The 72,089-nt window shown below is 40.7% G+C and overlaps 1 long non-coding RNA gene and 1 other non-coding gene across 2 annotated transcripts; one reads left to right on the top strand and one right to left on the bottom strand.

Annotated features, from left to right (window-relative positions):
• Positions 1–12,171: 12,171 nt before the first annotated feature.
• LOC137750675 (uncharacterized) lies at positions 12,172–49,488 on the bottom strand. The gene is made up of 3 exons (XR_011070526.1): positions 49,403–49,488; positions 12,707–12,823; positions 12,172–12,577 (listed from the first exon to the last, which is right to left on the bottom strand). It is a non-coding gene; the product is annotated as an uncharacterized lncRNA (long non-coding RNA).
• LOC137750804 (U5 spliceosomal RNA) lies at positions 21,490–21,605 on the top strand. Its single transcript, XR_011070587.1, has one exon. It is a non-coding gene; the product is annotated as a U5 spliceosomal RNA (small nuclear RNA).
• Positions 49,489–72,089: the final 22,601 nt, after the last annotated feature.

The raw sequence follows: 72,089 nt of genomic DNA, 5'->3' as shown, positions 1-72,089 counted from the left end.
GTTATACTTCTGTAGAATTATTTACATTTAAATATACAAGAAAAAAAAAAAAAAAAACACCTGAGGGAGAGTAGTGGCAAAACAAAATTAGACTGGAAGAAACAAAATGATCTAGAATTTGAAGATCCTAAGAAGTTTGGAGAGTTTTAATGAGTTTTTAAGATCTTTAAGTTAGGCTTTGGAAAGACAGACGTGCTGCGTAGAGGACCGAGATGAGTGTGGATGTGACGGGAGGCAAAGAGACCCATCTGGAAGCCCTATGACAGCCCAAGAGAGACATGAGGAATCCTGATGGGAAGAAAAGGCAGTGGCAATGGATAGAGATGACCTTGGATCTTCTCACCAAATGTTTCTTTAAAATCCATTCACCAGTGTCATAAGACCAGAAGCACCTGCCCAAAGTGTGGGGGGCAAAGCCCTACAAATCTTTGACAGATGTTGAGTTTTCAAACAGTGAGAGACCTTGATAAACAAACCTCTCTCCTGGATTTATTAAGTCCAAGCCTTTTTGTCTGGCTCTTGTCTTGGATTGTAAGACATGAGTGCTAATACAAATCCACATATGGATCAGTGGAAAGTTATAGAACTGACGCAATATTGTTTGACACATTTTTCCTTACCCCCACTCTCCCCTGCATACTCTTCAAGTCCTCTTGCTGGGTGGTTTCTCCTTGTCTCCTTAATTCCCTCCTCTGTCTGCATGCTCGTTAGGAGAAAGAGTGATTCCTTTTCTTGGAAATGAGGAGCTCTGGAAGGAGCAGCTGCACGGGAAACTCAGGTAGGGAGCATGGCTCAGACAGTGCCATGAAATCTTCCACAGGTGCTGGGGCAGGACCACATTGATGCCACATGCGGGCAACATGGCGGGGTGCACACACCTTGCTACCATTTGTGTCCCCTCCATTATGCTCACCAGCAAGTATTTATTGGGCCTCTCTGGCTGAGCCACACGTTCAATTGTATGCTTCATGGCAAAGAGCAAGAAGGAAGCATGAAATCTATCCCCACAGCTGCAAGTGAAATCAAAATCAAAAGACCTAGTGTGCACCCCACTCCATCCTGCCTCAGGCCCTGGAAGAGTAGACTCTGCCCACCAAGGATTCCCTGAAGAAAAAGAAAAACTTAAACACAGCCTCTCCAAGAGCAGAACCAAAAACTAAGCAGAGACAAAGATTTTCTGGTCAAACAATTGGCTTTGGTTTCCTAACCTTTCTTTTATGGTATGTTCTCTTCTCAAGGTCTCTCTTTGGAGCTGATATCCTCATACTCTTTTCTAGATTTTATATGAGAAGGTTTCTTTTTATATATTCCTTGAACTCTCTCTGTTTTGTGCTTGCCACCTTATGAAAAGGCAACTGACATGGTCCAAAACCAATTTCAAATTTCATGTCCCTGAGTTTGCTGTATGGCTCTTTCCTGAAAAGTCAAGATGTCAGAATCAACCCTACCCAGAAAAAAACCAGCGACCCTGGCCCAAAGTAAGTCTTCTCCACCTGTCTTTTCTGAAGGAGTACAATCCATGCAGAGCATTGCTCAGCCTCAAAGGCTGGACAAAAGCACCATCACTTTCTTACGTGAGAAAATATGGCCTTTCCCACTGACCTGGGAAAATTCCCGAGTCTAACTCAAGTCACGTGCTGACAGTTCCAGAGCAGTAGCAACATAATAGTGATTTAGAATCCATGAGAAGGAAGGCTTCTCTCAGGCCAGGTTAAGCCTTCAAAGTTCCCAGGACTTAACAGTTGCCAATTCACTCCTGAAATAACACACCTCTCTTTTTTTCTAGCCAAAGAGTCATAAGGACCGCTATTCATTTGCTGGGCATCCACTTAATTAATTGCTTCTGAGAAGTAAGCTTTGAGTGGCCATGTATCTCATCCACCACAGTGGTGTCAATGATTGTTCCCTCAAGAAATATACCTATGTCTCACTGAGGTAAACTCTTAATTTCCAGAGAATATAGAGAGTTGTATTTGCAAGCCAGGCCTTGAGCTAGTCATCTTAACTTGGAATATTATTGGCATTTCTGTCTTGAGATGAAAATGGTACTAGAAGTTTTCCCATCTTTTCCTCCTTCCTGTTGCACAGTTACATGAAGTCTTGCCTACATCATCTTTTGAACTGGCCGAAGTCATATGTAGAAGTGTTTCTTAGACACTTCCACCAAAGTTGTCCTTTTAGCATAAGAGAACATTGTACGCTGGGAAAACTGGACAGCTACATGTAAAAGAATGAAATTAGAACACTCCCTAACACCATAGACAAGAATAAACTCAAAATGGATTAAAGACCTAAATGTAAGGCCAGTTTGACACCATCAAACTCTTAGAGGAAAACATAGGCAGAACACTCTATGACATAAAATCATATCAAGATCCTTTTTGACCCACCTCCTAGAGAAATGGAAATAAAAACAAAAATAAACAAATGGGACCTAATGAAACTTAAAAGCTTTTGCACAGCAAAGGAAACCATAAACAAGACAAAAAGACAACCCTCAGAATGGGAGAAAATATTTGCAAATGAAGCAACTGACAAAGGATTAATCTCCAAAATTTACAAGTAGCTCATGCAGCTCAATATGAAAAAAAACAAACAACCCAGTCCAAAAATGGGCAGAAGACCTAAATAGACATTTCTCCAAAGAAGATATACAGATTGCCAACAAACACAGGAAAGAATGCTCAACATCATTAATCATTAGAGAAATGCAAATCAAAACTACAATGAGATATCATCTCACACCGGTCAGAATGGCCATCATCAAAAAATCTAGAAACAATAAATGCTGGAGAGGGTGTGGAGGAAAGGGAACACTCTTGCACTGTTGGTGGGAATGTAAATTGATACAGCCACTATGGAGAACAGTATGGAGGTTCCTTAAAAAACTAAAAATAGAACTACCATATGACCCAGCAATCCCACTACTGGGCATATACTCTGAGAAAACCATAATTCAAAAAGAGTCATGTACCAAAATGTTCATTGCAGCTCTATTTACAATAGCCAGGACATGGAAGCAACCTAACTGTCCATCAACAGATGAATGGATAAGGAAGATGTGGCACATATATACAATGGAATATTACTCAGCCATAAAAAGGAAAGAAACCGAATTATTTGTAGTGGGGTGGAGGGATCTAGAGACTGTCATTCAGAGTGAAGTAAGTCAGAAAGAGAAAAACAAATACTGTATGCTAACACATATATATGGAATCTAAAAAAAAAAAAAAATGGTCATGAAGAACCTAGGGGCAAGACGGGAATAAAGATGCAGACCTACTAGAGAATGGACTTGAGGATACAGAGAGGGGGAAGGGTAAGCTGGGACAAAGTGAGAGAGTGGCATGGACATATATACACTACCAAACGTAAAATAGATAGCTAGTGGGAAGCAGCCGCATAGCACAGGGAGATCAGCTCGGTGCTTTGTGACCACCTAGAGGGGTCAGATAGGGAGGGTGGGAGGGAGGGAGATGCAAGAGGGAAGAGATATGGGGACATATGTATATGTATAACTGATTCACTTTGTTATAAAGCAGAAACTAACACACCATTGTAAAGCAATCATACTCCAATAAAGATGTTAAAAAAAAAAAAAAAGAGAACATTGTACTACACCAGAGATCTGAAGGGTGAACTCATTATAGTCCACCACCATTGCAACTTTTTTCTTTGAAATCTCATATTTATCTTGAAAGTTCATGTAGTATTTATATACTGCTCTAAATTATCTGTGCCCTCTTTCAATATAAAACTAGTTACAAATTGTGTAACACCACCTTCAGGTGATGCTCTAGGAATCTGCATCAGGTTCTATTCTGTAGATAGTCTTCCATGGCTTTGAGAAGCAATGGACAAATTTTATAAGATCCTTTGAAAAAAGGACATAATAAAACATGTTAACCAATGTTAGTTTGTTGAATTGAGTTTACAGAGACATGCTTATAAGATGTCACATACAGATTGGAGTAAAAGAAAAGATACAGAGGGGCAGAGACCGAGAATAAATGAATGAATGAAAGGAAAATGAGAGATGATCCCTTGCCCCCTTCTTTGGGAGAAAAAAAAGAAGATTCTGTATTTCACTCCCCTGTTGAAACATCAGGATGGAATAGAACATTGAATTCAAGTAGGTGGCTGGTTCTTCAGTGTCTGTAAACCCAAGACTAAATCTGCAGGTCATTTTATCTCTTATCTCTTTCTGGGACAAACTACCATAATCTCATCAGGGAAAACCTGCAGCCAGGTTTTCCAGCACTTCAGCCAGCACTTCAGTAGTGGGCAACTTCATACTTACCATCCTAATTCATCCCCAAAGTCCTTTGGAAAATCTTGTCTGGTAAGTATGGAAGAAAGGCAACTGTCATAACACAAAAGTGGGTTTCCACATAGTCAAAAGAAGTCAGCATGGAATTTAGGATGGAGTTTATCTTGGGTCCTGGAAGACTCTACGTCTACTTGGTATTAATCATTGTAGTAGTAACATGGTCTAGCAAAATCTGTGTCTAGGTTCATATGGGTCATTCAAAGCTGTGCACAGACCTCAGTAGCACAGAGCCCGGTTCATATACCCATTACCTGAGGTCCTATTGTTTTCCCAACTTCTATTAAGTCCCTCCAGCCTCTTCTCCTAAACAAAGACTTGGAGAGAATCAAAACCACACCTACTTGAGGTGTTTGCCCTCCCAGAAAGTCCAACTGTAATGTCTCAAAATCTCTGCAAAGCTCATGCTGCACTTCTTTCTTTCTTCCTTCTTTCCAGGCCCAAGATGAAGATTCACATGGAAGTAATTTATTGAGGAAGAAAAACGAGAGTAAGGGAAGCCGGACAGGGAAAGGGAAGCAGAATTAGGGTGTGGCCTCAGCTGAAGTCTGGCCTCAGTCTTATCCCACTGGGAGCTCTGGAGCATGGATTGCTCCACAGAGTTGCCCCCTGCCCTTTTCGAGGCAAAAGGTCCTTTTGTGCCCCTGCGTCAGTCAAGCATTGGCTGTGGGCCACACCCAGGGGCAGAAGAGTTGCTTAACTTCCCAGGCAATTCTAGGCTAGGCAACTCCCATTTGGCCAATGGCAATTCTCCAGAGAAAGAGGCAGCTGTAAGCCATTAATAGCTAATGCTCATAGCACGTGGGATATGGGAACACCAGCCTGGCAAAGGAGAATTGGGTGGGTCAGCAATAGCATCCCTATACTTACCTATCCTGATTCATTTCAAAAGATATTCTTCTGGACAAAATTTGGACCCCTAATGCTTGCTTTAAAACAATTCAAATGGAGCAGAATATAATAATATACTAATCCACAGTATTTATTAAGAGCCTACTGAGTATCAGGTACTTTTCTAAATGTATCATGTTTACAATAAACCTAAGAGGCAGGCACTATTATTACTCACACCTTCCATACAAGAAAATGGAGGGACAGAGTAATTAAAGAACAAAGCAAGCTAGTAAGTGGCAGAGCCAGAATTAGCACCTTACCCTCTTAATTCTGCATTAAACTGCCCCTTGCTTGTTGCCACAGGGTAGCAGCAACAGAGAGAAAACAATAAGCTCAGAGCTAAAGCAGAAAATTTCACTTATATAAGATGCCACGCCCAACTAGGTGAGAGAAAAACCTTTTAAATGATGAATATAAAAGCTTAAGCACAGTTAAGACTCATTTGTGTGGGGGTGAATTTCAGAAACGTGTCAGTTTTATCTATTGGGTTGATGTTCGTTCGCCATTTGAACTTTCATCGTTTAAATCCCATGAAAGTGCAGTTGCATAAGACGTGACCCTATGCCAAATGAAATAATAACTTTTTTTTAACTTTTGTTAAGCACATTCTGTGTGCCAGGCACTGTTCTCAGCAGTTAACATGGGTTATATTATGTAATCCTCACAACCATGCCATGTGGCAGCCCCATTTTCAGATAAAGAAACTGAGGCACTAATATGTCCAAGGGCATATAACTAGAAAGCATCAGGGCCAGGTTTCAGAGTAAGTAATCTGGCTGCGGATCTTCTGTTCCTAACTTCACTCTGTTGCCGCCAGAGGAGTTGGGGAAGGTCAGAGCTAGAAGTCATGTTGGAAGGCCAACTTTCCCAATTTAGAGATGAGGAAACTGAGGCCCAGAAAAAGGTGGTGACTTGCACAAAGTCACATAGACCCAGGACTCTCAATTTTCCTAACAGTATTTTCCATATTTTGACAGTTTTGCTCCTCCAAATTACATAAACACAGAAATAGTATAATTTACTTGCCAGTAGTTCAGGGGTGTGTTTTTAAATGTTTGAAGTCTCTTTCTAAGGCAAGAAAGAAGTATTAGTCTGTCTAGCCTAGGAAAAAACTACTCCCTATCTCTAGTGACTGTTATGAGATATGGTAACTCATGTATACCTATGTGATGTGACTATCAAGTTGCCATTCTATCTTCTGGCTGAAACCTGCAAACTCCAGTCTGGGAGTACATCCCTTTAGGGAAGGAAAAGGAAAACAAGAATTGATATTTATTAAATATCTGCTAGATGCCAAAGCCAGTGGCTCTAGGCATGCTATGTAAATTATCCATTAAAACAATCTTTAGAATCAGAATATGTATCAGTTAGCACTTACTGCATAACTCACCTAAATTTTAGTGGCTTAAGATGCAACAATTTATTATTGCTGATGAGTAGCTGGGTGGCTCTGGGGATTCATGCCAGGCTGAACTGATTTCAGTTGAGTTCACCCATGTTCCTGGATTGGCTGGGGACTGGCTGGTAGAGGATGCCTTCAGCTGGGATGGCTCATCTCTGTTCCACGTCCTACTAAAGGATATTCCAGGCTTTTTCACATGGCAAGGGCAGAAGAGAGCAAGCAGAAGCATATGAGGCCTCCAAGGCCTAGGATCAGAATGGGCGCATCGTCCCTTGGATGCCATTCTATTGGCCAAAGCACAGTCGTGAGGCTGGCCCAGGTTCAAGGGGGCATGGGAAAGACTCCACCTATTGATGAAGTGAGCTGCAAGATCACATTGTCAACGGTATGGATATAGAAAGTGATAGAAAATTGGAGACATCTTTGCAATCAATCTACCACAAATATTCTGGAATATTCCAGATCATTTAAGTTGTGTATTTTCCCTCAAAAGTATATCTCTCTCATATGAAGACATTTGAGTTCCCTTTGTGTCACTTTCAGAAAAATTCAGGAAAGCTGCCACCGGGTTTTAAGATGGCATACAGAATTTTCAATTTACCTGTGACCATCTATTCCCAACAAAAGTCTTTGGGCTCTCATTCTAAATAACAGCAAGAGAGAGCTAAATCTATCTCCCCTCTCCCTACCCACTATATCACTTACTGGTTGAAAAAAAGAGGCAACTAGATAGGAAACATTCTATGCCTGAGTTTCCAGCTGGATATGGTAAGAAACCAGCCCAGCGACTAAGGATCCTCCCAAGGGAATACCCATGGCTTCAACCAAAATGAAGCACATCTTTTTCTGGTGTTTTGTTTTGCAACTAGAAAAGAAAGACACATTAGAAAGAAGAAAACAAAAACCTCTAAATCAGGGATCACAAATAGTTTTTATCACATATGCCAACCCAGTTGGTTAGTGGAAGTTGCCAGGAGTGCTATGTTGAAAAGGAATATTAGGCCTTGGGCAGTTCTAATAAAATTAGTAAACTACAAGAATTTTCCAGCTAATAGAGATAGATCTTGATGAAGTAGTGCCTTTATCCTAATTCACACTAAGATGAAACAAGAGTCGAGCAGTGACTGATTCCCACCATTAGCTTCAACAGGATAAGCTGACCCTCATCTCCTGGACCTCTCTCCCAATAATTCTTTCTCACAACTTCCAGCTGGACTATTTTTGAGAAAGGCAAATACAGCAGGGTTTCGATCAGCTCTTGGGTTTTATCCTGGTTAATCCAAAGATAAATACATGGGCTTATACCAAATCCAAAACCAGGAGAAATGATCAAAAATACAAAAATAATTCAAGAGCACCACTGCAGAATACACCCTCTCTTTGCTCACACCACGCTTCCACTTACATGTTTCTCAGTATAACATCATCCACCTACTGAGTCAAGAAGGATCTGAGGCCAGACCCTGATGGCCAGGGTCTGCTTGAAGAAGACACATCTCAGACCCAGAACAAGGCTTATCAACATGGTGCAATCTACATAACATGGCACAGTGAAAAGGTCCAAAACCACGAGGGTTCAAATTTTGCTTTTGGCCTTTGCCATTATGCAAGTATTAACATCCTTCCCATAGTCTCAAAAGAGATACAATATATCCATCTCAGGGATTGGGTGAGAATTAAATGAACTATTATGTAAAGCACCCAGATTAATAACTAGCACATAGTTGAGGCCCCTAAGTATAGCTATTATTAGCAATAGCAAGGATTTATTCAGTTTCTATCATACGCTAGGAACTATGTTCCATGCTGTGTGTAAGGAGAAAAGAAACAAAACATAAAGACCTGCTTTTTACCTTTGGGAAATACAGAGTCTATCTATCTGGGAGTCAAGGCGAATATGCATGAAATAAATGAGAACTGTGGAGAACAGTATATTAAATGCTCGAGAAAACCCTGAGAATCCTGGGAGTCTAGGATCATTGCTTCTATTTCTTGCCAGAAAAATAAATTAGTTTCTTAAATATGTTGACAGTTCCATTCTCTTAAGACCGTTATTGGAGGTGACAAGCATCCAAACTTGTTTCATCTGAGCCTTGAACATTTTTATTTGTACTTTGAGTGCCACCAAATCATTTTATATGACAAATATAAAGGATAGCCCAGTGTTAGCTAAAGAGAATGAGGCCACTACCTATCACCCTGGTGCCCCATCTTTTACTTTCCATATCATCAACCTCCCGTCATCTGGCAGACCATGGGTTCTCAATGAGGCAGAATAAAAGTGACAACAGGCCAAGACCTGACGCTTTCCAGATTTTTCCCTAGATGCCAATGCTTCTGAATAATCACCCTTTCTTTCCATTACTGAGATGCCATTGTGCAGGCAGAGCATGTTCTCAGTTGCCTACAGTAGGCTAGTGGCAGGGATATATCGTTCAAAGATAACTCATGTCTTATTAAATGTCAAAACTCAACTCACATGATTCAGCCACTGCCTCACCCAGTTGCAGGCTAGAAAATTCATCTGGGCTAACACCTCTATGAACATTGGGAGGGAAGGTGATCATCAAGCCCCACCAAAGAGCAGGAAACAATGACCAAACCGTGGAGATGAAGGCCTTTGTCAGGTCATAAAACAGCAGTGATTGCAATTAAATGTTGATAAAAAATGAAAAAGTCTCTTGTTGCTGGAGGTCAGGTGCTAGAACAAAGCACAACTCTTTCTGAGAAGCTTGGAAAAGATATGCCTCTGAACTGTGCTTGTGTGAAGATAGATTCATCCATCCTTGTTGTGGGCACCTTAGAGGAAGCAACAGTATAGAGCCATAGAGGACTGAGAGAACACACAAAACGTGAGCATTCCTTTTTGAGGTGCAACCTCCCAGGCTCACGTGGCTCCCCCAGCAGATGGCTGCTCTTGAATGATTTTCCCAACTAGATTGTGATGTGGATGTTGATGGTGAGAGAGCAAATCCCACTATTATTTGGTTGTCACAAGAGTCAAAATACAAGACAAAAAAGAGAAAAACTGCCCAAAGTTAACAGGAGTAAACATTCAGAAATCTTTGGAACATAGGTTTTTAGAATAAAGTCTAGGTGTTCTTTACTCTAAGATGATACTTAGGTTGTCTTAATCCAAACACACAAGGAGAATGGAGGTGGCAGTAAATGCGTTTCTAGAAAAGGTTTTCCAAGGGTCTTTGCAGTCTAAAATATATCTTCTCTAATGACTCGCCCCCAGACCCAGGATATGTATGAGTTGTGCATGGGTGGCTGTGTATATTTCTGTATTGACAGTCATAAATGCGTGTGATTTTTCTTTTTTTTTTTTTGATCAAAGGGAATTTTTTTTATTTTCTTTTTTATACAGTTAGTATTTCCTTTGTTATACAAACAGATCACTGAAGAAACTGGCTCGAGTTTATCTTCAAACCCAACAATCAGTCTCAGCATTATGAGCTGCTTATACTATGAGGGGTGCACGGGAAGTGGGTCTGACTGACTCAGCATCCCTTGCTCCTTTAAGGGAACACTGGACAAAACTGTCCACACTTTACAGTTCTTTTTCTCTAACCCTCTCCTTTCTATTAAGCCTGTAGAGGCAACTTTACATAAGGTAAATGTGAATATGATGTGTTCCACTGTATATAAGTTATTCACAGTCTTGCCATCTCTTTACCCATAGATGGTAAATTCTGAATTGTTTTTATTTGGCTGCACTTAACATTTGTGTGCATACTTAGCTTAGTATATTATTTTTCCATGATTTTTATAAGATCGAGTCTCTTATTTGACTTTTGTATTCTCCTCTATCATTTTCCTGTATTTTCGTTTTTATCCTTTTAGTTTCATGGGAGTTAATATACTCTATCCTTTCTTTTTTTCTTTTTTTTTTTGTGCATTGCTCTTCTCAGTGGTTAAGGAAGTGACAAGAAATATATAGGGACTCAATAAGCACTAACAAAATAAGTTAAAATAAAGTTGAAAACTCAGATCAGACCAGATATAATTCAATATTCCTAAATGACTTAGACAGTGGTTTCCAAAAGTTGGTCATGAGCTGAATAAATCAAAATAATCAGGGGGTCTTACAAAAATACTAAGTCCCAGATTTCAGCCTGTAGTAACCAAATGGAAACTCTGGGAGAGAGGCCCAGATGCCCCCAAATTTTAAAGTTCCCCCAAGTGATTCTGACACAAATTTCTCAGATAGATGATAGCTTTAGGTCTTACAACAAATTATGTCCCCTGTAGGAAACAGCACTAGACAGTGAGTGGGGGAATTTGGGCCAAGGTCATCCTCTGCCTCTGAGAAGCTCTGTATCCTGTACTCTTGGTTTCCCAAGTTCGGGCTGGGAAACAGCAGCATCAGTATCTCCTGGGAGCTTGTTTGAAATGCAGTATCTCAGGCCCACCCTTCACCTACTGCATCAGGATCTGTGTTTTAACAAGATCTCCAGGTGATTCCTGTGCAGCTTGAAGTTGGAGAATTGTCCAGACCAAGACATTCAGCTTTCCCTGGGTTTCATTTGGAAACAGATGGACTTGAGCCAGATGGTTTCTACGTCATCCTCCAGCCCTACCATTGCATGATGACCCTCAGAGTGAAGATGCAAAGGGGAAATATGATAGAAAGTTCTGGATAGGATGCCAGAAAAAAATTAAGATTAGATACACACATACACACACTTCTTTTTTTTTGAACTTTAGAATTTTATTCATTTTTTTATACAGCAGGTTCTTATTAGTTATCCATTTTATACATATTAGTGTATATGTCAATCCACACACACTTTTATAGCAAACATTTGTCTAAGAAAAATCCATATCCCATGATATACACACCATCATCTGAGACCATGAGGACATGGTCAGTCCCTTGCTGGGGATGGGAAACTGAGGAAATGAGGAAGATTGTGGACAACCCGAAGTCCCAGGGCAAGTCCAGGGGAGAGGAAGGACTGGAATCCAGGTGTCTCCACTCCCAGCCCTGGACCACCCTGTCTTGTTGTCTCAGCTGCATCAGGAAAAATTAAGAAAATAAGAGCAGGACATAATAACAAAGACAGCAGGTGTTTATAGGGGGTGGTATATGGACATGGCTCCTCAACTCCATCCTGGAGCCACTTTAGTCCTTGGATTATTATTTCAACATTAGGGCCCCTATATTCTGACAACCATCCTTCTTTCCCACATCTCCAGCCCTGTTCGATTTCTTTTTAGGGAACCAATGTCAAAAGAATATACTCTTCTAGTTCCCAAGAGTCATATTTCATGAATCCTGATGGGCACCCTTCCTTTCCAGATTCCAAACCTTAGTCTCCTGTCATTTATTCTTTGCTGGGCTCTCTAGATAAGTTATGTGTATTCCTTATTATAAGGTTCCCATGTCAGGAATTCAGACATTTATACACAGAGCTAAATACAAATATAGATTCATTTATTCTTTCTAATTCCACAAGAAATTTATAAACATTAATAACATTCAAACACTACATAAATATGCAACATAAAAAGTGAAATTTCCTCTTCTCACAGGCCTCCAGAAACAACCACTGCCAACAGAGTGGCCTTCTCCATTGTTTTTAATTTTTCTTATGCATAACATTTTAAAAAGCAGGGTCATATCACACAAACTATTTTATAACTTGCTTTCTTGACTTTACATCTCTTGGTCATCTTTCCAAGTCAATTTATAGTGGTCTTTCTTCTTCCTTCTAATATCTGCAAGGCACTCCAGCATTTTCCCAACCATGGATCTGTCAGTGGACACTCGGATTATTTCTAATTTTCCTCTGTTCCAAACTACACTGCACATTAGAATATCTAACACCAGGAGCTACACGTGAAACAGCAAGGTCTTCCGTTTATTTCACTTGCTGACTGTTGGTTTTTCTCTCACTGCATCTTTGGTCTCCAGTTGTGATAATGGTGGTAGCAGAAGACTGGATTTACTGGAGGGTTCAAAGATTATAGAATTATGACTCCCACTGTCAGAATCCTGCATGGACTCTCACTGGGGTCCCTCTTTCCTAAGGGAGCCCCTTGCCCATATATATGCCATCCACCCCCCACATCCTTGCCTCTTAAGCGATGGGGAGCTGGTGCTTCATTCCATAGGGCTCAGGTGCTGTCACTGGGACAGTCAGCAATACAGACAAAGTCACCAATCTTGAAGAGTCTTTAGTCTAGGAAGGATACTAGAGAAGTAAACAGAGGAACAAAAATTTCAGATGGAGATATGGTATGAAGAAAATACTACCAGGTATTGAGATAGAGAATAACTGAATGGGAGAAGGGAAGGGAATTTTTCAAAACCTTTTTTGAACAGGTAAGATAATCACATGGTTAAAAATTCTAATGTATTTTAGAGATTATTCCATTTTGGCATGTAGATTCTTTTTTATAACTGCATAGTATTTCACTATGTGGATGTACTATAATTACACAGCCAGTCCTTTACTGATAGACGTTTAGGTCATTTCCAATCTTTTACCAACCAATGTTGTAATGAAGTATCCTGGACATGTGTCATTTTACACATATGCAAGTGCGTCTACAGAATAAGTTCCTAGCTGTCAATTCACTGGGTCAAAGGGGACTTATAATTTTGATAGATATTGCCAAGTTGTAGGGCAGGGCTCAGCAAATTTTTTCTATAGAAAAAGTAAAAGTAAATATTTTCAGCTGTACAGTCCAGACAGTCTCCGTTGTTACTACTCAAGTCTGCCATTGGAGCACAAGAGCAACCATAGAGCAACCAAAGAAATCAGCATGACTTAGTTCCAATAACATTTTATTTAAGGACATGGAATTTGAATTCTATATAATTTTTACATGACACACAATGTTATTCTTTTGATTTTTTTTCAACTATTTAAAAATGTGAAAACTGTTTTTAGCTCATGGGCAGTACCAAAACAGGCATCAGGCTGGATTTCACTCACAGGCTGTGGTGTGCTGACCCCTGCCATTTACATTATGCGCCGCTACACTTGGAAGTCTGCATTCACCTACAGCACTGGCAACACCAGGCATTACCAACTTTCAAGTCTTGCCAATTTGACAGGTGAAATTGTACCTTAGTTTAGTTTAGCTTTACTTGCATTTCTCTTTTCATAAGCAAAGTAAATGATCTTTTCTTATCAATTTCCTTTTGTTTAAACCATTCTATGTTCATTATTTAGTTGATATTGTCATTTTCTTGTTGGTTTGTGTGCCTTCTTCATAGCATACAGAAACTAACACTTTGACAAAATTACAGTATTTTTCCCAGTTTGTCATTTCTCTTTAACTTTGATGTTGGTGATTTTTACTGGCTACAAACACTTTATTTTTAATCAATCTTTGATTTTATGTCTTACAGATTTTCTGTCATCATTAGAAAGACTTTCCCCCTTCTATAATTTTTGCATTTTCTTATATTTTTATGGTTTCTTTTTTAACATCTAACTATTTTATTCATTTGGAACTTATCATACTGTAAGGTGTGATGGGCTATTTAGTTGTCCTAACCTAATTCATTGAATAATCTTTCTTCACTGACTTTAGATGCAACCTTCATCTTATTTTAAATTCTTATGTGTATTAGGGTCTGTTTCTGGAGTTTCTATTCTGTTCCAATGATGTTTTCTTATTCATACGCATGTACCATACTGCCTTAATTAATAAGTTTTTATAAAATTTAATAGTCACCACTCATTATTTTTATTTTCCAGAATGTCATTATTAATTATTTACCTTTCTAAATAAATTTTAGAATCAGCTGCCTAGTTTTAATAAATAATCTTCTTGTTATTGGGATTACATAAAATTTATAAATTAAAGAACTGGCATCCTTATCTTATTTTCTTCTTATCTATGAGCATGACTTTCCATTTTTAAGTCACCTTTTACATCTTTCAGATCATTCATGTGCACTCCCAAAATTGTTCATTTATGTCAAAATATTTTAAAAAACAAACAAAAAAAAACCAAAAAAGAAAAAAACCTCTGACCTTACATGTAGTAAAAGTACCAGTTAGATTACAAAGGGGGAGTGAAAATTATCCAGGGGAAAAAAGCTAGCCTGAGATACCCAGACACGAACCCTTATCAGAGAGAGATGCTGTAATTAATTAGTCTAACTCACACTGATGCAGGTTTCGGCAGGAATCGATTTCGGCAGAAATCGTCTTCCTGCTCTAAAATCTGTTCTGTAATAAAGAGAGATTTTCTTCCTTTTCATGTACTGAAAAAGAGTTGGCATTGACAGCACTTGGAATAAAAGAATTTTCTAATGGTAAGAAGATTCATGCATGGATGGATGGATGGATGGATGGATGGATGGACAGACAAATACCAGTTTATTGAGGGAGCTTTAATCTCTCTGTAAGTCTTCTGTCTATCCCTCATATGAAATATAACTTTGGTTCAACTCAACAAATATTGACAGAAAGTTAAGACCATTAAAATGGACTTTCAAGATTTCTTTCAATTCCAGGATTCCACAAAGGCATATGGAAAAACAAAATGTTTTTTTGTTTTCCTTTCTTATTTGTTTTCTTCTCTTTATTAACTGAACACAACCCAAAGCAAATTTTAAAAATTAAAATTTAGTAAGCAAAAATGTTGTTCTTAAATGCTTTCTCTACTGTGGTTTCTCTTTAACTGATCTCTCTCCCACTGGATCATAACACGACTGGCATAAAGTGTTGCTGCAGATGGAGAGAAAATAAATTACTGAGCTAAATCCCTGAATGTATTTATATTTCCCAAGTAGCTTGTGGAAATGCTACGTGTCATGGAGGGCAGGGGAAGGGATGTGTGTTGGGGGAAGGGTGGATGGTGGGTGGGTATTTTGTTTTCTGATTTTTAATGATGCCATCTGAGTTTTCCCATGAAAACTAAAATATGGGTTCAGTTCACTGACACATATTCTCCACTAAAAACCCAGGGTCCAACCCAGAATCATTGTTCTGGATCCTTCAAATTTGAGCCATTATCATATTTATTAATCTTGCTCACATCTGTGTTGGAAATTCCTTGAACTAGAAGGAAACCAACCCAGGTAGAGTCGTATTATAACTAAAACTCTCCCTCATGCTTCTGCATCCCAAACTGTACAGCTGTCCTTCCAAAGTTTGCTCTGCATCAGAGCAGACCATGGTAACACACGGGAAGCAATGGGAGAAGGTAAATAACCGCTAGTCAAGGACTTTGGTCCCAGGGTGACTTGACCTTCATTTGAGGATGTGAAGCACAGTGCAATGGACCGAACATCTGTGACCTCCAAAAATTCATATGTTGAAACCCTAAGCCCAATGTGATGATATTTGGGGGTGGGGCCTTTGGGAGATAACTAGGTCATGAGGGTGGAACCCTCAGGAACAGGGTTAGTGCCGATATAAAAGGGATGGCAAAGAACTCTCTCATCCTCTTCCCACCATGGGAGTACACAACAAGAAGTCAGCAGTCCGCAACCTGGAAGAGGGCTTTCAGAACCTGACCATGCTGGCACCCTGATCTCAGACATCCATCCTCCAGATTGTGAGAAATAAACGTCTGTTGTTTGTAGGCCACCCAGTTTACAGTATTTTATTATAGCAGCCCAAGGCGACTAAAATGCATGATCTCCAACTTCCAGGCTAAAAATACTGACATATTAGCACCAAAATTGCCTACTGCAAACACCTGCAACTTCTGCTTGTGGACTTTTTCTGGTACAAAAGTGTTAGGGATTTCTGTGTATTAATTTTGTATCCTTCAACTTTACCGAATTCTACCATATGATCCAGCAATCCCACTCCTAAGCATATATCCGGAGAAAAACATGGTTCGAAAGTATACAGGCACCCCGGTGTTCACTGCAGCACTGTTTACAGTAGCCAAGACATGGAAGCAACCATATACTCCAATATAAAATAAAAATTTTTTTTAAAGTGTTCGGGAGTTAATGCCCTCAATAGCAGCCCTCGACCAGTGACTGAAAGGGATTGGTGGATAAATACCCCAACTCCCTCACCCCTCAAGCAGGACCATCTGAAGCACATCCTATACTGAGTTCCATTGCTAGTGGAATTAAGCTCCAGCTGCCCACATTGGTAAATATCTTGATGACGCACCCCTTATGGCCTTCTTTTACCTCCCTGTCTCACTTTTCTACCCCCTTCTAGAGTTTCCTAGGATCACCTCCCAAATAAATGACTTGCCCTGGGCTCCTTGTATCAGGGTCTGCCTCTGGGGAAATGCAAACTAAGACAGACCATGTCCCCCAGCACCGTGCTATATACACAGATTATGCCTTTAAAAAATGACAGTAAGCAAATGGACAAACAGAATGATCTAACATGGATTTGTAACAGAACTGAGAGGAAGATGAATGCATGATTTTAGAACAACCTGTTTCCTGTCTCTGGCTCTGTTTTCTTTCATCTTAGTGCTCACTCATTTGCCCAAACCCTCCAATCTAGCAGGCTGCTCTGTTTGAGGTGTCATAGACATTCATGTGCATTCTCACCTCCGTGCTTTTCGTGCATGCCATTCTCCTAACCTAGAATGACCTCTCCACACCTCCCCAACTTGTTCCAACTGCCCCAGTCCTTCAAGACCTGTCTCAAGCTTTGCTGCTTCCACAACACCTCTTGTGTCACAGCTAAGAGAATTACAGCACTCACAGCCTGTAATTGCAACTCGCTGCTTAATCATATGCTTTTGTGTTGTCTCTAACTATCACACACATGGCCATCTTGTCTCCCTAATTGAATTCGACTTTCCTTGAGAATAATAATCACATCTTGTACCTCTCTAGTCCTCCCAGGGCCTAAAATAGTGTGGCAGATACAATTAGTTGCCAATGTATGATTTATGCATTTAAGCAATAAAACACAAACGTGTATGACCAATAGTAATGAATCATCTTTAATGGACTTCAGAAAGGCCTCTTTCGTCTCATGCAAACTGCCTGGCAGATGAAGTTATCTGGAGCATCCTTCTTGGTGATCTTTTCCAGGGATTCAAAAAAAGACAACAGGCCACAGAACACCTTGGTTTATACCCACAACTTCCCCTCATTGGTTTAAAGACATCATAAAAGATAATGCGTCTTGCTCATAAATAAAAAGTACTTAAATGCAATTTTGGCAAAATGTGTCCCGGGGTAATTAAAGTTTTTTTTTTTTTCTTTGTGACTGTTGCTGTTATAAATAGACCATCATAAAAAAAATCAAAAAGGGAAACGTTTTAAAGGCTTACTTCAGGACCTGATACCCTCCCCACTTTATTTTTCTTAGCCCTAATGCCAAAGGAAAACAAACACTTATCAGTGTGCTAATGGTGTTTATTCCCCCATCTGCTTTGGAAGGGCGGCAGTGTGCCAAGTCCTGAGACGGTCCACCGAAGCACCAAGGGAACAGAGGTCAACTCCATTGTCAACTGTACCCACCACTTATACTTTGAAGTCCATGGAAGTGTTCAGGATCCTGAATTTCTTTTCCCCAGCTCTGTGTCTTTGTAATATCTAAACAGTTTTTCCCAGGCCTGGTGGAGATTAGGTTCCTTCCAATTTGCCTGTGAAATCATGACTACCTTTATGCCCCTCTAAAAACAGCCTCATTGAAGATAGTCAAAAAAAAGCAGAATGCCTCTTTGTTTCTGCTTTTTTCAGGATTCTGACTCCCAACTGCTCTGCTGGAGCTGCCCTCCAGGGATGCTTTCGGCCATGAAGCTGGAGCCACACCTGTCCCCACACCTTTTTTACACCATCTCCCACTACGCGGTACCCAGCAGCTGCTCGGGAGCAGTAGAGAAGGACTGTACTTGTGTTTTTCATCTTCTTGCAAGTCATCCCTTACCCAAGCAAAATTCAACCATCCTGTTCAGATAGGAGGTCCCTGAAAGATCCCAGGAGAAGAAATGAGCATTTCCTGCTATTTTTCTCTCTCCCTTCCAAGCAGCAAAGCATACAGAGGAAGTAGCTCTACTTTCTCCAAGTCTTAGCATTTTTGGCACCTACACTGGAACACATGCCCAAAGCAATCTCATCTGCAGCAAGATTATCTTTTGGTGGTGATATAATTCTTAATGCACCTCAATGTATTAGCTGCCCCAGTGCCTCCCGCGATCCACTGCAATGAAACCTCCCTAATCTTGACAATGGATGTCTTTACAATCACTCCAACAAACAAACAGTAATTAGGAAATGGAATCTATTATCATTTTAGACTGAGTTCAACTCATCTGTAAGCGGCTCTCGGTGAGCGGGGCAGACTTGGTGCCAGCCTCGACTTTTGCTGAAATCCCCTCAACACACGAGAGTAGTAAAAGGGTAAGGTTGGGTAGGTTTTAGTTATAATCATCCCTCTCATTTATAGAGAACTTTTTTTTTTAGTAACCTTCATGTCCATTATTTTATTTGATTCTCAAAGGAGCAGGCAGGATGGCTTAGTAGTTAGGAATGCTGGCTGCAGATGCCTGAGTTTGAATCCTGGCTGGAAACTTACTGGCTTTGTGATACTGAGCAAATCACCATGCCTCTACTTTCTTATCTGCAAAACGGGGATGGTAAGCATACACACCTCATAGAGGTAAATATATCTATATCTATATATCTATATATCTATATCTATATATCTATCTATAGAGAGAGAGAGAGAGAGCAAGAGACAGTGACATGTGGAACTATGCCTGGCACATAGTGAATGCTAAATAAATTATTATTATTATTATTTTCTTATTTAAATATTACAGCTGATGTCATAAAGACTCATCAGATTCCATGCCTGGCCGAAGCAATTCCTTAAGCGAGGAGGTCAGGTATTGTCTTAGTTTGGGTTCTCTCAGAAACAGACCATGAGAAACATATTTGTGTGCAAATACACAGGAGGTGAAGAACCAGCAGAAGCAGGAAAGCGAAGGAAGCAATGAAGGGTGTGCTATGAGCAGGTTACCACTGTGGTCAACCAGGCACAATCCCAACGGGGTCCCTGTGAGTGACTTTGTAGAACACACAACAGACCTCAGAACTGTCCCTCTGAGGGAGGATGCAGCTGGGGAGTTCATCTGCTAACTCCATCCCTCATTGTCAAGGGCAATTCTGGGGCTATGACCCTGCAGTGAAGACTTCCAGCCTGTCCCATGCCTAGGAGAAGCAGCCTTGCAGGACCAGATGCACTCAGGCTTAGAGATGCAAGAAGCTCTCAGCATATACTAGAGCCATCTGCAAGTGACCTCCTGGCTTGGGCAAAGGAATATGAGCCGGGCAGGGACATCGGTGACTACAGGGATACAATGCAAGTCTTAGAGTGCTTTGACTCTCTTGTGCATCCAGACAGAACCAAAGCCAAATGAACTCAGCCAAGAACATCTCCTGAATTATCTTCTGGAGAAGGATACGGTGTGATCTTTCCTGGTAACTCGTCCCAAAGCTTATCAAACTCTACAACATCCTTACATAATATCAAAATTCCCTTTTGGTGAGTCTTTTCTTCTACATTTCTTTTCAACAGGGAGAGAGAGTAAGGTTGACAATATATTTTATTTGGTAAGACACAAGAAGAAGCCATGATATTGCTTTAGAGCCTGCTAGGTATGTGGAAAAGAAAATGTTCTCTGAGATGAAATGCTCTACTCTGAAAATGTGATAACCTATTTGAAAATGACTATCTTCAAATAGGTTGATTCCTCTGCACAGGAGTAGTGCCACAAATATGCTTTCTGGGTCATATTTTCGGAAAAAGTAAAGTTTGCAGTAACTATTGTCAAGTTGACAAGTTTACGCTTGAAAGATATAATGCGCACCTGAGCCCCCCAAGGCAAGTCTCAGGCCAAGTTCTTTAACTTCATCAAATACCCTCCCTTCGCTCCCCTTCATCCCTCCAGGCAGGGCTTTCATTTCATCTTATTACCCTTCTTCCCGAAGGAAAAAAATCCAAAATCAATTTATAAAAGCAAAAACTTTCATCCACCATCCATTTCTAAATAAAGAAGGAATACTGAAGCAAAACAAATTTATCACAATCACTCTCTTGGATTTCTAAAGCCAAACCCTCTAAATGTGGAAAAGATACAGTCAGTGACGAGGACATGGTAGATTCTGGCTTTTATTTAGAAGGTCAGTTAAGCCCATTTCCAAATAGGCATCTTGGTGTCTTTATATGCAGAGGGCTTGTTTTCTCTATATTTGGGCAAAGCCCTTTGGAGTAACTGAAAACCACCACCTCTGAGGATGAACTGTGATGTAGACCAGAGAAATCTTAGTTGAGGTAACTGAGGCCAGAGATCCACAATGAAACTGTACTGTACTGCTTCATTTTTCAAACTTACACATTTTCCTAAACCCTTTTCCTTGGGTGATTTATGTTCAGTTGATTTTGCTACAGGCCTGGAATGTTTACACAAAGGCTTAATAGACATTTACTTTGGAAGTTACATTGTGAGATAGAATCAAGAAATTGGCCCATTGCCGGAGTCAGAATGGGAGGCCACCTGGAAGTTAATGATCACTTTGTAAAGACCAGAGGCATGTAACAGAAGGTTCCAGAAGAGTGAAGACTTCATGTAATAACCACATTGCACTCAGACATACACCATTGGAATGACTGAGGAGAAACCCAAGTTCCATAGAGGCATCCACAGATAGAAATATCCAGGATTACAATCACTCGACATCTTAATACTTTAATATCATATTTTGTAATGCATCTTACAGTTTATATATGCTTTTATGTAACATCTAAATTAATGCTCTCCAAAAGATACCGTAACCCCAAATGCCAAATAGTCTGCCTTAAATATTTGATTCATGCAGAATTTACCTTTGAGGCACATAAAAAAGAATTATGGCCCTCACTGTACAGATGTGGAAACTGAGATTCAGAAAGCCACTTGCATACTCTGGTTTCTCTTCAGATCGTATAACTCTTTCGCCTTTTACTAAAGATTTCCGTGGAGAGAAACAATTCTGAGCCTTTACCCAATTTTTTGAGGCCTTGCTCTTGCAAGGCTTACAAATGTGTACGAAAAACAGACAGTCGTTTACCTCATTAAGGCGCCTTGCTATTGCTAATTTCCTCCACTCACTTGAAGTGCTTATCTTCAGAACACCTAATCTTTCATACGTGCATTCTCACTTTATGATCTTCGTTCTTTTCCCCTGGTGTTTTTTTTCCTCTTGTCCCGCCTTGGCATCCTGGAATTCCCTGGCTGTCCAGTGGTGAGGACTTGGTGCTTTCACTGCCGTGGGCCATGTTCAATCCCTGGTTGGGAACTAAACTCCTACAAGCCACGCAGCGCAGCCAAAAAAAAAAAGAAAGCCACTTTCTCTAGATTACATGATGTCTAACTGGTAAAAATCACAAACCTTTAGTAACATCACCATGCTTCCACAGCTCTTTTGATTAAGCTATTAGTTTTTTCTATGATTCAACCAAGCCCGCATACAGCATTCACATTACTGGGCTGAGCATACAGAGGATAAAAATAATATGTATGAAGTTGAAGGACAGGGAGAACTACTACACAGGGTTAGAAGTCAGAACAGCGGCTCCCTCTGGTTTGAGAGGGGTAGGTATTGATAGGAACGGGATCCAGGTGAACATCATGGAGGAATAGAAATGTTCTCTATCTTGATCCAGGTGGTGGTTACACAGGTATATAGAGACATAGAAATTCAACAAACTATAGCCTTCAAATTTTGTATTTTACTGTATCCAAACTATGCCTCAATCATACCCCCTCAAAATAAGGGGTAGAGAATGAGGGCATGATAATGGTGTCATATGTTCTAGAATAGAAGGACAAGAACAGAATAAATAGTCCTTACCCTGGAAGAGCTTATTTATCAGGCCAAAAATAGAAAATGCAGAGATTTCCTCTTCAGAACAACTGAATGTCGAGGACTGCACAGGTATACGTTTCTACACTCGCTTATGTTGATACTCGTATGTTTCTACACTCTTTCCTATAGAGCCTCCTCTTGCTCTGCCTCCTACCAGGCCCACTTCAGCCAACAGCCACCACCTCTGCTTGGCAACTACACTCCACATACCTTAGAGGAAAGAGAAGAAAATGCTGAACGAGTTGCCTTGGTAACCAGAGCTTTTATATAGCTGGCTTTTTGGCTCTGTCCTCCTACTTGTCCCACTCTCCTAATTCCCACCACTCCCCCAGAGGCTGTTCTCCCAAAACTTCCAGCACCTTTCTGTTATGCCATCCAGAGGTTGGGCAGCCCCTCCCCACCAAGTCTCCTTCTTCTCTTCAACTTCTGACCTACTTATTCTGAACTTGCATAGTTGTTTGTACCTGAATTTTAGCAGGCTTTAGGGTTTCTAACCCATGGTCTTGTATGAATCTCAAATCCCACCTCATTGTCACTCTGATGGGACATCCTGATACAATTCCCAGCGCAGCTACGAAAACTCCCTCAAGGATGGAGAACTCTTCCCTCCACTCCAAATCTTTTAAGTTAGATGAGATTTACCAAACTGTTAGTCACTGAAGACAAAACTTTATAGTCAGGGCTTAGAATACCACCCATCAGAAAGCAGAGAAGGGAGGGGGGGTTTCTACTGTGAATATCATCACAAATTGGACATGTACTTTCCATTGGAAGCTTACGCCCAATGGCAAAGTGGGCATTTCCCTCTCTCCCCTCAAGACTGTCCTAACTTGAATAGCCTGCTTTGGCTGCCAAATTTTTGTTTTCAAAGAACCAAGAAGATGATACCTCACAGGCGGTTCTATAAGAAAGTCACTTCTGGGCAAGAATTAAAAATTACTTAGGAGCCAACGCATGATCCATACTGGGGCATGGCTCCCAGGTTGACCCATGCCCAGCTCTTTCCATCATACCATTCCATTCCCAGCTCCCGGTCCAGGTTCCCAGGGTAGTCACTGAGCAGCAGATCGTAACAGTGGTACATTGGGCTGGTTCCTTTTTTTTTTTTTTTTTTTTTTACAAGGAGAGTTAAAGGAGAACCTGGCCCAGGGTTTAGACCAAGTATCCAAAACTAAAGCTCAGTAGTGAGAGGTAAGGAATGGAGAAAGCTGGTGAGGTTTCTGCAACTTGTATTACTGCCCTTGGGTTATTTCCAGGACCAATATCTTTTTTTTTTAATAAATTTATTTATTTATTTATTTATGTCTGAGTTGGATCTTTATTGCTGCGTGCGGGCTTTCTCTAGTTGCAGTGAGCAGGGGCTACTCTTTGTTGTGGTGCGCAGGCTTCTCATTGAGGTGGCTTCTCTTGTTGCGGAGCATGGGCTCTAGGCACGTGGGCTTCAGTAGTTGTGGCTTGCGGGCTCTAGAGTGCAGGCTCAGTAGTTGTGGCGCACAGACTTAGTTGCTCCGTGACATGTGGGATCCTCCCAGACCAGGGCTCCAACCCGTGTCCCCTGCATTGGCAGGCGGATCCTTAACCACTGCGCCACCAGGGAAGCTCAGGACCAATATCTTGAGTATATGACTCATACAGTTGCATAGGGAGCCATGCTTAGAAGGGCCCCACATTTGGTTGAATGCTCTGGCATTCAATGTATATATATTGCTATGAAAATATTCTATGGGGCATAATGCTGATGGTTAAAAAACACATGTAACCTGAAAAAGCCCTGATCCATTGTTTATCAGAGGTAAGAAGTGATAAGGTTGGCTGAACTGTATTACAAGTCAATTTCTGGCAGTGGTACAATGAAGCAAAAAGAGGAATCCAGGCAATCTACTGAATAATAATCGTTTCTCTCCTTCCCCCAAAAACTAAGGGATGTGTTTCCAAAGAGGCCCCTTATTATTCTTTGAATTTTCTGTGTCTTCTCAGATCAGGTTTCTTCTAAACTCTCTCCTCTTCTGTAAAATCTTCCCTCACTATTTGAAAGCAATTCTGAGTTTTTCCCTTTTACTATCTCCCCTCCTTTCAATAAATCTCTGAGCGTATAAAGGCTCTCCTGGCCCTTGTCAGCATGGGAGCCGAAGGGGGCTGGGGCAGAGTAAACAGAGAAGGGGGACCTTGGTACCTGGGCTCGGTGCCTGGCTGCAACCCTTTTTATCACCCACAGTGTCCTCCCGGTCCTGGAATTCACCACCACAGCCTTCCTCACCACCTTCAATTCTCCAGGTCCATTGCCTCCCCTGCCCCTTCACTCTCAAAGATGACCTTCCCACCTACTTCCCTGGGAAAATTGAGAACATCTGATGAGAACTCCCACAAGTTTCCTCCCAAACTCCTTAAGTTTTCTTTGGATCATCACACAAACTTTCTTCCTTCCCGCCCATCTTGGGAGAAACTTTCCCCTGCCACATGGACCAGTTAACCCCTTATACCTGCCTCCTACCATGACTATGGTCTCTGTTTTCCCCCTCCACTGGCTACTTGTCCAATTCCTCAACACATGCTCAAACCTTCTCATCCAAAAGGAAATGAACACACAAATATCAATAACTCTCCAATCTCTAGCCTTGCTTTTTCTATCAGTCTCCCTCCTAGTCTTCTGCTTCCTCATCTCTCTTTATCCTTCAGTAAAACAAGTTATTGTCTGAATACCATCCAGTACAAAACTGAGAAGGCACCAAATAAATGGGAGGCCTGTTCCTTCTTCTCATGCATCTAGGCTCTTCCTCTCTTCTGTCCTCGAAATTATCTTCTCAAAGGCCTTGGTCTGCCGCCCATCCTGGTTTTATTCCCAGCAGCACTCTCGCCTCTCAAGATGAACCCTTCTCTTCCTAGGTTTTCTGTGATGTTGGTTTCCCTCTGACTTGGCCTACTGCTCCTTTGAAGTGTCCTTCAGTGTTTTTTCTCTATTCTTTGTTCATTACTTAATGGAGAGTATTCCCCAAAATGCCAGCCTAGGCCTGTTCTCTGCTTACTGCACTGTCCATCTTTATCCCATGATGAATCTCATTGGCTCCCATCCTCACTGTGCGTTTCCCAAAGGTATATTCCTACTTCTGACTCACTCCTAAATTCCACATTACATCCCTAACACCTGCTAAACAGCCCCAGCTGCCTGCCTGACATCCTGCTAAGGATGGCCCACTGACTCCTCTAGCCTTGTTAACTAAAGCCAAACTGATGTGACACGAGGAACCACTTTCTAATTTTCAGGAAGCTTCTTACATGATTTTTGCTGGGGGTAGAAACTGGTGTCAGACTGAGGCTCAACAGGCCTATAGGTAGAAGAGAAAGTTGATCTTACCCGGCTGGGGGAAGAATATGAGATAGGAAACAAGGCCATATCCTGACCCAAAGCAGCAAATTTGCACCTACTTCTGTGTTTGGCACCAAATGTTGCCTCGTGGTCCTCTTAAAATTTACATTGTGCAAGACACTGATAACACATAGAGACATCACCAAAAATTAGACAAATATTGCTTGTACACATAGAGATAGAAAATTAAGTACTTATTTTGGCTGCAAGTCAAGGCACAATGGCATTGCATGAAGCAGGAAGTGATGGGGGAGGCTGGCTTGGGCACAGTGGATCAAGAAAAGCTGTGACCTCTTTTCCACTTATTGTTCATACTGTAAATGCTTTACTTCCATCAATTAAAAGGCCCATGTGGACTCCGTCCCTCCAAATTTTTGTGGGTCTGTTAAAGCATCTTTCTGTGATCAAGACTCACTTTTCTCGTTAGTGGATCTGCTTTTCCAATCACTGCATCCCCAATCCCCAAGGAGCTCTGTGACTGATATGCTCCTGGAAGACACAGACGCTAACATTTTCCTCCCTGATTTAAGAAAGTAAAGAAGAGTTAATAAATTTTTGGTTATACATGTGTCCTACCTCCCACCAGAGAGAAAAAAAAAAAAAAGTCTCTCTTTTGAACAAAGGAGAATGAAGGAAAGCTCCCTTCCTGCACCAGGAGCCCAGACTTCCCATCCAGGGCCTCCCGCTAATTCCAGGCCTCACCCTGAAATCAGGGAGGCCTGGGCCCTTGGGATGCTCACCGCCCCTCTCGGCATGATCTGCAGTATTCACAGCTTCCGCGTGTCCTAATCTATTCCATATTCCAGGAGGCTCTCTGGGGGGAAAGGTAATTATTCTCACACAGTCACTCCACACTTACTTTCTTTCCCACTCACATCCGCTTGGAATCAAGAGCAAGATGAGAATGGTGTTCTGCCCTCCCTGGTGCTGCGGGGCTCCTTGGCCTTTGCTTAATCAAGGCAATTGCTGTGGCAGGAAGCCATGTACAAAGTCACCTGCCCAGAAGAAAGCAGGGAGCTATGGAACAGCCTTCTCTCAGCTTAAAAGGAGCATCTGATCAAAGCCACACTGTAGATGTTAAAGAAACAGACAGAGTAAGAAGGAGCAAACACACTTAGGTACGAACAACTCTAGGGATGACTTCATGGAGAAAGTCACAACTAAATGATTCTATTACTTTCTCCTAACTACCATCTTGTATCATGTTAATTCAAAACTGTGTTAGTTTTCAGGTTCATGCACCAATGAGGAAGCTGGAATTAAGACAACCCATTTGAGACATTTCCAGGGCTTGATAAAGCAAGTACTGTTCCCACCAACCTAACCATTTGCCTGACTACTAAGTAAACCTAGATTTCTTAACTCTGCCAGATCCATCTAACAGGAAGTCCTAACTCTACTTCGAGAATATCCCCTAAATCCAGCCCCTACTCACCTCCTTGGCCACTACTTTTTTAAATTCAAGGCACTATGATTTCTTGGCTGGAATATTACAATTGATGGTCAGCAAGGCTCTCTGCCTCACCCCCCCACACACACATATTTCATTCTCTACACCACAACTGGAGCGAGTATTTGAATACCCCACTTACTTTCTAAAGGCTTCCCGTTGGCCTCTTAATGAAATCTAAGCTTTCACCTAGTCTGCCTAATTTCCCTTTGGCCATCCTCTTCCCCCATCTGCACTCTCATCCCCTAATGCTCTCTCCCTTGCTCCCTATGCTTCAGCCACACTGGCCTCCTTTGTTGTCCTTCCATGACACCAGTCTCTTTCCCATTGTCTTGGATTGGATTTCCTAATAGCAGAGCCTGTGATGGGGATTCTTGTGCATGTGGTTTATTGAGAGACGGATCTCAGGACAAAACTGAAAGAGAGTGAGCGAAGCTGAAGAGGAAATGGGAAGAAGCCAAGCAAAGATGTGGTCCCCACTGGAGACCAGGCTGGCCAGGTGATCCCATGGCACCAGTTGAGACATGGGACCAGCATCCTGTACCGCTCTGTCAATCAGCCACTGACTGTGGCCCACCCCCCGAGGGAGGACATAATCTCAGGCATTCTCTTCCGGCTGAGGGAAAATGAAGTTGTGAGCAGATAGCAACCAACATCCACAGCTAGGGAATGGGTGCCTCGGCCCAGGGAAGGGGATCTAGGCAGAGCATCAACAGTTTTACTAGACCTGCCTTAGAACTTGTTTAAGTTCTGCCTGAAACGCCCTCCTTCCAGATCTTCATGTGTCTAGCTTCTCGTCATCGTTTGCATTTCAGTTCAAATATCGTCTTTTCTGAGTGGCCATGCCCGGCCATCCAGCTAAAGGAGCCACTCTGCTCTCCTACTTAGTCAATATCATTATTCTGCAATATCCTTTTTTTTACTGTCTGAAATAATATTTCCTATTTAATATTTACTTATGTTTACTGGCTGTCTCACCTACTGGAACATAAAGTCCAGAAGAACAGGAGGACAGTATTGTCACCTACCTAGTGGTAAAGTCAAAAGATTCTAGAGTCAGACATCCTGGTTCAATTTCTGACTCCACCATTTACTGGCTCAATAAGCGTGAGCAAGTTAGCTTCTTACAATGCCAGATTACCAGGTTATTGGGAGGATTAAGTGAGCTGATGCAAGTGTTTAGAATAGTGGCTGATACATGTTAATCACTCAGTAAATGCTAGCCTAGAAGATGCCTTGTGAACGAATGAATGAATGAACAAAATAATTCTTTAGCAACTCAAGCTGCCACTTCACTTTGCCTATATGATGTGCCTCAAAGGCCACTGGCAGTGCTCTAATTTTTACCCTTTAAGGCTACACAAATTCTTATTTTCTTTCTCAGCCATCAGTAGGCATCCAAACTACCTAGATTATGTTTTGTTTCTTGATGATGCTCAAAACCAGCCAATATTCTCATCTTGACCGCACTCATTGCAAGTTCGTAGACTTGAAGGTTCAATTTCGGGGGCCGCAGCATGCTAAATCTTGAAGGCCCTCATCCCTCAACCATAAGCAGTCACTGTTCCAACAACCCTGGCCCATTGTTACCCTCAGGCCAACTCTACCATGTGATTAAATAAACTGGCTGCATCTAGAGGAAAGGAAGCTTTCAGTAAGCTTCAGCCACAATATGAGCTGTGGTTTTGTCTGTGGCCTGGATGAAATGGGCAAAGGAACAATTACTTCAACTCTCCTCTGAAAGAGAGGTTTTATGGGAAGCAGGAAACAGGGGCAGTCATTAAACAAATATAACCTGAGCACTTTCTGTGAGCAGGCATTATAGGGAACATAAAGATGAGCCATGGCACAGGATAAGATAAAGAATTAAAGACCCAGTTCGGAAAGTAGTTGTAATAGTGGAGGAGAAGGACACATTTTATTCATCTAAATTCTTTAAGGAGGCTATTGCGTTTGCTTGGATGTAAACATCTGACAAGACATTTAGGATTTATGGAAAAACACAAGAACCAGTTTAAGTTACAGAACTGTTATGGGGAAACCAGACAATGTGTTGGTCCCTGAGGAAGGAGAAGGAGGAGAGCCATGCAAAAGTTAGGAGGGGTTAGGATTCAGAGGGAAGCCAGAGATGCCGTTAACAGCTCCACTTTGTCATTGACCCCAACCTTCAGCAAGATGCCCAATTCAACAATGAGGGAAGTTTTCGTAGAAAGCAGTAAAGGGTCCAGGTTTCCAGACTAGATGACTTGAATTGATACAGAAACCAAACCTATCCTGCAGGTTAGAGGAGATGGTGAAGCTGAAGGAATCTCAGGAGAGCACCTGCCTTGGCAGGCCATGAGATAGGGTTTGTGCGAAGTTTACCCAGATATCCAAGGGGTCAGGAGGACTCAGCAAACAGGGGGGCTCAGCAAACATCTACATACTCTCATACTCAAACAACAGATATCCACATTTCAATGACAATCTCGGTGGTCCCATTTTCAAACATGGCCTAGGATCTTCATCACATGCCCAAATCTCAGATAATGAACCATTATAAGCAACGGCTAAGTTTCAGAAATAGCACAGAGAGGGGCAGGCCCATGGAGGTCACCCAGCATCTCTTCTCCTTCATGTATTCTTCCTGGGTGAAGTGTCAAATCCCATCTGTAGTCTGAGGAATCTTCAGGCCAGTTCTCCCACTTAAGCTCTAGAAACCGCATTGTCGCAACAGTAGATAATAACCACAATGGCTATTAAGCACTTGAAATGCAGCTAGTACAATTGAGCAACTGAATTTTTAATTCAATTTAATTTTAATTTATTTAGATTTTTTAAATGATACTCAATTCAGTTACTGGAATGCTTTTAACTATGTTTGGAACAATTTAAATACGTGAATCTATTTTTTCAACCACAAACTTTTCAACTCTAAATAGAAATCTAGTTTCCAAATTGACGTGTGCTGTAAGTATAAAATATGTTATTTGATTTAGAAGATTTAGTACAAAAAAATTGTCAAATTTTCTTTTTTTTTTTAGTTTTATTGAGGGATAGTTAACAAATAAAATGTTAAAATGTACATCACAGTGATCTATGTGCACACTGTAAAAGAATTCCTACCATCTAATTAATTAAGATATCCATCACCTCACATAGTTCCTTTTTTGTGTGTAAGAATATTTAAGTTCTACTCTCTTAGCAAATTTCAATTATACGATGTTTATCAACTATAGTCACCATGTTTTACATTAGATCTTCAAGACCTTATTCATCTTATAGCTGAAAGTTTGTACCCTTTTACCTATTTCCCCACCCCCAACGCCAGGTCTTGGCAAACCACTTTTCTACTCTCTCTGCTTCTATGAGTTTGACTTTTTTTTTTTTTTTTTTTTTTTTAAGATTCCACGTATAAGTGATACCATGCAGCATTTGTTTTTCTCTGTCTGGCTCATTTCACTAAGCAGAATGCCCTCAAGTTCCATCCATGTTGTTGCAAATGGCAGGATTTCCTATATGCTGAAATGATACCATCTTGGATATACTTGGTTAAATACAAATAGTACTAAAATTAATTTCACCTGTTCCTTTTGACTTGTTTTAATGTGGCTACTAGAACACTTAAAATTCCATATGTGGTGTGCGTTATGTTTATGTTGGACAGCATGGCTCTAGAGCCATTTAGCCACATCTCCCCTTGGGTCTTTCACAAGCACCTTCAAAGTACCGTATCCAAAATTAAACACCATCTTTGGTTCCCCACCTCACCCCCAACCTCTTTCTCCTCTAGAATTGCCTAAATGCCTTTTTTCATCAGATTACACTGCAAAAAGTCTGGGAACAATCCTTGATGCTGAAAAGTTAGTACCACTTTCACTGCCATAGACCTTCCTCTCCGGTGAGGGCAGGGCCAACGTCTGTCTGCATCCATTCCCTGCAAAGCGCAGCATGTGGTAGGCTTTCAATAAAGACTTCCTAGATGAATGAATGAGCAAAGGAATGAATGATGACTCACCTTGGGAATGGTTGAGAGCACAAAGCACATGCAACAGACTTGGGCAGAGAAGAGACAGTCCAATGCGCTCCCAGAAGCTGCCAGCCTTGAGGAATAGAGGGGAGTCAGAGTCCCACGCACAAGGCCATGGAGTGAAGATGGGAAGATGAGGCTCTAGCGGCTCTCTACCTGGGGCGGGGGGTGCAGGGAGTCAAGATAACCAAAGCAGTCAGGAACCGCCTATGGATTAGGGAGGTTCAAGGTTTGAGAGCTGCCTCAATGAACCACGCCCTATTCAGCTTTGCAATGTGGCCTCGTGGCTGTGAAAAGCTGGAAGAGGATTGAGAAAGACAGCAAATCTAGGTCAGCAGGAGCCGTGGGTGGATTAAGTAGAAAGTTAGTGAACAGCCTTGCTGAGCATCCACTGAACCAAAGCACAGGTGGGTTAACAGGTGAAAGTGAAAGATGAGCTGGAGAAAGTCAGGCTCCCTCCAGAACAATTTAGGCCTGGGAATCTACTTTATCCTGCATAGGTTTCTCAACTACAAAGGGAAATTTAGCATCCAAACTGAGATGTGCTGTAAGTGTAAAATAAACACTGGATTTAGAAGATTGAGGCCTAAACACTACCTGAAACAACAACAGCAGTGGCTGTAGCCACCATTTATATAGATTTAGATGGCACATACGATGTGTCAGAAGCTACTTTAAGTATTCTCTTTCTTCTCTCTTTTCTCTCTCTTGTTCTCTTTCTGAATGTATACACATATGTGTGAATTACATATGCCTGTGTATATATACATATGTGTGTGTGTTAGCTTTAATCCTCATAGCAACCCTGTAAATTGTAAGCATTATCAACCCCATTTCACAGATGAGGAAACTGAGATCTGGGATTCAAACCTAGGCTGTCAGTTGTAGTCTACGTGTTTAACCAGCATGGTACTCTGTCAATCACAGACACTGTGGGGAGGAACAGAACCCTAACTCCTGGTGCACTGGGTAAGGCTTAGGGTCCCTCTGCCTAGTGTTCTGTGGCTGACAGGTTTATCCAAGGAGCATGTTTGGGACAAGGAGAAGAAACATGCATTATTCTCCCAGATTCTACCCACCTCCATTCACTCCCGCAGTGGACATGTGAATTTTTTAAGCTCTCTCTCACTTGGGTTTCTATTAATCCTAGCCTCCTCTTGAGAAGAGAACTCTTCCACTGTTCGCTATGACTGCAAACTTAGACGATACTGAAGGAAACTGTTATCTTTAGAGGGCACGGATCCTGAATTAATTGAGGGCTGGAGTTGGGTCTTCCATTTCTGCCTCCGCACCTTCAGCTGAGGAGTGAGTCCAGGAAGCACAGCTTTGCAAGAGAACATGGAAGGGGACGCTCAACCGGCCAGCTTGGGGGTTGGGGGAGTGAGAGCAGGGGGGATCTGACATAGTCGTAATCCTTACAGTCTTGCCCCAAGTCAGACCTGCAACAAGTAAATAAACAGACCCACTGCCCCTTGCCCTGATCAAGTCATTCTCAGTTTGGGAGGGCATATTTTGCCAGTATCTTTTTCTTCCTATTACATAACAAATGTGATGTTTGCAGTAATTTTAGAAAAACTAACTAAACAAAAAAAAGGCGGGTGGGGGGGAGGGAGACACAGAATGAAACCTCTGGTAATGCCACTATCCCCAAATTAACAATTTTGGGAAAGAGAGACATGGAAGGGACATGATGTCCATCTTCAAATATGTGAAGGAGAAGCGTGTGGCAGAGAGACTTCCTTTGTTTCACTCATTATATCAGAACAAGAATCAGTAGGAGACTGTTTAAAAAAGGAAAATTTCAAGTCAATAAAAAAGAACTTTTTCTAGCCATTAAAGCTTGTCGATATTGAATGGTTTTGAGCTCCAGTTTAGAGAAGTAAAGACTTCAACTAAAGACCCCTGACCATCCGTATTAGATTGAATGTGAAATTTATGACCTCTAAAATCCCTTTCAGCTCTAAGATTCTATGTTCTTAATATCACTAATATATTTTCATTGCGATATAATTTACATACCACAAAATTCACCACTTTAAAGTGTACAGTTCAATTATTTCTAGTATATTTGCAGAAATGTGCAATCGTCACCATTATCCAATTCCTGAACATTCCATCACCCCAAAAAGAAACTCCATATCTATTAGTAGTCACTCCCAATTCTTCCTCTCTCAGGTCCTGGTAGCCACTAATCTATTTTGTGTCTCTGTGGATTTGCCTATTCTGGACATTCGACATGAATGGAATCATACAATATGTGGCTTTTTTTGTCTTGCTTCTTTCACCTAGCGTAAGGCTTTCAAGGTTCCTCCATGTTGTAGCATGAATCAGTACTTCATTTTTATGGGCAAATAATATTCCATTGTACAGACACACCATATTTTGTTTTTCTCTTCATTTGTTGATGGACATTTGGGTTGTCTCCATTTTGGGGCTATTATAAATAATGTTTTTTAAATACTTGTGTACAAGTTTTTGTTTGGACATATGTTTTCAATTCCCTTGGGTATATACCTAGAAGTAAAATTGCTGGGTCATTTGGTAACTCAATTTTTAACTTCTTGAGAAACTGTCAGACTATTTTCCAAAGCAGCTGAACCATTTTACATTCCTACTAGCAATGTATGAGGGTTCCTTTCCATATCTTAGCCTATAGTTGTTATTGTCTTTTTGATTATAGCCATCTTAGTGGGTGGGAAGTCATATCTCTTTGTGGTTTTGGTTTGCATTCCCCTAGTGACTAATGATTTTAAGCATTTTTCCATGTGTTTATTGGACATTTATATATCTTCTTTGCAGAAATGTTTATTCAGATCCTTTGCTCATTTTTAAATTGAGTTGTCTTTTTATTGTTGAGTTGTAATATTCTTTATATATTCTAGAAGATCATTAAGATATCTGACTTTCACTATAAGTGAATTAATTTGAAACCTGGGAAAACTAGCTAACTTTCCAGGGAAAAAATAGCAAAGTTGAAACTATTTGAGATACAAAAATCTAACATGAATAGTCAATGAAGAAATTTTAAACATTTTAAATTAAAAAATTTAAACATTTATAAAGCTACTTCCATATCTTCCCTAAGCCCCTCCCAACCTACACTATCTTAAAATCCCAAAAGGCACCAGGATCAGCTGGTTTCAAGGATGAATTTTTTCAAAAAAGATTTCTGAAAACAAAGAGATTTTTTCCCTATACTATATAATATGTTCCAGAATCTAAAGAAAGGATATTTCCTAATTCCTTATGAAGAGAACATAAACTGATACCAAAATCTGAGAAAAATAGCCTAAGAAAAAAATTATACTACAAACTTATTTATAAATATGGATATAAAAACTCATAAATTAAATATTAATGCATGCAATTTGGCAATGCATTAGATGAATAACAAATCATGACCTATGGGAATCACAAGATAATTCAACTATGAGAAATCAGTTAACATAATTTAAAATGTGAATGGATTAAAAAAAAAACCCTCAATATATTCAGAAAAGGCATTGAATAGAAACAACATTTATTTCCATTTTTAAAAAACTCCTTAGGACCTGAAAATTGAACAACAGTACAATACCACCTCACATCCCCACATAGGCTAACATTTAAACATTTGAAACTATAAAAAAGATGGCAAAGATGGTATGAAATAGAACTTTCATATACTCCTTCTGGGAGTTTAAACTGGTCAAATCACTTTGAAGAACAATTTGGCAGTATCTAATAAAACTGAAAACCTATGTACTGACTGAAAAATTCTACTCTTGGGTATATATTCTAGAGAAATTCTTGCATAGGTTTCTATGCAGACTTTCCCAATTATTTCCAATGCAAGGCTCTTTAAAATAGGGAGGAAAGTCTAAATTACTTCAATAGGAGAACAAGTAACTAACATTTGGTATATTTATATACTAGAATACAATATAACTGTTAAAATAATGTAATTTTCCCTATTCAGTCACATAACTAGAGCTCCATACAAAATGTTGAGTGGAAAAAAGCAAGTTTCAGATGATACACACCTTGACATTTATGTCCTACTTCCAAACACAAAAATGAACTTTATATGTTATTCATCAAGACATACATACGTATGTAAGTGTATTAAAATGGAGTGAAAAATATACATGTTCAGTTCACATTTTCTTCTGGGCTTGGGACACAAAGAGCAAACTACAGGTGGAAGACAAAGAAAACACCAGCTTTCTCTGTGTGCTTTATTTCTTTCATTTAAATTAGGATGATGCAAAGAGAGAAGAATATATCCAATCCCCAGTTCTGATTGGCAGATATATGAATGTGTGTTATTATTCACTTTACCTTTGGATAGTTTTCAAATTTCTCTGAACAAAAAAAATCCCTTAGTAAAGTAAGAACACAAAGAAAGTCTGTCAATATGAAAAAAAATATGTATATAAGTATATATATATATTTCAAAACAAAAGTCAACACCCTTCTTCATGGTGAAACCCTAGAAGCATCTACATCAAAATTATTTTTTAAAATAAGGATACATGACTATTAATTAATATGGGTCTAGGGTTCTAACAAATTAACTAATTGACTAAAATTTAAAAGTGAGCATGTGGGAAGGTGGAGTCAAGATGGTGGTGTGGGAAGACGCGGAGTTACCGTCTCCCCACAACTAGGGCACCTGCCAGCCACTGCTGGAGGACTCTGACACCCAAAGAGATGGGAGGAACCCCAAAGTGAACTGGTAGGATGTAGGGGGACTGAGTGGGGAGGAGAAGTGGAGGCCAGACAGGATCGGCACCCCTGAGGCCAGGGACGCAAGGAGAGGCAGGCGGGAGGGACTCTCCAGGAAGAGCAGGAGAGGAGTGGAGGGCGATCACCTGGCCCACTGGGGCCGGGAAGCCTGCTGAGCTCCCAGGCCAGTACCCTGCCCTCCAAGGCCCCCTCCAGGCTGTGGGGGTCCTTGGGGGCATAGGAGGGAGGCCGGGGAGATCAGGAGAGGCAGGCAGGAGGAGCCATCCAGGAGGAACGGGAGAGGAGCAGAGGACGATTGCCCTGCCCACTTAGCCGGGGGAGCCTGCTGAGCTCCCAGGCTGATTCCCTGCCCTCCAAAGCCCCCTCCAGGTCTTGTGGGTCCTTGGGGGCATAGGAAGGAGGCTGAGGGAAGATCAGGAGAGGCAGGTGGGAGGGGCCCTCCCAGACTGGAGGAGCAGGAGAGGAGAGGAGGGCGTTTGCCCTGCCCACTCGAGCCCAGGAAAGCTGCTGGCCTCTGAGGTGAGGTCCCCTGCCCTCTGAGACCAGGGGTGGGGGGCACACCTGGGCCCCTTCTGTTCCTTGAGCCTAAACCCCACCCCCCACAGCCCCCAGGGGCTTTTCCAGCCCTGGGGGTCTGAGCATTGGCCCAGCCCAGCACGCAAACCTGGCCCTTGCTTGGGCCCCATCCTCCACAGCCAAGGCCTTTCCACCACCCCCCCCTTTTTTTTTTCTTTGCCCTCCTCCTCTTTTTTACTCTTGTGGTACTGATGTACCTTCTGGTTGTTGATTCATCTATATTTTTATTTTTATATTCTTCCTAACATATCTGTTAGTTTCCTAGTCTAATTTTATTTTTTACTTCGTTACTGTTTTTTGTTTGTTTGTTTTTGCTGCCCCAGGCGGCTTGCGGGATCTTGGTTCACGAGCCCGGGGTCAGGATGAAGCTCCTGCAGTGGGAGCTCTGAGTCTGAACCACTGGACTAACAGAGAACCTCAGACCCCAGGGAATATTCATCAGAGTGAGGTCTCACGGAGTTCCTCATCTCAGCACCAAGACCCAGCTCTACCCAATAGCCTACAAACGCCAGTGTTGGAAGCCTCAGGCCAAACAACCAGTAAGACAGGAACACAATCCCACTCATTAAAAAAAAAAAAAAAAGGATGGCAAAAAAATATGTCACAGGTGAAGGAGCAAGGTAAAAACCTACAAGACCAAATAAATGAAGAGGAAATAGACAATCTACCTGAAAAAGAATTCAGAGTAATGATAGTAAAGATGATCCAAAATCTTGGAAACAGAATGGAGGCACGGATTGAGAAAATACAAGAAATGTTTAATAAAGATCTAGAAGAACTAAAGAACAAACAGAGATGAACAACACAATAACTGAAATGAAAAATATACTAGAAGGAATCAATAACAGAACAACTGAGGCAGAAGAACGAATAAGTGAGCTGGAAGACAAAATGTTGGAAATAACAGCCAAGGAGCAGAATAAAGAAAAAAGAATGAAAAGAATTGAAGCCAATCTCAGAGACCTCTGGGACAACACTAAATGCACCAATATTCAAATTATAGGGGTCCCAGAAGAGGAAGAGAAAAAGAAACGGTCTGAGAAAATATTTGAAGAGATTATAGCTGAAAACCTCCTTAACATGGGAAAGGAAATAGTCACCGAAGTCCAGGAAGCACAGAGAGTCCCATACAGGATAAACCCTAGGAAAAACACAACAAGACACATATTAATCAAACTAACAAAAATTAAATTCAAAGAAAAAATGTTAAAAGCAGCAAGGGAAAAACAAAAAATAACATACAGAAGAGTCCCCATAAGGTTATCAGCCAATATTTTGGTGGAAACTCTGCAGACCAGAAGGGAGAGGCAGGATATACTTAAAGTGATGAAAGAGAAAAACCTACAACCAAGATTACTCTACCCAGCAAGGATCTCATTCAGATTCAATGGAGAATTCAAAAGCTTTTCAGACAAGCCAAAGCTAAGGGAATTCAGCACCACCAAACCAGCTTTACAACAAATGCTAAAGAAACTTCTCTAAGTGGGAAACACAAGAGGAGAAAAAGACCCACATAAACAAACCCAAAATAATTAAGAAAATGGTAATAGGAACATACATATCGATAATAACCTTGAATGTAAATGGATTAAATGCCCCAACCAAAAGACACAGACTGGATGAATGGATACCAGAACAAGACCCGTGTACATGTTATCTACAAGAGACCCACTTCAGATCTAGGGACACATACAGACTGAAAGTGAAGGGATGGAAAAAGATATTCCATGCAAATGGAAATCAAAAGAAAGCTGGAGTAGCAATACTCGTATCAGATAAAATAGATATTAAAATAAAGACTGCTACTAGAGATAAGGAGGGACACTACATAATGATCAAAGGATCAATCCAAGAAGAAGATATAACAATTATAAACGTTTATGCACCCAACATAGGAGCACCTCAATACATAAGGCAAATGCTAACAACCATGAAAGGAGAAATTGACAGTAACACAGTAATAGTAGGGGACTTTAACACCCCACTTACACCAATGGACAGATCACCCAAACGGAAAATAAATGAGGAAACACAGCTTTAAATGACGCAATAGATCAGATAGATCTAATTGATATTTATAGAACATTCCACCCAAAAGTGGCAGAATACACTTTCTTCTCAAGTGCTCATGGAACATTCTCCAGGATAGATCAAATCTTGGGTCACAAATCAAGCCTCAGAAAATTTAAGAAAATTGAAATCATATCAAGCATCTTTTCTGACCACAGTGCTGTGAGATTGGAAATCAATTACAGGAAAAATACTGTAAAAAACACAAATACATGGAGGCTAACCAGTGCGCTACTAAATAACCAAGAGATCCACTGAAGAAATCAAACAGGAAATTTAAAAAAAAAACACAGAAAGAAATGACAATGAAAACACAATGACCCAAAACCTACTGGACACAGCAAAAGTAGTTCTAAGAGGGAAGTTTATAGTAATGCAATCTCACCTCACGAAACAAGAAAAATCTCAAATAAACAATCTAACCCTACACTTAAAACAACTAGAGAAAGAAGAACAAAGAAAACCCGAAGTCAGTAGAAGGAAAGAAATCATAAAGATCAGAGCAGAAATAAATGAAATAGAAATGAAGAAAACAATAGCAAAGATCAATAAAACTAAAAGCTGGTTCTTTGAGAAGATAAACAAAATTGATAAACCCTTAGCCAGACTCATCAAGAAAAAAAGGGAGAGGACACAAATCAATAAAATTAGAAATGAAAAAGGAGAAATCACACTGACACTGCAGAAATACAAAGGATTATAAGAGACTACTACAAACAACTATATGCCAATAAAATGGACAGCCATGAAGAAGTGGACAAATTCTTGGAAAGATGTGATTTTCCAAGACGAAACCAGGAAGAATTAGAAAATATAAACAGACTTATCACAAGTAATGAAATTGAAACTGTAATTAAAAATCTTCCAACAAACAAAAGTCCAGGACCAGATGGCTTCACAGGTGAATTCTATCAAACATTTAGAGAAGAGCTAACACCAATCCTTCTCAAAATCTTCCAAAAACTTGCAGAGGGAGAAACACTCCCAAATTCATTCTACGAAGCCACCATCACCCTGATACCAAAACCAGAAAAAGATATCACAAAAAAAGAAAATTATAGACTAATATCACTGATGAATATAGATGCAAAAATCTTGCACAAAATACTAGCAAACAGAATCCAACAGTGCATTAAAAGGATCATACAGCATGATCAAGTGGGATTTATCCCAGGGATGCAAGGAGTCTTCAATATATGCAAATCAATCAACGTGGTATACCACATTAACAAATTAAGGAATAAAAACCATATGATCATCTCAATAGATGCAGAAAAAGCTTTTGACAAAATTCAACACCCATTTATGATAAAAAAAAAAAAACTCTCCAGAAAATGGGCATAGGGGGAAGCTACCTCAACATAAAAAAGGCCATATATGACAAACCCACAGCAAGCATCATACTCAATGGTGAAAAACTGAAAGCATTACCTCTAAGATCAGGAACAAGACAAGGATGTCCACTCTCGCCACTCTTATTCAACATAGTTTTGGAAGGCCTAGCCACAGCATTCAGAGAAGAAAAACAAATAAAAGGAACACAAATTGGAAAAGAAGAAGTAAAACTGTCACTGTATGCTGATGACATGATACTATACCTAGAAAATCCTAAAGATGCCCCCAGAAAACTACTAGAATTAATCAGTGAATTTGGTAAGGTTGCAGGATACAAAATTAATGCACAGAAATCTCTGGCATTGCTATACACCAACAATGAAAAATCAGAGAAATTAAGGAAACACTCCCATTTACCATCGCAACAAAAAGAATAAAATACCTAGGAATAAACCTGCCTAAGGAGGTGAAAGACTTGTACTCAGGAAACTATAAAATACTGATGAAAGAAATCAAAGATGACATAAACAGATGGAGAAATATACCATGTTCTTGGATTGGAAGAATCAATGTTGTGAAAATGACTACACTATCCAAAGCAATCTATAGATTCAATGCAATCCCTATCAAACTACCACTGGCATTCTTCACAGAATTAGAACAAAAATTTTTACAATTCGTATGGAAACACAAAACACCCCGAATAGCCAAAGCAATCTTGAGAAAGAAAAACAGAGTTGGAGGAATCAGACTCCCTGACTTCAAACTATACCACAAAGCTACAGTAATCAAGATAGTATGGTACTGGCACAAAAACAGAAATATAGATCAATGGTACAGGATAGACTGCCCAGAGATAAACCCATGCACACGTGGGCACCTAATTTATGACAAAGGAGGCAAAAACATACAATGGAGAAAAGACAGCCTCTTCAATAAGTGGTCCTGGGAAAACTGGACAGCTACATGTAAAAGAATGAAATTAGAATACTACCTAACACCATACACAAAAATAAACTCCAAATGGATTAAAGACTTAAATGTAAGATGAGACACTATAAAACTCTTAGAGGAAAATATAGGAAAAACACTCTGACATAAACCACAGCAAGATCTTTTTTGACCCACCTCCTAGAGTAATGGAAATAAAAACAAAAATAAACAAATGGGACTAAATGAAACTTAAAAGCTTTTGCACAGCAAAGGAAACCATAAACAAGACAAAAAGACAACCCACAGAATGGGAGAAAATATTTGCAAATGGAACAACAGACAAAGGATTAATCTCCAAAATATACAAACAGCTCATGCAGCTCAATATCAAAAAACAAAAAAACCCAATCCAAAAATGGGCAGAAGACCTAAATAGACATTTCACCAAGGAAGACATAAAGATGGCCAAGAGGCACGTGAAAAGATGATCAACATCATTAATTATTAGAGAAATGAAAATCAAAACTACAATGAGGTATCACCTCACGCCGGTCAGAATGGCCATTATCAAAAAATCTAGAAACAATAAATGCTGGAAAGGGTGTGGTGAAAAGGGAACCCTCCTGCACTGTTGGTGGGAATGTAAATTGTTACAACCACTATGGAGAACAGTATGGAGGTACCTTAAAAACTAAAAATAGAACTACCATATGACCCAGCAATCCCACTACTGGGCATATACCCTGAGAAAACCATAATTCAAAAAGAGTCATGTACCACAGTGTTCATTGCAGCACTATTTACAATAGCTAGGACATGGAAGCAACCTAACTGTCCATCAACAGATAAATGAATAAAGAAGATGTGGCACATATATACAATGGAATATTACTCATCCATAAAAAGAAACGAAATTGAGTTATTTGTAGTGGGATGGATGGACCTAGAGTCTGTCATACAGAGTCAAGTAAGTCAGAAAAAGAAAAACAAATACCGTATGCTAACGCATATATATGGAATCTAAAAAAAAAAAAAAAATGGTACTGATGAACCTAGTTGCAGAGCAGGAATAAAGAGGTAGACCTAGAAAATGGACTTGAGGACATGCGTTGGGAGGGCAAAGCTGGGGCGAAGTGAGAGTAGCATCGACATATATACACTACCGAATGTAAAATAGTTGGCTGGTGGGAAGCAGCAGCATAGCACAGGGAGATCGGCTCAGTGCTCTGTGATGACCTAGAGGGGTGGGATAGGGAGGATGGGAGGAAGGCTCAATAGGGAGGGTATATGGGGACATGTGCATGCATATGGCTGATTTGCTTTGTTGTGCAACAGAAACTAACACAATATTGTGAAGCAATTATAGTCCAATAAAGAGCTATTTAAAAAAGTGTGTATTTGTGTGTATATGTGTATAAACATGTGAGTGTATATATGTGTGTGTTATGTCCATATGTATGAATGTGTGTATATGTGTGTGTGGGTACATGCATGTGAAAATATGTATGAGTGTATGTGTATATATATGTGAGATAATAAGTGTGTGTGTGAGAGTGTATGGGAGTGAATGTATTTGTCTGTATGTATGTATGTATGTAGGTGTATATAAATGTATGAATGTATGTATGTGTGTATGTATGTTTATCTATGCATAGTATTTATGTGTGGGTATGGGTATGTGTATATATGTATCTATAAGTACGTATATATAAGTATTTTGCAAATGCATGCATATGTGTGTATTTGTGTGCATGTGTGGGTATGCGTGTATGTACATACATGTGCATCCACACACATCAAATAGGAGGTAATACAGATCAGGTGTTCCATATGTGTTGTTCTGTCTTTTCAAGTAGATTTTATGCGTATTAAGGTCTGAAATTATGACTCATATTTCTTTTGGAATTTGCACACAGTGAGTTCTCAACAATACTTATAGAACTGAATTTGGCACCACTACCCCTCAATTTCCATGGACCAGCAAGTTTTCACAGGCCAAACTTCAGGGCTTTTTTTTTGCTCAGTACAAAATAGTTTATAGTCAGAATAAAAAGTAGAAAATAAGACCCTAGAGATGAGTTTATTTTAAAATTTACAGAGACACAGTTATTCTTTTTTTCTGGATTCCATAGCAAGTATCAGGTAACAAGAGTCTATAATCAAATGTCTATATTGCATAATTCCTCAAAAATCACTAAAATTAGTTAAGGAAAGATTGAGAAGATGCTAGGCTGTGGATGACCCACTTTATTAGCCAGAAGAACAGATGAGACTCCATCAAGCGGACCTCACCTCCGCTCTGGGCCAGTGGTAACTCCCTCATTTAGGTGAAGGTGGGGACCCCCTTCACCGATGTTTTGTAGCAGGAGAGGGAGATGGTAGTGGTGGTGGTGATGCATGTGGCCTCCTGGTCCTGTGTGGGAAACCTGTCAACCCACATGTTCAGCTCTCAGGATAGGAGGGTGGGGTCCACAGGGGAGAGTCATAGCCCAGGCCTGAGCAGACATGCTCAGCGATGCATCCTCCTGACAAGGAGACACAGCCACGGCTTTTGTTCTGCAGGCCAGCAAAGGCAGCCGGAGTGGGAGAGCCATCCAAAAGCAAGAGAGACCATTTCCTCACACACAAAAAGAGGTTAGTCTCTTATTTTCTTTTCCTCTGGAGACTGAGTCAGGCAGGAAATCAACACCCTAAGGTCAGATCTAAGTTGAAGAAGTGAGAGCTCCATTTGGGTTCAATTCAGCAGGCTGCAAGACACACACAGTCTAGATGGGCAATAAACCAGAAGATCCACAGCAGCAGAAGAAATGCCTTACTCCCAAACAGCACTTGGAGCTCAAGAACAGTCTCCTGCATTTAAAGTCAGACTCCCCACCCAGCAAACCAAGCTGTGTTCTTTCTGGGTGGCTGGCTTAAAGAATTGTACATTACAGTGGAAACTCCCATTTACTTCATTTACTGCCATTTATAATATTTTCCACTATTTGGAGATAATGAATTCATCCTTTTCTTTTTTCCCTTTTTTTTTTTTGCAGGCCACCACAAGAGCCAAATGTTCCAGAATCTTTCTCAAATGTGTTACCCTTCATTTTCTATGATAGCTTTAGTGGTTTCTTTGGAAAGGCCCCAATATCAACCAAATTAACAATGCTGAGAATAAACTCAACTGTCACTTTCATTCCCTTTGAACAGCAGGAGGGAAACGCCACCTTCAAGATCCTTTCCAGCGTGCAGGCATAAAGTAGAGAGGTTAATTAAAGTCACTCCCAGAAAAACAACCACCTACCATAGAAAGTTTCTCCCTAGCCCAGTCTAACTCTGTATCACAGTTTTAGACAATCTCCAGTTTACCTGAAATTTATTTCACACTAAAGACTGAAACCATGAATTTTGTCAATGAAATTACATCTCTGCAATTGCCCAGCTGAGGGGCCTTTTGGAAGGATGTCAAGCAAGAGTCTTAGCAGGAGGTCAGAAAGAGAAAGAGAATATTCCAGGCTTCTTTTTCTTGCACAGAGGCCTAGCAGTTTCCTCAGCTTGGGAAGAGTCAGACATGCACTGCATATGTGCTGCATGTGTATAAAGGAACTCGTCACTTAGAAAGCTTACTTTTTGCCAAATAACAGCCTCACAGCAAAGGCAGAGAGACAAAGCCACAGCAGCATCCTTTTCATTTTTATACCCTTCAGTCCACCATCAAAATTGAAGCAATAAATATGCCAACATTTCTCTTTCTTATATTCTGTCATTGTTTGCTATGGCAACAGTCACTACCATGGGACCAGCAGGAAAAGAGGACATACTGAACTAGGAAAAAAGATGGCATGCAGCTAAATCCATCAGCAAACTCCAACTGGTAAAGGAAGTTGGTACCCAAGTCAGGTGAGTGCTAGTACTCACAGCTCAGATGTGGGTGAGACTGAAGAGCTATCCTGGAGGGGGTGGCAGAAAAATCACCATTTCCACACCACTAAACATGGCTTTTTATTGTCAACTTTCTACAAAGCAGAAAGGAAAAGACATTATTTAATTGTTTGCTAAACTTGTCAGATCTCTGGGGAAATGTTTTCAGCATCCATCATCAGTTGGCACTTCCTTGCTCCAAGAAGTCATTCTTCTAGTGTTGCCTCCATCCTCTGTTAAGGTTTTGGAAATCTATGTAGGTTCCCTATACTTCCTGCTTCAGGTAAGGCAGAGTTGCCCCACTTATATGGTTCAGTCCCTGATATGTCTTGTTCCATCTATTACTTTTAACCTTTCTGGTCTTTATATTGACATGTATCCCTCATAAATAAAACATAGGTGGACTCTATTTTTTCACCCAGTTGGACAATCTCTGCCTTTTAATCTGAGTGTTTAGCCCATTAACATTTAATGTAATTATTGACATGGCTGTATTTAACTCTACACTCTGTTTTCTGCTTGTTCCACTTTGTTGTTGCTGTTCTTTTGTTTCTGCTTTCCTGTCTTCATTTGGATTGATCAATTATCTTTTAGGTATTCTTTTTTATCTACTCTAATATCTTTTAAACTATATTTCTTTGGTTATTTTATTAGTGGTAATGCTAAGGACTATAACATGCATTCTTAACTTGTCACAACTAGCATGAATTAATATTAGACCACATCACATCTAATATATGAATCTTACAACAGTATTCTTCCTTTAACTTCCCTTCCATCTTTATGTGATTGTTATTATATATGTTGTAAACCCCAGAATACACTGCTTATTTTGCTTGAAATAGTCAATGATCTTTTTTTCGGTCAATTATCATTTTATAAAACAAGAACATAGAAAAAATAAATTGTATGTTGACCCACATATTTATTGTGTTTGGAATTCTTCATTTCTTCCTGTAGAATATTGAACTTCTGCTTCCATTTGGTCCTTTTGAACATTTCTTCCTTGAAAACAAGCCTAGGTTAGGCATGACAGAAAACTAATGCAAATTGATGACTGGGTGAAGAACCAGAGCCAGCAATGACAAGTAGGGATGTGCAACAGCCTTCTTGTGATTGTGAATACACATACTACACAAGTGATTTTGCAGCAAGAATTTTTAGGGCCTATTTTTACTGTAGGAGGGAAAACCCAAGGGTGTTGGATTAAGCCTCAAAAGGCGTTCAAGATCAAAATAATCTTTTCTGAAAGTTAGAACTAGGATCAAAAAGTTTAAGAGACTTAGAAGCTGATTTACACTCAAGATAAAAAAAACCAAGATTATTCAACATGAAACAAAATGTGTTGAAAACCATTGATTCTCCATGACAGGGCTACTCAGGCTGCAGGGGTGGGGGAGGGCATGGCACAGAAGTTAAAAGTGTAGACTATGGTGTCTCACTTCCTGAGTTTGACTCCTGCCTCACTACTCATTGGCAATGTAAACTTGAGAAAGTTAATTAACTTCTCTGGCCTTGTTTCCTTACCTGTAAAATGGGCATGATGATAATAACAATGATCTCAGAAGGCTGTTGTGGAGGGAGCATCTAAAAAGCACTTGGAACACTGCCTGGCACACATTCCCAGTGTTCAATAAACATTAGCCATTACAATTATTGTTACCAGGTGACTCTTCATGTTGTTTCTAAATCTAGGATTCTGTTTTGCCCTGAGTCTTCTCTTTTTTATTATGCTTGGGTTCAAAGCAAAAATAAGACAATTGTTTTCATACCACACTTTCCTCTTTCACTCAATCTCAGTACTCACTTATGAAACACTGTAATTTTTGCCTAAATTCCTAATTTGCAACACTGACAGAACTTATTTCTTTCACTGAAATAATCTACTAAGACAAGAACTATGGCACAAATATATCATATAACATTCCCAGATCAATGAAAAACCAAATACCATGGATAAAATCAGACAGACTCCTTGACATGTGCTCTTAAAAAGTGGTCAGCCATGAAAGAAATAAGACTTGGTCTCTAAGTGATCAGACAATGAGAAACAAGAGAACTAACTTATGCTGCTGACATATACCACCCACTAATTACCCATAGGAACTCTAAGGTTCTAAACCATCTTCATGATAGGATCCAGTAACCTCATTTTATAGGTGTCATAACTGATATTTGGAGAAGTTTAAGTCACTCATCCAACTTCACACAGATGTGTCTCCCACAGCCATAATCTTTCCACCATAGCAAATGCTACATCATGTTCATGGGCTGCAGGAGAGCAGGGACACTTAGAATATGTCAGGACCTGGAGAACTAGATAGAAGTTTGAATAGACTCAGTTAATGGAGAACAGAACACATGGAGGTCAGGAAAGCAGGCAGTCAATAAAGGGAGTTGAGGAGAGAAATCAGGAATAGTCCAGTCTTGGTGTGGCTTCCCCAAAAAATAGACAGTCAAGGACTGATTTTGAGTGGTTGATTTGGGAAGTAGAGGAGCACCAATAAGAGAGTAGGGAAGCCAAACAGGGAAGGAAGGCAGCCAATGAAGTTTGTCTTATAAGCAAATTACTACTGTGGGCAACTGGAACTTAAACCCACTGGGGAACCCCTGGAGCCAGTATAGATCCACGAACCTCAGAGTTACCCCACCCAGAAGGTGAGGGAGACGGGGTGTTTATACAAATTCACCCTATTTCTTCTGTCCATCAGTGGCTGATGACTGCTCCTGGTGGTGTTCATTCCATGGTACTCTAACCTGCCATGTGCATGAGCAGAATGGCCTTCGATGACAGGAGAATGTTCTCAAATGAAATAAAGGCAGTGCTGGCAGCTGAAAGTTAGGCCAGCACATGTTGAAATGGTAAAAGCCAAAGTCAGGAATTCAGCTTGATAAATATCAGAAATGATGGTAGGTTGATAAGGCTAAGAAACCAGAAGTCATTGAATTGGCTTTATAGAAACTATACATATTTTCTAGATCAGCACCTTTATTTTTGTATTGAGTTCACCAAGAAAAGAAAATGGCCCTTGGATGACCAGTGCACTAACAGCAAATTGTATTCTAATTTCATGCCCTTGAACTCCAATATTCTCACCTATTACACCATGTGGAGAATAGTGATGCACTTTATTCCAAAACAGGTCTGATCCAGGCAATAGCCTCTTTTAAAACACCAGGGAAGGCAAAAAATAAATTTGAGGAAATAGATGGGGTCTGGGTTTGCAAATTCATATAAGGAAGTAAGTGGCAAAGAGAAAACAGAGAAATTAAAAAGTAACAGTAGGAACTTTTACATAGTGTTGATGGGAATCCAAGATGGTGCGGCCACTTTGGAAAACAATTTGGCTGTTTTGTAAAAAGGTTGGTTTGGGTTCCAATATTCTAATAGGGAGTTGGAATATTAAAACATACTCTTACCATACAATCCAGCAATTCCACTCTGTAAGTATTTTTTCAAGAGAAATGAAAATTTACATTCACACCAGAACCTATATGCCAAAATACATAGTGGATTTTCATAACTACCAAAAACTGGAAACAAACTGCCAAATGTCCCTCAGTCACAGAATGGATAAACAAAGTGCCAAACATCCATACAATGGAATCCTACTCAGAAACAAAAAGGAACGAACTAGGATATGCACAACATGGGCGAGACTTAAATGCATCATGCTAACTAACAGAAGCCAGACTCAAAAGGCCACACAATATGATTCCATTTGCATGACATTCTAGAAAAGACTGGACGTGTGGGAAAGGATGAACTACCAAGGGGTAGTTCACAAGAGAATTTTGCAGGTGATGGAAATATCTTGATTGTCTTGGTAGTTACATGACTATGTACCTTTGTCAAATTCATAGAATTATACACCAAAAAGAGAGAATTTTGCTGTATGCATTTTTTTAAGTGAACAAAAATTTTTAAAGGCAATGGTAGGTTCTGACAGCAGCAAGGAACCTCAAAGTTGAAAACCAAACGCATTGTACTGGGACTGAAAATTCCACCTTCTTGTGCTTCAGCCATTGGCAGCAGCATCCTGGGCCCTTAGTAACTGAGACGGTCCATGATTAAAGCAAAAACATGTGCAGACTAACAGATTCTTTGAAGCTCCATGAGACTACACCTCCAACTTTATGACAGAGCCAAATCATGTGGATTGATTGCAGTCCAGTACCACAAAAATGACAATCATTCAATGAGATAAATAACAAAATTTTTAAAAGCAGAATATCAGATTTTTTAGAGGATGGAAACATAACATACACCCTGGAGTCTAGGAGTCACATGCATGGTAAAACTGTCTTTGAGTGTACATGAAGCATTTGGAGCAGAGGAAAAAACATAGACATTGGAACTGGACAAAACGGTATGAACTCCCTGACTCATCACATGATTATGGCAGATCAAATCTGGAGTCTCAATTTTTTACCCCTCCCTGAACCATGTTCTTTGATATATAACTTCATAGTTCTCCCCCTTGAACTGTGGCCATCAGGTACTTCCCTAGCCCTTAACTTTGGGCTTAGTGAGGAGACATGCTTTGGCCAACGGGATGTGGATGGAAGTGACGGCATGACAGTTCTGAGCACTCACCTAAAGAAGTCATGTGCTGTTGCCATCTCCATGAAAAGAGCTTTCTTGTGTCCCTAGATGAATTCACATGACACAGGCCATTCCAGCTAATCTCCTGACCTATGAGCAAGAATAAATGAACCTTGTTTTAAGTCATTGAGTTTTGGGGGCAGTTTGTTATGCAGCATTACTATGTTAATAGCTAACCAAGACAATGATCTCAGGTGAGTTTATGTCCCATCTATCCATTTATTCATCCAAAACAAATATTTATTGAACACATACAATGTGCTAAGGACTACAGTAGGTGCTGAACACCCTGCTGAGCAATGAGCCTAATGGTCCCTTCTGACTGTAACCTAAAGCTCACTGCCATGTGGGTCCAAATGAGGTCATTAATGCACATATTCAGCCAGCTCTAAAACTACACCCTGCTTATACAACAAGTTCAGTATAAGCTGATTCCTATCAAGCTCTAAATTTATTTGGGCTGTATGCTCGGCCATCTCTCATTCCACGCTCTACCGCCCTTTGCCCCCACTGCCTTCCACGTCTCTTCCTAGGCTTTACCAAGCTATGCTTAATTGTGGGGGTCCAACAGCAGTGTAGGTACTAAAAAATGTAGTTGTTCTGAGCACTAGACACATGTGGCCCTTTAATTAAAATTCAGTTCCTCAGCACATTAGCCTCATTTCAAATGCTCAATAGCCCCATGTGGCCAGTGAATACTGTATTGGACAGAACATATATAAACATCTTTATCATCACAGAAAGTTCCACTGGACAGAGTTAACTTGAGTTCCAGTTTGCAAATATCGCCCTTTTCTTCCAATAGCTCATACATGCTATCAGAATGTCATGTGCCAGCCTCAGTGCTAAACCCAGAAGCGACATCAATGCAGATACTATTGCAGACTCTGCCCCATCATGCTGTTTCCTTCTATTGGAAGGAATTCTCATTGAGATCTCAGAGTCCCTCCATGAAGCTTGGCTTCTGTCATAACCCTTCCCCCTGCCAAGTCCATTTTAATTCAAGTTATTTTCCTCCTACTGGAAATTTCTAGAATCTCATGAAAATCAGTCAGTATACACAGTAACCTAGAGAAAGAGATGCCACCGAACTTCTCCTGCCTGATGTATCCACACCTCAGATCCAGCTAGGCAGGACTACAATCACGTGGAACTGAAATGGAAATTATAATATTCAGGTGTTGAAGTAAGGAATAAATCCAGTAATATGTACAACATGTCCAGTGTAGGACTAGGAACATAGTAGATATCAAGAAATAACGCTTTTTAGTACAGGGAGATCAGCTCGGTGCTTTGTGACCACCTAGAGGGGTGGGATAGGGAGGGTGGGAGGGAGACACAAGAGGGAGGGGATATGGGGATATATGTATACATATAGCTGATTCACTTTGTTATACAGCAGAAACTAACATAACATTGTAAAGCAATTATACTCCAATAAAGATGTTAAGAACAAAAAGAAAGAAAAAAAGAAATAATGCTTTTCCCTCTAGTCATCTCAATTGTACTGGAATTTGGCAGAATTTCCTGATGCTAGCGACTGGCTGATTCCATTAAGGTTTCTAATTAATACCCACCCAGATAAGTTCACAGGTGACTGGAGATGTTAGCACAATCAAAACTCTCAACTAGGACCCACAACTACCTCCCTTTAACTGCACCAAGATCTTATCCTTTGCCACTGGAGAAGTAGAAGCAAGATTAGTCACTGGAAGATCCCAATTTCAACTGCATGACCACTAAATGATTTCAGATGGCTCTGAAGGAATCCCCGCTCCTTCCCTTGGCTCCCTGGGAGCTGCTTTCAGGAACACAACAATATGACCATGAAAAAAAATCTCAACATCTCAACCACCTCTATACTGATCTTTCTTCTTTAACCTCTGGGGTTCTTAAAAATATTTAAAATAGAAGGAGACCTAATTGGGAAGAATAAGGTCTGCCCTGAAGGAAGAACAGTTAACCAAGAACAAAGCTACAGGAGGGTTTCTGTTGTGTTTTCTTCTAAGCTCACTGGAATTTTTGGTCTTGGACGGACAGATCAGCACAGCACATCGCTCCCAAGTTTCCAACCCCAAAATATTTGTCTTAATTTTAAATCTTTGAAGAAGAAATGCTAAATTTGCTTCATGATTTTTTACTACTGAATATGATGGAAAGAGAATGCTAGCTCCTGCCTCTTATCCCCCCACCCCCAGAAGAAGTTGGGCCAATGGAAAAAGCTGAGATTTTGCTTTTTTTCTACCCATCTATTGAGATTTTCAAAGTATACCACTCAGAAAATATCCCCATTTGAAAAGAACTTTATCCCTGGTACTTACAGCTTTGATGACTAGATTTGGAAAAAAAAAAAAAAAAAAAACACTTAAAATTCTAAAGTAAGTAAACCCTCAGTCCTTCCAAGATTCCAGAACCTAAATACCCCCAGACACTACTTCCTCTCAGAAGAACTGGAAGAATAAATTTGCATTTGCCATTCTCTGAAAAATGCTGATCACCAGACCAAACTCCTTTGAATAGGCCTTTCAAACTCCAATACATCTCACATTATTGTGCATCAAATTTTCCAGCCAACAGAATTAAACTCTGGTTTACTCCATTTTTTTCTAATTTTACATTTTCTACATTTTATTTTGTACATGTGGCATGTTCCTTTTCTTTCTTTTCACTCCTTATACCTTGTCTTTCATTTGCTTCCCTCTTTCTGTGATACACAAGATCCCTTCATCTTTCCTGTCTCAGTAAATAGCTAAACTATCTGTCCAAAGGCTCAGGTCATAAATATAGGATTCATCCTTGATTTGTCCTTTTCTCTCATGGCCAGCATCCAATCTGTCAACATGGCCTACTGAGTTTGCCTCCAAAACATTTCCTGAATCCATTACATCTCTTTCTGAATTGGTTTACATCTATTCCTTCTGTTCCACTACCTTGCTCCAAGACAACATTATCTTTGCAATGACCTACTAATTGGTTTCTCTGCTTCCACTTTCGTTCACCTACCATCCATTCTTCACAAAGCAGTTGGAATGATCTTTTAAAATATATATAAATTTATTTCACTCCCCTGTATAAACTCACCATTGGCTTCCCTTGAGACTTATACTGAAATCTAAATTTCTTAGAATACTTTACTGTGAGTCTAGCCTGTGCCCACCTTCCAACCTCATCTTCTGGGCTCGTTTCCTGTCATTGTCCCCTGGTGCTCTGCACTCCAGTACACTGGCTTCTCCTCTGCACGCTGAATTTGCCAACTTTCTTCTTGCCTTGGCACATTTGCATTAGCTGTTCTCTCTGCCTGAAACAATCTCCTCCCACAACTCTGAACGACCAGCTCATTCTTGCCCTTCAAGTCGATGTCATTTCGGAGAGGATTTCCCTGACTACTCAGTCTAATGTAGCTCTCCAGTCACTTTGGATTCTAACCCTGCAACATACATTTTTTATAGTACTTATCACCAGCTAATATTTACTAGATTTATTTCTTTGCTTATTGTCTGCTCCTCCACGGTAGAATGGCAGCCCCAGTAGAGCAGGGATCTTGTGTCTTATTACAACTGCACACAGTAGGTGCTAAATGAAATATTTTTGAACGAAAAAGTGAATAACCCTCCAGAATATTTTCTTCTTCTAACCTGAAGGCTATTTGAGAATATATTCTTCACCTCAGCCAGAGAAACGAAGTCACTCTCTTTAAACTGGATAGGAAAGAAAATGACGTTAACATTGATTTTGTGTGTTATTTGTGCCTGGCACTGTGCTTCATCCTCTGAATGAATTATATCATTTAGTACTTATAATACCCCCTTTGAGTGGGCACAAGTATCTGCATTTTAAAAAGAAAAGCTGAGAGTGGCCATCGTTGGAGCTTGCCACCCTGTTCAGATCCCATTTAGACCTGGCTACTGTGAATAATCGCTGCTATGCTCAGAGCTGCCTTCTCTTGAGAATTGCCTTCTTATGACATAACACTTCATGGGGAGACTGCACCCCTCCATGGAAGCCCCTAGACAAAAACTGACACAAGGGTACAGGAGGTGACCCCCTTGAGACCAATTCTCTGGTACAATTTACACTTCAGAGCTCTCCGTGAGATCAGGCTGAACCTAGATTCCAGTTAAGTTGGATTGTACATTCAGTATCTTCCCCTTCCCTTTCATGCTTCCCTCATTCTATTTCAGGGTTCTCCTGGGAGCGCGCTGCCTTAATGAATCATTTGCACAAAAATCTCCATCTGAGTCTCTGCCTCTAAGGAATTTGACCTAAGACACTTAGTGAGAAAAAAATCATGTACTTAAGGTCAGAGAGTTAATAAGTGGTACAGTTAGAATCCACCCACAGGTCTGCAGGACCCCTGTGCCCTTACCACCATACTGCACTGACTCCTTCGGAAGTTCATCTTCATACCTTCAGGGAAGACTGCCATGGACCTTTCTGGTATGAGAATTTCTGAAATATGCCCAAAGGCAAAAAAATGTTTAAAAAACCCTGCAATAGGGGTGAGTGGCCCTTCTCTTCCTAAGATACATATCACTGACAAGCATAAGGGGGAAAAAAGATGCATAGAGCAAAAGAGACAATGGTAGCTAAGGACTGGCTCTGTGCCTTTCTTAAGAATCCAACTGTCTATTCTGTGACCTTGAACACCTCCATCTCAGATTCCTCATCTGTAAAACGGATGGAAAATACCTATGGCGAAAAGTCATGTTATAATGTCCGGTGGGTAGTAGATGCTCAGTAAATGAAGCTAATATTCTCCAAAATCACAAGTGTTGTTACCCAACTCCAAGCGTTTCCTGAGATTCAAGTCCTGGAACTCCAAACATGTTCCCCACATCTCCCGTCTTCTTTTCATGGAGACTGGTTTTTGGCACATATGATAAGTTGCTTTAATCAGTTAAGCAAAGCCTGGGGTGGGGGGTACCAAGGAGCTGGGCGTTGAAGGGAAATCGCCTCTATGGCCTTAGTCCGAGGCATCTAGCTCTATGTAAGCATGCTAAAGGGAAATAATGCCGGTATTCACCACTCCCAAATGATGCTATAAGAATTAAGATGATGACACGTGGTTGCAGCAACATGGATGGACCTAGAGATTATCATACTAAGTGAAGTCAGACAGAAAAGACAAACATCCTACGATATCACTTATATATAGAATCTAAAAAAAAAAAAAAAATGATACAAATGAACTTCTTTACAAAACAGAAACAGATTCACAGACATTGAAAACAAACTTATGATTACCAAAGGGGAAAGAGCCGGGGAGGGATAAATTAGGACCTTGGGATTAACAGAAACACACTACTATATATAAAATAGATAAGCAACAAGGTCCTATTGTATAGCACAGGAAACCATACTCAATATCTTATAATAGCCTCTAATGGAAAAGAATCTGAAAAATAATACACACACACACACACACACACACACATACACATATATATGCAAAAAACTGAATCCGTTTGCTGTACACCACAAACTAACACAACACTGTAAAGCAACTATACTTCAATTAAAAAAAAAGATACTTACATATGGTCCAACTGTACAGAAAGCTACAGATGTGCCTTCTTAGCATACCTCTTGCCCCTGGACATAAGAAAATGAATGAGCATACCTCAAACTCATTTAATGCCTCTTAAATGCATGGTTGAGCCACTGGAAAGTCACCCTCATTATCATAGTTAATATCCCCTATGCCAAGTGCTTTATAATCATTATTCTGTTTAATCCTTACTACAGCCCTGCATTTTTTTTAAAATACTCCTGGTCCTTTCTAGAGGAAACAGAGGCTAGAGCAGTGGGCCTCAAATTTTGGCATGCAGCAGAATCACCTGCAGGGCTTTTTAAAATCTAGATTGCTGGGCCCCATCCCCAGAGACTCTAATTCTGTAGGTTTAGAGGAATGGCCCAAGAATTTGCCATTGGACCACACTTTGAGAACCACCGACTTAGAAGAATTACAAAACATTTCTAAGACTCCAACCCTTCAAAGAGTTTGTTTACATTCTAAAGCCTCTGCTGTTAACTATGGAAAGGAAATTCTTGCCTGGTCTTAACCTGGGATCTGCTGAACTTGGCTCCTACTGGGTCACAAGAGCCAACTGTCATCATACCCTCCCAATTTCACATTCACAGATGTCACATTGGTAGCTTGAAATCAGCTATGGTGGGAGAATTCACACCATGGAAACTGGCAAACGCTACAAACCAGGGTTTGTTTTTTCACCCAAGAAGCCAGTTATTAAACTCTTACCAGTGTTATCACTGGTCAAGACGATGCCCACAGATTCCTCTGCTCACTCTCATTCCTACCAGAAAGACTTCATCAGTAACCAAGGACCATGGCTAAGACAGTGGCTCTATCCATATACAGGTTTCTAATACCACATTCTCAAGCAAGTCCATTTCTTTTCTTCAGTTTTCCTTTAAAAAGGAAAGTAATCAATTTTAATGTAAAAATTTTCCCCTGGAAATCATGCGGGGCATAATCCAGCCCCACTGTATCCACAGTGGGAGTGGCAAGCCTCTGTGTGAAGTCATCTCATGCATCCTTTGCCTTCCTTTATATTTCTAACAAATATTTTTGAGACCCTGCTCTCTGCCAGGCACTGGATTAGGCAAAGGGGAGAAGACAGTGGTGGGCTGTGGCTTTGTGAATCAAATAGTCTCACGTGGGCTTGAGGAAGAATAATTCCAAATTTTCAGATAGAAGACAATCTAAAAGAAACCTTTATCTGAGAATTCTAATTAGAGCTCAGATTTTTAATGGGTAATACAGTCATATACGTGATACAAAATTCTAAAGGTACAAAAGGATATACAGTAAAATATACATCTCCCTCCCATTTTTGTCTTCCAAGCACCCAGGTCCCACCTTCTGGAAGAAAATGCTACTTTCATTTTGTTTGTGTGTATTCAAAGATATTTTATGCACATAAAAACAAATACATTTTTTTTCTTTTTTAACACTGATGACAGCTCACAACACAAATTTTTCTGCACCCTGCATTTTTTTCATAACAATACATCTTAGATAGTATTCACAGCAATGCATAAAGATCTGCCTCATCCTCTTAAACTACTGCATAATACTGTGTATTATGGTGTACCATAATATATTTATCTAGTCCCCTATTGGTAGGCATTCAGAATTGTTTCCAACCTTTTGCAGTTACAGATAGTGCCACAATGAATAACTTTGTGCATTCAAAAATTCACTCGTGGGTGGGTATTTCCATAGGATAAATTTCAAGAAGTAGAGTTCAAGGTCAAAGGACATTTGCCATTTTAGTAGCTAGTACCAAATTGTCCCCCAAACTGTACCAATTTATGCAGTCACTAATGATTTATGAGAGTTCCATTTTCTTCACGTCTTTTCAACTAATTATTAAACATTAAGGCGTTTGCTAATCTGTGAAGTGAAAACTACCTTATCATAGTTTTAATATGCATCTTTATTATTACAGATGAGGTTGTGTGGCTATTTATGTATGCAGGATAAATTTGATTAATTTGCTTCTTAGAGAACTATCTCATCAAATCTTTAGTTCATTTTTCTATGGGTTTCTGGCCTATCCTTATTGATATGTAAGCACTCTTTATATATTATAGAAATGTCCCCTTTATCTAATATAAATTGCAATTTTTTCCCAAATGGTTATCATAAATCAAGAAAAACCAGTTACCACAGGAACTTTCTTAGCCAGAAACTACCTCTTATACTTAAATATGTTTGAAATGAGTGTCCAGAAGCCGCAGATAATATTTAAAGTATCTGTCTCCATTCTAACAATAGTTCTCTAAAATCGTGGCTAAACGCAAAAGCTCTGACCAGAGCCTTGACAGTAACATGTAGAATCTCACTTCTGAACTAATAAGGAAAAGAATCTCAGAATGCTAGACCATGAAAAGCAACAGAGAGGGACCAGCTTTGGCCCACTGTCTCAGGAGTGTCAGAATGGATTGCTAGGATGGTCTTGAGAAACTTTCTCACTTGTTTATTTTCAAATGTCTTCAAGAGCCCACGAGGAAATCCTAGATAAGAGCAGACAGGGTTAGAGATGGCGACTCCACTAGCCAGGGGGGCTCCTGGGGGTCTTTACAAACACTGCCTGCCCCCACCCCCCAACTCTGTCGTCCCAAAGACATCTGCAAACTGGAAATGCAGACGGCATGAATTATCTCCGCACATGTCCCTGGATGTCTGGGCTTAGTTTTGATGGCAGCTTTATGATTCAACAAATATGTCTCTCACAAATAAGCAAGTCCCTGCTTCAGCCCAGGTTTGCCAGCTTGAGCTAATGCCAGTGCTGTCTGGACTGCCCCTCCCTGCAAGCTAAGGTTTTCTTAAGCACTGTTTTCAGGAGATGGGGTTTGCTCTTGTTTTATTTCTGATAATCAAGTTTTACAAAGATTTCTGGCTAAGAAAACACCATATAAGCCTCTAAATCCTAAGGAGGCTCAGTAGAAATTTTAAGGAGAGAAGATAAAGCTCTCAACAGGCGCAGATGTCCTGCGGCTCAGATCTTCACCACAGTGTGAAATCCACAATTCAGGGGGCTAAGAAATGGAACACTCCAGTCTCTTTGGAAAGTGGTCATGAGACATCTTCTGGAAAAACTGGCTACCAAACCCCTAGCTGCTATGGAGAACATCTAAAAGCGTACTCATTGATCCACAATTTCATCATTCTCCTTGCACCCTGCCACAAAGAAACATCCTCAACAATGCAGATGGAAATGAATGATAGGCTGAGCTTATGAAGTGCAACAGCCTAGATGTAACTTAAGAGGAGCTTGGCACCCCAAAGGCAAGCGTAACTCTCAATTTCATGAAGACATGGTTGTGTTTCCTGCTTCTTTGTCTTCTCCCATGGTTCCTCCCACAGGGCTTAGTACACAGTAGGTGTTCAATGGGCCCTCCCATAAAATTCCAAAGATGGTCCCAGGAAAATTTTCCTTTTTCCTGTGCTCCCAACCATGTCCTACACATTCCTTGAGTCCCATCACAGTTAGCTTATCTTCCAAGAAGCCTTCCTGGCTGTTTAGTTCAGTCCTCATTGATCTCTCTGCGTGCTCTTCCCACTTTTTGGACCACTTTATGTAAGTTCACTTTGTGTAAGAACTGACTTCTTTATTCGTGTGTGGATCTTGACATCACAGCTACATAAGAAGCTCCTTGAGTAAAAGAATATTTATATTCCTATGTTCCTGGCAGCAGGTAGAAAAAAACTTTTTGCTTTCTCTGTTCCAGCTTTCTCATGCTGTTCCCTCTGCCTGAAATATGTCCTTCCCTCATCTTTATCTCTCAAGCCTCAGCTTAGCAATGTCTTCCATTAGGAGACCCTGTATTTATCTCTATGACTCTATGGTGATTGCTACAACAGTGACTGGACTATCTCTGTATCAGTGAGTGATTGCTTCCCACAAATACCCCCTAAAATTCAGTGGCTTCAAACATGAGTTCATGGGGCTGTGCCCAGTTATGCATGCTTATGCATCTGTGGTCAGCTGTGTGGGCACTAGCTGGTCCAGGATGGTCTTAACTGGGCTGACTTGGCTCTGGTCCATGTGTGTGTGGTCTCCATCCTCCAGCAGGCTAGCTTCAGCTTGTTCACAAAGCAGCCATGCCAGGATCTGAGAGAGAGAGAAAGGGGGTGGGGATGGACAAGGCCACCTGAGGTCTAGGCTGAGAACTGGCACAAGGTTACTTTTGCCACATTCTATTGGTCAAATCAAGTCACAAGGCCAGCCCAGATTTAAGAGTGAGAAAACGGACTCCTCTTGATAAGAGCTGCTGTCAAGTCACATGGTAAAGCGGTGTGATACAGAGAGAGGTGAAGAAGTGGGGCTATATTTACATTCAATCTTCAATGGTCTCTCCCACCTGACTATGAACTTGACCAGTACAATGTTCTGTTCACTGTTATTTTTCCAGCCCCCAGGACAAGACTGGCACAGAGCAGTCTTATTTGTTAGATGACTATATGAATTAATTAGCAGTGAAAAAGGTTAGCTGAAAGGAAAGAAAAGGAGGAATGAAAACTCTCGTGATTGAGCATCTATGAATAGTTCAGTGTTTTATTTAATCCTCCTAATTTACTTCATGGGTTCCAGAAGCAGAGTCTCAGGACTATTGTGCCATTGGTATTGTCTTCTTTTAACTCCAGCTTTCTGTATGCCAGGCACTATTCTATGTGTTTTTTAGGAATCGGTCAATAAATTGTTACACAAACGCTATGAAGTAGATATTGCTTTTGCCACTATGTCCCAATTTATAGATGAGGAAACGAAGGCACAGAGAGAATAAGCAACCACCACAATTTCACAGCTCAAAAAAGCATGAACCCATCCAGTCTGGCTCCAGAGTCAACTTTTTCAGTCACTACATTACTCTGTATCTCAAGACATGTGGTTCATACCATCGTTCCCCATCTTGGCTACTAGACAAGTTCCTTACCTCACTAGAGTTGACCAATACAGTGGCCCCATGAGACTAGATTTAAATGAATTAAAATTTAATAGAAGTAAAGGTTTAGTCCCTCAGTCACACTAGCCACATTTCATGCGCTCAGTAGTCCCAGGTGACTAATGTCTACTGACTAGGACAATGCAGGTATCACCTCCATCATCACAGAAAGTTCTATTGGACAGCACTGCTCAAGACTATCCCATGCTCAGAGAATTTCCCCGAGGTCACAAGGAGAAATAAACTTGAAGAAGATGCAATTAAGATCAAGGCAGGATGTGTTATCATATGGCCATTTACCAGCTATGTGGGAAACTGGCATCTTGAGTCCTGGGGGCCTTGAAAGTAAATATGAGCATGAGGGGCCGTGGAAACACCACAAGTTGTTTCTCTAATGAATAGCACTTGGGTTTGCTAGTTTGTTAAAATGTAGAATTCGTGCAAGTGCAAAAAATAAGCAGTTTTCCTGAACCTATGCAATTTGATGTCTTAACAGTCCTCCACCCTTATTCTCAATTTTCTCAAATGTAAACCTAATACACCCAAGGTAGAAAGGTACACATTTTCTGAATAGGGCAAAGCGCTACATGGGGTGGGGTTGGGGGGGGGATCGGCAGAACACAGAGGAGGCCAGTGAGAAACCTTCTCTAGGTGAGGAGTGGGAATAGCTAGAGGGCAAGATTGGAGGGGACTTTCAGAACACCTAACACGCACAACTACAGACCTGGCCAACCCCTCTTGCTTCTTTAAATTTCACTTTAAATTTGACATTTTAAATAATTCCAAACAGCTGAGGAAATTTCAACTGTGCTCTATAAATACTGCTGTTTTTTCTTCAGTCATCTGTTTCATACCCCTTTATTTAAATCTTATGGTCTGCTTTGTAAATTTGATTAGGGTTTTCCTGAACGCCTACTTGGCATTGAAAGTTGGTAACAACAGTTGAAACTCAGAAGGTTGCTTTTCTTTGTGCCTCTACTCACAACTTCCCAACCAACATTTTGAGAGCAAGTGCCACCTAGCCAATAGATGACTTTTTTCTGCCTCCGGGCATTTCCTAAACTATTGAGGAATTACAGTGAGAGCCCTTGAGGTCATCCTTGAAGAGGATCCTTTCCGTGTCTCAAAAATCAATCCTTCATGTTTTGAAAAAATAAAGAAAAACCAGTACAACAGGACATGCTATGGTATAGGGATCGACTTCAGTGTTACCCTCCTTAAAGTCTGCTAATAAAAAGTGCCTTATTTTTTACGGTTTGCAAAGCATGATGAGTTTCCAAAAAATAAACCTCAACCTACTAATGGTGGATAGTTTAATAATCTCATGTATTCCTTTACTGCAATTCAGCCCCCTGCCTTTCCACTTTCTCTTAGAAGATAATTAGACCTGAACTCAGATGGCAAGAATGTAAAATCTCTTTAGAAAAAAGAATGGTATCTGTGGAGGAAGACGCACTACTAATGTTAAGACACTGCTCGAATGCACTTGGGCAGGTTCAGAAAGTTCCTGTGGTTAGATTCCCCACCTTTCCCACCAGGATGGTCATTTAATGCCTGTCATATTTCCACTAAATACTATAAGCCCTGTACACCCAGACACATCTGCAATCTCAGCTTTATCAGAAAAGCTTGAGAGGAATATGATCAGTGGCGAAGATTAAGGGGGCTTTGCAAACAGAGGAAGGCATGTTCCATGTTAATTGCTAATCGGTTTCAGCCAATATGGCACCGTGACAAGGCAGCAGGCCTTATCTAACAAGAAGGGGATAGTCCTGCTTTTCTGGGGTACAATATGACTAAACAGAAGAATCACCCGACAACCCCAGGTGACTAATTTCTCTATAAATATATTATTGACATAATAGAGGCCTTTTTAATGGGATTATAACTACCCAGACAGCTGCTCTGCTAGTCGAGGAGAACATGGTTGACAAAAAGACTTAAAGGAAAGAATAGAGGAAAATAGCAAATCTCCAGCCAGGCACACTTAAATGACCTCATTGCTTCAAAATAATAGGATCACATCGCAGATACGAAAGGAAAAGCCAGTACGCTTAAAGCAATCGCTTTTTCCATGCTCTTCACCGTTTCTCTCCCACTGCTCAACTGAGAAGCCCCCACTTCCCTTGTGCCAGAGGCAGGCCTTCCAAAGCAAAGGCCATATTGTCTGTTATAATGTTCTTTAAAGGAATTATGTTTGGATTTAAAAGTGCTCTAAAATGGATATGTTTTTTTGCCTACACGGCCAGGCTAACTTTTATAATTTATATGAAATTCTTTCCAAGTTTTACTCAAAAAAAGCAATTCTCCCAGATGCCCAGTCTTCAGGGAAAAAAAAAAAAAAAAAAGCATATAAATAACTAATCAAGGAAAAGAAAAATTGTCTTAAAAATTACTTCCACAATTAAACCTCACTTGGATTTAAAAATAAGAGCATTAAATAAAATGGTAGTATCTCTTTATTGTTGCCCATTAAGAAAAAAAAATGAAAAATTAATGTGATATTATGTACATTCTCTTAAGGTTCATAGAAAGAGTACAGTTGCTCCCCTTTATCCACAGGGATATGCTCCAAGACCCACAGTGGATGCTTGAAACCATGGATAGTACCATACCCTACATATACTATGTTTTTTCCTATATATACATTCCTACGATAAAGTTTAATTTCTAAATTAGGCACATTAAGAGATTTACAACAAAAATAATAAAAATAAAACAATTATAACAATATAATGTAATAATAGTTGTGTGAATGTTGTCTCTTTCTCAGAATATCTTATTATACTGTAGTCACCTTTCTTGTGATGATGTGAGATGACAAAATGCCTCCATGATGAGATAAAGAGGGGTGAATGACGTAGGCATTGTGACCTAGCATTAGGCTACTACTGACCTACTGACAACATCTGCTTCTGGTGATTCTGGATCATAGAGCGATGCTGCCAGTGGCTGGATACCAGGAGCAGACTACGTCCATGTCTGGGGATCCCAGGCAGGGCCAAGCCAGATGGAGCGAGATTTCATCATGATTCTCGGAACTGAGGACAATTTAAAACTTATGAATTGTTTATATCTGGAATTTTCTATTTAATATTTCAGACTGCTACTGACCGTGGGTGTTACTGAAACCAGGGAAAGTGAAACCACAAATGAGGGAAGACTACTGTAACCTTAGATGAGTCTTAGAAAACACAGAGCCAAATTCATGACTTACAGTTCTTTACAGCTATTCACTGTGTCTAGTGACTTACACATATAAGGCACTTAAACATTCATTCACTGGGTAACTAGAAATTCAATGGAGAATGAAAGAACATTCCTGCCCTTAGGTTCTAGTTTGGGCATCGGGACCCCATGGAACAGAGTCTGAGATGGGGATCCTTGAGCATGTGGTTAATAAGGGAGGACCCTCAGGTGAAACCTGTAAGACAGTGATAGACGCAGCACGGGGCAGAGGAAGGAGCTCCAGGAGGTTGTGGTTTCAAGTGATCCCATAGAGAACTCTGGATGTGAGGAGTATCACCCCACCAAACCACCAATCCTCTTTTTATTCCTCCAAAGTTATTTAAAGTAATCAAACCTTAAACCCTCAAAGGCTTAACAAAATAGCAGTTTTGTTTTGGCCCATATAATTTGGTCAATGCAGGTTTTCCTGATCAGGTAGCTCTTCTTCAAGCCCTGATCCAGCAACCTAGGCTCCTATCTTGTCGCTTCACCAGAGTCTTCAAACACACGGCTTCCATGGTGGAAAGAAAAGAGATGGAAACCCCACAGAGGACATCCCCCGGGAGATTTTCAGGGCCTGGAAGGAGCACACACTGCTCCCACCCACATCCTGCTGGCCAGAACTCAGTCAACGGCCTAACTAAATTGCAAGGGAGGCTGGGAAATGTAGTTCAGTTATGTGCCGGGAAGAAGCACATTTGGGGAACATCTAGGCAGTCTCTATCACTGCTCTCTGACTCTGTGCTCCAAGAAGGCCACAAGAACAGACATGCCAGTGCCAACACAATAGAGAAGACTTTGTCTGAGCTTTTATGATCGCTCACCTGCACCATGAAAGGGAATCCATTGCTCACAGGCCTCTCCACTGGCCCAGCAGGTAGGGAGAGGGCAGAATAGGAATGGGGAGGAGGAAGGGCCTGGTGTATCTGCACAGAGCTGGTCCTCTAATTCCCATTTCTTGCAGCTGAAACAATACACCTTCCAGCCCTTTGGACAATTAGCTAGTGTGGGGCAGTAGTACCTACACTGGGCTAAGCACCTGAGCCATGGGGGCCTGACTTTGATGAGCCCCAAGCCTTTGCATAAGGCTTGGTGACTCACATGTCCACTCTATGCCTCAGTTTCCTCATCTGCTGAATGGGACAAAGATACAGTGATGTCTAGTCTACACCTCACACTGGAATTCTCTAGAGAGGGCAAGTAAGAAAACAAAGTCTCGGAGAATTTAAGAGCTATAGCCAAAGTCCCAATAACTGATTAATGACATGTCTAATTCCAACTCATATTTTTCAACTCCTACCTTGGGACCCTTCACTGTACTGCAATACCGCTCATATCAAACGTGAAAGCTTATGGATAAGTATAAATGATGGCCTAAATGTAAGGTAGAATCATTCCTGTTGCACACATTTGGGTTACCACTTTTCAGAAGGACATTTGGGATCTACAAAGGAAAATTCCCCAATCAGCCTACAGATCTAATTGTATCGTCAGGCACTAGCAGCTCCCAGAACATCATGATAAAGCCATTAGCTTATTCACCAGAGAATGCTGGTTTCCTATCAAGAAAAGAAACACCTCTTCCAAAGGAACGTTTATAAGCTGAAGCAACCATATGACAAGAAGAAGGACCATAATACAAGCAGAATGAACTGGGAATCTTGCATGGAAGCCCTGAGATAGGTTGCCCCAGTGGTTCTCAGTCTAGATACCCATCAGCATCACATGGGGAACTTTTTTAAAATGCTGATGCCTGAGCCCCACTCCAGGTGAAGCAAATCAAAATCTTTAGGGTGGGGCCCAGGCATCAGTGCTTTTTATAGTTTCCTAAGCAATTCTACTATGCAGCCAAATTTCAGAGCCACTGGTTCTCGCCTTTGTATCTTCATAATGTCTTGCTGGAGAGTGAGGGCCCCCTGAAAGGACATGGAGGCAGGCACATAAGAAGTCTGAGGTGGAAGAAGAGCAGCTGATAATGATGGGAACAGCCACCATGCGCTTCCTCCTGCCACGGCCCACCTGCTGGAGTCATTCCTGGAGTCATCCGTGGCAAGCCTAGAAACTGTTTCCGAGCAGCCATCACCAACCTAAGGAGGTTCTTCAGATGAGACACTGGTGCTCAAGGACATTGCTGATGACAGTGACTGGGAGACAAGTTCACAAGGTAAGATAAGAATAACCCCCACTAAGTGAGGGCTTACTATCTCCTAAGCACTGGGCAAAGGGCTTCACTTGCATTACTTCATTTAACCCTCATGATAACTCTGTGAAGTACGTATTGTGACACCCATTTTACAGGAGGGAAAACTGAGGCTGAAAACAATGAAATAACCTGCCTCAGCCACCCAACTAATAAGTACTAGAGCCTGGTTTCAAATCTTCACTACCCACTTTCAAAGTCCTTGCAGTTAACCAAAAATGACAGCCAGATGTAGGGGCCTACACAGTTTCTTGACCCCAATCACCCTTCAGAGTTGGAATCCTATAAAGGACTGACAGGAAAAAGTTTAAGACTTGTTTTAGATAAAACTTCCTGGGATTTTAAAGGCCAAATACAGCAAATATCCATAACATCAGAAAATCGAAAGTAAAACTGTAACAGAGTCCTTAAAAAGCTAATTGTAGTCATTCTTCTGGTCCACTCATACCCAAAGCTATCAGCCCTTTTAAAAATCTATGTAACATATGGAGGAAGAACATACTAGGAATTTTGTTTTCTTTCTTTCTTTTTTTTTTTTTTTTTCAATAAGACAGTGGAAATCATAGGCCCAGAGCCGACCTTGGCAAAAAAAGACATATATAGCTTCTGGCTCAGGGAATTAAAGCTGCATGAAAGAAGGCAGGACATTCTAGGTCCAAGAGGCATTTTTCTTTTTTACTAAAAAAAAAAAAGACTCAAAATATTGGGTTCTTTCTATGGAGAAAAGGGAAAGTCCCATGTGTTTGAAGGAGAGCTGACTTGACCTGCACTCATCTGTGGAGACCTTTATTATTCAGGGATCTCAGGGACTAAGTGGTTTACACTCTAACAAACCAAACTAACTACATGAATATGTATTTTAATTAACTATATATGAGCCAACCTCATGTAGCAGACAGGTTGCAAAAATGGCCTCAACGCTTTGCCTCTCCCTAAATCTCTGCTCTTGGCTGTATAATAGTGCAATGCCCACCTCTAATCCCTGGACTCAGCCACGTGGTTTGTTCTGATCAATTAAACACCAGCAGAGGTGATGTGAGCAGAAGCTTGAAATGTGCGTGCATGGTTTCCACTTAGTTTCTTGCTCCTCTGTTTCACAGGCAAGCACGCCCTGGCTAGACAGACATGTGGGGCAGACCCCACTAGTCCCAGTCAAGATCTCAGACATGTGAGGGAGTCCAGCCAAGACCAGCAAAGCTAGCCAGCCAAATGGAAACTGATAACAGGCACAGGAGGAAGCCCTACCAAGCTCGGCTCAGAGCAGCAGGACCCCCAGCCAAACCACAGATGTGGGAACGAAAGTGTTTGCTGTCATATGCATCTCAGGCTTTGTGACTACTTGTTATGCTGCATTGTTGTGGCAATAGATAACGGATACAACAAGTAATAAAAACTATATTTGGTGACAATTTCTAGATACTCTACAAATATTAACACCATTATAAATTTTCAGTGAAAGGTATGCCCCTTCACACATGCACACACAATTTCCCTTAGGCCTGATTCTCTCCCACCTCTTGAGTTAGGTTAAGAATCAAAAAATTTCCTTTGTGTCTTCTGGCACTTCAGCTATCACTCAAAGCCACACCTACCTGAAGGTAGTATAGGCAATATTCCAGGGGCTACAGTTGCCTTGAGCTTTAATTTATATCCCTTTTTTCTCCATGCAACTGGAAACTGAACTTTTTCATAGTACCATAGACACTCAATAAATATTACTTGAATGAATAAATAAATACATGAATAAAGTAAAAAGGTAAGATTCACCTTAAGTGGGGGTAAACTCAAAGTATCTATTGGTTTCTTTTGGTTGCAAGTGACAGAAACCCCAGGTGAAACTGGCCTCAGCAAAAACAGGTATTTAACTGGCTAATGTACCTGAAACATTCCATGGGTGGCTGAATCCAAGAATTCAAACAATGCCACCCCATCAGGACCTGGTTTCTCCTTGGATCTTGGCCCTGCTTTCCACTGTCTGTTTCCTTCTCGAGTTCTGAGTGGTACAGTCTTACATCCTTCCAGCGGAAAAGAGAAGGAAATCACTCCCCAACAGTCCCAGAAAAGCCGTGACTGGGTCTCCTTGACTCTAACTGTATCACATACCCACCCCCGAGCCAATCACTTTGGTAGGGGAAATGCAATGTCCTATTCAGTCAGGCCTGGAGAACACAGGAGGTGGGAGAAGGGAACGGGGGGGGGGGCAACTCTGATGAACGAAAGTGAGGGTGTGGGGTCAAAAAGAAAAACTCAGGATTAGAGTAAATGGAAGCTGCCTCTACTTAGATACCAAGTCAACAGACTAAATTTTAAAAAAGCATATATGAAGTTACAACACACACTGTATCTGACCCCCTTGTGCCTTACCTACAGTCTCTCTACCTTTCCACTACAGCACTGCTGCAGCAACCAGGTGCACGTGACAGAACCTGACACCTCACCTCAACTGCATTGCGTACCTCTCACTTTCTGTCCTGGGGCTTTCTCCACCACAGCCCCGAGGGATGCCAGCAGGAATCCAACCATCCATTCTGATACAAGTGCAAGCCTGAAGTGTGAGGGAATTAACAACCCATGAGGCATTCTTGACAATGAGGGATGGAAACCAGTGGATAAATAATCTCTTCTTCTCAGAAGACAATCCTACATGGCTTCTGGTGGGTCTGGACTGAGCCCCAGTTGTCCACAGCAAAAACCAGCTGAATAATGTGCCATGATACTGGTTTTCCCCCTCCTTATGTCACTCTCCCCAGTCTCCCATTCCTGCTCCCTGGGATCATTTCCCAAAATAACCTATCTGCACACAAATCCTTGCCTCAGGTTCTGCTTTTCAGCAGACTCTAGGCTAATGCATGTACATACATACACACACACACACACACACACACACACACACACACACCCTCAACCATCTGCAGGAGGCTAAGAAAACACAACAAACTATGCCTTTTACTCTTCCTTGAGCTTCACATCCCTTTATCCCATCTACATATTTTTCTGCCCATCTTCAGATGGACCTCAATAGCTTTACTACATGGCCCTATAAGAAAATAAAACCTACTTGAAAATTCCCCCTACCCCCAAAATTCTCTACATCCTGAGAAGGGTCCTCTCTCTAATCAAACACAAAGTATCAGGGTTATTAAACAGGAAGTAGCAATGGAAGAAGAAGACCAGGAAATGGGAAGAAAAGATGATGTGTGACTTGGGCCTTCAAAGGCAAATAGGATTTCCATATGCAAAGAAGTGATGTGAGGACCGCCTGGCTGACACCTGGAATGTGGAAGCCACGCTGAGAAGCATGTCTGTCTCCCTGAAAAGCAGAGGTAATGTCAGCTCAAGACACCACCACTGCGCTTCCGGAATACCCAGAGTTGCCACAAATAAGCAGAAATGGTATCTAACCCAGAAAGCAAAGCAAACATTACTTTTCCAAAAATTGCAGTACAAAGATCAAGATAAATTTAACATCTATAACACATATAACATATAACACAGATCAATATTTTTTAAAGCACAAAGATTCCACAGCTATGTGAGCAAAGGATGAAAACAGATGATTTACTTGAGAAGAGTCAGAGTTGGGTAACAAAGGGGGAACTAGACAACTGTGTTAGTCAAAGATATGCAAATTAAACAAGATGCCATTTTTCTATGAAAATAACCATAACCAAGGGACTTCTCTGGTGGCACAGTGGTTAAGAATCTGCCTGCCCATGCAGGGAACATGGGTTCAAGCCCTGGTCCAGGAAGATCCCACATGCCACGGAGCAGCTAAGCCTGTGAGCCACAACTATTGAGCCTGTGCTCTAGAGCCTGCAAGCCACAACTACTGAGCCCCTGCACCACAGCTACTGAAGCCCACGCACCTAGAGCCCGTGCTCTGCAACAAGAGAAGCCACCACAATGAGAAGCCCACGCACCACAACAAAGAGTAGCCCCCACTCGCCGCAACTAGAGAAAGCCCATGCGCAGCAACAAAGACCCAACACAGTCAAAAATAAATAAATAAATAAATAAATAAATAAATAAATAAATAAATAAATTTTTTTAAAAAGAAAATAACCATAACCAAGAGTGGTAGCCTATATATCACTAGTGAGACTGTAAATTGAATGCTGTTTTGGAAAGCCATTGACAACATTATTTTATCACCTTTGATCACACAATTTCATCTTTGGGAATCTATAGTAAGAAAATAATCCTGGACACAGGAAAAAAAAACCCTGAATTTACGATTTTCATACCCATTTGCAGCATTATAATAGCAAAAAAAATAGGGAACATTATCTTCTAATAAAAGGATGCTAAAGCAAATTACAGCCTGTTAATTCTCTACATTATGTAACAATTTAAATGATATTTATCAAAGATTTACAATAATATAGATACTTAACATCATATGAAATAAAAAATCAGAAAACGAAATTACATATGCAATGTAATCAAATTATGTAGAAAGAATAGCAATGCATGCATAAAATTTGAAGAAATAAACACTAAAATGTTAACAGGCATTGTCTTTGAATAACGGTACCACACTTTTCTACAGTTTAAAATGTTCTACAGTTATATACCTAATGGGAAAATGTAACTTTTATTATTTATTTCAAAAAACAGATTACTGGTTAAAAATTGTATCTATATGGTGAAGACAAAAACCACATAAAAATATACCTACCTGCAGACAAGTATTAGGAAAAACACAGAAATACGAACAGTTGTTGCACTTAGATCCGAGGACCAGAGCAGTTTTTATTTCCACTATGATTCTCATGACAACATTGTTTGCAAACCCTGCCCCACACACACATATGAAGAGACAATGCTGAGGTTGATTTGAAGACGGCTGGCCCCTCTCCTCCACAGGGGTGGGCAGAAATAGACGCCAAGGCAAGAATCAAGTCATGGCCCTGGGAACCGTGGGGAGTAAATGCTCACGAATGTAAAATCAAGCAGGTCTGCCCCCAACTCTGAATTAAGGATGGTTCAGGGCATTAGGAGCTTCATCCCTGATCACGCTCCAAAAATTTTAATGCGTGGGCTTCTTGACTATCAGAACCTATTACATTGACAGATCCCTGAAGAAGCAAAACTGAGGGAGAAAAGTCCCAGTGCATATAAACACATTCATGTGTATAAACATTCGTGGTCTCAAATAATGGGGTCAAATGCATTTGACCACAGTAAGGACATGACCATCTTAGAAAGTGCCCAGCTTCCTACCTTTGGACCCAGCTGAATAGTAGTAGCTACTTTCAATTTCTGGATAACAAACAAAGTTCAAGCACTGGACTCCAAAGTGAAGGGCTTGAGGGAAAGAAGGAGCTTGGGCTAAGCCAAACTGCCATTCCATTTACTGAAAGCTTCAAAATATTACCAACTCTGTTTGAAATGCATCAGCAACGGTTCATTTTTCTCCTTTTATCAAAACACATTTAGACTGTGGTGAATGACAGCATAAATCTTAAATAGAAAAGATACAGGAAAAAAAGACCACCCGGGTAGAACATAACTGTAAATGTGTCCATAAAACTATATTTGAATTCTGATCTTATACACAGAAATGCATTTAACCTTCCCAGCAAGACGCTTTCACCAACTTCCAAAGAAAGTGTTACCAATTAAGCTAAAGAAACTTTAAGAGTCAATTTTAATTACACCGAGAGATGCTCCAATCACTTCCCAGCTCCAGTTGAAGTTTTTACTAGAGATGGCTGGAACCAATTTACGTGCTTTTATGTTGCGTCTAGACTTTAATAAGCGGTTTAAGCACGAAGCAAGCCGAAGCCAGCATCAAGCAGGCTGCAGTGTACACAGCACATAGAAATACAATAGCCCTCAGGTCCCCTCCCAGGCCCTTCTTGCTGCTATCAGAGAATCTCTCTCACCATGCGGTTTCAAAAGCAACAGGATCCAGGCTTTGTGATAAGATTCACAACCCTTTTCTTTAACCTAGTTCAAGTTTTTCTCTGCCACCTCAATCCCAAAGGCCTCCTAAGATCATTCACTCTAGCCTTTCTCTTGTTCTTAAGAATAACTGGGGGAAATGGAGGTAAGTGACTTGGAAACAGGTGCGTCTGAAAGGACAGAGCATCTGGAGGTGGGAATCCAGGTGCTGTTACCTACTAGCGAGTGAACTTCAGGAAGTCACGTGGCCTCTCTGAGCCTCCATTTCCACATCTGTAAAATGGGAACGTTACATCGAAGGTTTTGTGTAGATGAAACACAGTACTCTCTCTGCAGTTGGCTGAAGCAAGGATTCCTGTACCAGTGATCTATTTAAGGAAGTGCTGTCAAGAGAAATGGTGAGGGGGTCACTGGGCAGATAAGGGGAAGAAGCTGAGCAAGGTTGAAATGTCCCACAAATTCCCAGCCTCCGACTGGTCCCTTGGAGCTCCAGAGCATACTTATAGCTCACAGTCTGTCCTGCATTAAGGTGAAGGAGCTGGGCTTTCCTAGTCCCACCCCAGTCAGTCTTGGCTACAGACGGTCAGGCTGGGGCTGGCAGGGAATGTAAACTCCCAGGCCCTCATGGCTCTCGGTGTGGGTGAGGCAGCTCCAAGTGCACAGAGGAAACCTTCTGATGGTCAGAGGTTCAAGCTGTTGGCAGAAGCTGGCACAGGAGCACCCTGCAGGCAAAAGGGATCTGGGCAGGACATGACTGCACCCAACTTTGCAAACAGTGTTGGGAAAACATCATAACAATAGCGGCTACTACAACAACAATACTTAACATTTTTGAGGATTAGGTATCTCTCATGAAGCACTTTACATGCA

The sequence above is a fragment of the Eschrichtius robustus genome, chromosome 16 (assembly GCF_028021215.1).
Source record: "Eschrichtius robustus isolate mEscRob2 chromosome 16, mEscRob2.pri, whole genome shotgun sequence".
Taxonomy (NCBI): domain Eukaryota; kingdom Metazoa; phylum Chordata; class Mammalia; order Artiodactyla; family Eschrichtiidae; genus Eschrichtius; species Eschrichtius robustus.
This window is presented reverse-complemented; position numbering and strand designations above follow the sequence as displayed.